General features: G+C 36.9%; 3 protein-coding genes and 2 long non-coding RNA genes across 8 annotated transcripts; 3 read left to right on the forward strand and 2 right to left on the reverse strand.

The window, feature by feature from the left end:
- Positions 1–12,614: 12,614 nt before the first annotated feature.
- LOC126583071 (uncharacterized) lies at positions 12,615–16,975 on the forward strand. 2 transcript variants are annotated; one of them, XM_050247370.1, is made up of 7 exons: positions 12,615–12,779; positions 13,205–13,434; positions 13,751–13,990; positions 14,871–14,982; positions 15,076–15,250; positions 15,892–16,132; positions 16,479–16,975. In XM_050247370.1, the coding sequence occupies exons 2-7, from the start codon at positions 13,251–13,253 to the stop codon at positions 16,766–16,768; spliced, it is 1,242 nt and encodes a 413-aa protein (XP_050103327.1). In that variant the 5' UTR covers positions 12,615–12,779; positions 13,205–13,250; the 3' UTR covers positions 16,769–16,975. The 2 variants fall into 2 exon arrangements, with proteins under 2 accessions (XP_050103327.1, XP_050103328.1); XM_050247371.1 differs by having other exon boundaries at positions 12,646–12,779; positions 13,217–13,434.
- Positions 16,976–18,766: 1,791 nt separating this feature from the next.
- On the reverse strand, positions 18,767–24,938 carry LOC126583073 (ubiquitin receptor RAD23b-like). The gene is made up of 12 exons (XM_050247374.1): positions 24,739–24,938; positions 24,181–24,342; positions 22,107–22,145; positions 21,936–22,012; positions 21,809–21,847; positions 20,764–20,941; positions 20,559–20,693; positions 20,423–20,488; positions 19,764–19,811; positions 19,566–19,675; positions 19,188–19,275; positions 18,767–19,108 (listed from the first exon to the last, which is right to left on the reverse strand). The coding sequence occupies exons 1-12, from the start codon at positions 24,802–24,804 to the stop codon at positions 18,992–18,994; spliced, it is 1,125 nt and encodes a 374-aa protein (XP_050103331.1). The 5' UTR covers positions 24,805–24,938; the 3' UTR covers positions 18,767–18,991.
- Positions 24,939–26,529: 1,591 nt separating this feature from the next.
- On the forward strand, positions 26,530–27,614 carry LOC126583084 (uncharacterized). Its single transcript, XR_007609666.1, has 3 exons — positions 26,530–26,774; positions 27,190–27,267; positions 27,546–27,614. It is a non-coding gene; the product is annotated as an uncharacterized LOC126583084 (long non-coding RNA).
- Positions 27,615–29,249: 1,635 nt separating this feature from the next.
- On the forward strand, positions 29,250–31,414 carry LOC126583078 (uncharacterized). 3 transcript variants are annotated; one of them, XR_007609660.1, is made up of 4 exons: positions 29,250–29,331; positions 29,424–30,009; positions 31,003–31,047; positions 31,162–31,414. It is a non-coding gene; the product is annotated as an uncharacterized LOC126583078 (long non-coding RNA). The 3 variants fall into 3 exon arrangements; XR_007609659.1 differs by having other exon boundaries at positions 29,304–29,582; positions 29,793–30,009; XR_007609658.1 differs by having other exon boundaries at positions 29,308–30,009.
- Positions 31,415–40,652: 9,238 nt separating this feature from the next.
- LOC126583069 (shikimate O-hydroxycinnamoyltransferase-like) lies at positions 40,653–50,048 on the reverse strand. Its single transcript, XM_050247367.1, has 2 exons — positions 49,614–50,048; positions 40,653–41,690 (listed from the first exon to the last, which is right to left on the reverse strand). Exons 1-2 carry the CDS (start codon positions 50,040–50,042, stop codon positions 40,794–40,796), a joined length of 1,326 nt encoding a protein of 441 aa, XP_050103324.1. The 5' UTR covers positions 50,043–50,048; the 3' UTR covers positions 40,653–40,793.
- Positions 50,049–72,089: the final 22,041 nt, after the last annotated feature.

Raw genomic sequence — 72,089 nt, forward strand, 5'->3', positions numbered from 1 at the left:
AAGTATACAGGTTTTTCAGCGAGGGGTTAGAAATGTTTTAAATGAAAAGTTTTCGAAAAACTTTGTTTTACTGACCCACTCAATTTTGTTTTGCGCCCCTCCAGGTTCTAGATAGCAGAGCTTTGGTGGCCACGAGGAATCCAACGATGTTCTGACAGAATTCACAAAAGTATGACTCACCCTCGGGTGTTTCATCTTAGTAATTGTATTTTTTTAAAGCTTCTGAACTGTGTAAATGGTTATGTCACTCTCATATGACGGCCAGCATGCCCTCATTCGGGAAGGGGTGTGTCACTTATTTTATACTTAATAGAAGTATAATATTAACTCTAAGTGTTTGTTTAATATACCGTTTTGACGCAATATGCATTCTACGAAACATTTTTTAACGATCCAACCGTCAAACTTATTTGTACACATTCCGAGATTGCATACTTAAAAAATCGTAAAAAATAAACATTCAGAGATTATGTAACGAAACAAAAGTTTTCGACGGTTATAAACGAAAAATGACAATTTAACGGTTATTTTAGCTTCAATTTTGATGATTTTGTACATATACACTCCTCGACCCTATAAGAATGTAATGAATAAATTTGATCTTTAATTTAAAGCATTTACATTTTTTTATATATGAGTGATTGTATATATATATTTTTACATTTTTTACACTTCTACAATAATTGTTATTAATTTTACCCTCAAATAAAAAACATTATTCATGAGGGTTTGAAGGATTTTAAAAATCTAAACGATAATATAAGTGTAACAATTATCTATTCGTAGAGGAATAATGATAAATCACGAGTGTTTATATATTCTTTCACATTTTTCATACTTGTATGTATGTCTTCTTATTTCTTGCATATACAAATACTATACTAGTATATTTTAATTTTGGACAAGAATATGTTATGTAAAATTTATCCTAGTAATGATAATAAGGAACTCTCATAATAAAAATAAATAATGACTAAAACTTTTTTTTTTTTTATAATTTATATAGAACAATAATACAAAACTATATATTTAATATAGAATATATTGTATATATTAATATGACTATTGTATTTTATAATAAATCTTTTAGTAATTAAACTTTAAAATTATTAAAATAATTTTTTTCTTAACGGGTCGAAACGGGTTACCCACGTGTATACCTGTTAAGAACCCGTTATTAATGGGTCACCCGATAGTGACCCGATAAGTTATCGTGTTGACCCGAAACCTGTTATTTTCGTGTCGTGTCAAAAACTGCCAGGTTTAGATAAAGCTTCGTATATGCGCGCTAGCTTGTTTAACCTTTCACAAGAATGTGCGGTTATATAAGTCTAGCGCGACTTTATTGCTCGAAGGGCAAGCCGTAGGTAGTCTTGCAGAAACCGTAAGCTACCTTAGTGCACTTGGTAGCAGCTTTAGGGTTCCATGGCAGCTGTCTATAGGGCGTACTACGTAATGTGCCCCCTCCGTCTCTAGGGCCCGATTCCCCACGGATTTGGCCAAGAGACCCAAAATCCTTCAGTTAGCTAAGCCTTGAAAAAAGACCATTGTGGCTACTTCTAGGAATCCCGGCACAAGCTATCGTGCATCTAGTTATACTAGGGTAGCCAGGCTCATCCACGTCTGGATATTCGGAGTGTAAAGTTTATCCTCCCGTCTTGGAGCGCTGACCCATGTGGGTGTTGGGGAATTAATTTACCCTCTCACACTGAAGAGCAATTAGTTTACCCTCTCGCATTGGAAAGCATGGTTGGTCCATCAGGGGGCGCAATTCATGTGATGTGTCCCTAAGAAGAGCGCGGTCTTCTTTTGAAGTGCATGAGTGATCAATTGTCGTAAGCATGCAGCCGAGCCAAGTTGTGATTACTTCTGAATACCTCATTGAAAAAACGAGTGAAATGAATGAGAACTTAGCTATAAAGTAGGAACTGCATAACAACTAGATAGTCCTCGGCTTGTGAGGTGGTGCCCGTCGAGCTTTTTGAGTCTTCAGACTTTGATGTAGCGTTAGGTAACACATGGTACTTCCTCAGATTGTAAGTGCTTCACTACTTTTCGATCTTTTTATCGTTTCATGGTGGCAAGGGTGTAATTACTCTTGCCGCTTACTCTGCTGATCTTGTACGGACCTTCCTAGATGGGATCCATCTTTTTAGAGCCTTCTCTGCGGGCAGTGATGAAGGCTTTTCTTAGGACTAGATCTTCGGGCTGGAACTATCGGATCTTAGCCCTTTTGTTGTAGTTGGAAAAGAGTTGTTGCTGGTAGGCTGTGATGCAAGTGATGGTCTGCTCACACTTGTCCTCTACCAGATCTAAGCTTGTGGCCATTTCCTTACTGTTTTGCTCAATGTTTAGTAGTAGAGCGGTGATACTTGGCTTAACGACATTGGGATGAATGATTACTTCTGAGCCAAATGCCGAAGAGAAAGGAGTCTCACCGGTTGCTCGTCTTTTGGTGGTGTGATATTCTTATAGACATCCGGGGAGTTCATCTGGCCATTTTCCCTTCTTATTGGTGAGGGATTTCTTGAGGCAGCCGAGGATCATCTTGTTGGATGCTTCGGCCTGCCACTACCTTGAGGATATCTTATCATATGCATGTGCTGCTTGATGTTATACTTTTTGGGAGAACTTTGCCACATCTTGATTCATGAATTCAGGGCCGTTGTCGGTGACGATGGACTGAGGGATGCCAAAACGGCAAATGATATTCCTCCATAGCGATGACAAAATGCCAAAATGGCAATTAATCCATTGATTAGCCAATTAACACATTTTTAGAAAGAAAGTTTTGGAGGTTATGGAATGAATAAAATAAATAGCTAATTGATTAGCTAAAAAAGGGAAAATGAGGTAAAAGATATATGGAATGAAATAGGTTTTGGGAGTTACCTTGTAGAAGGGATTTGATGAGATAGGTTTTGAATTGTTATCTATTTTGGGCACTTTTGATTTAGTTGAAGGATGATTGCCCGCTGCTTGCGCTTAGGAATCCCGTTGTATTTCAGGGGTATTTTTATCCTCTTTTGTCCAAAAATCCACGCGTCGTCTTATGATTATTTTTGGCTCCACACTTATGGTGATATTCTTTTTCATTTGTAAGTAATAGGTCTTAGGTTCGAATCTCGTGGATGACGAATTTGATATCAAATTAGGTTATCCATTGTGTGGTTTAGCCAAACTCTCTCATGTTTTAGTAAAAATATATCGTTGTACTAATAAAATAAAATAAAATAAAATAAAAATTGGCTATCCTTTTTACAACTTATTAGATGGTTATTATGGCCGGCAATGACATGCCCTTCTTCTCATACCTTTATCAGCGACGAGGATGCTGTCAATTTGTCATTAACCAATTGGATTATAAAAGTTCTTTTCTTAACTTGTAGACAGCCAAAGCTACTCAAGTTTAGGATAAATTTTAAAGTGGATTCCCAACTTTGATACTTCAACAACTGGCCTTTAGCTTGTACTATTGCGTGGCAAAGTTGGGTATCCAAATAAATGAAGAGGTATCTAGAGATTGTTTTAGGTATAATTAGACCCGGCAACGAGTTATTTTCTATCATATTTGTATCGTGTAGACTATAAACCCGTATTTTTAACGGCCAACCGTGAAGCTAACTAGTGGAAAATCCCAACTTGAAGTCTTGGACTCCTATCACTTGTTTGTAAGTGACTTATTAGCCAAAAAACAAAAAAACAAAAAAAGTGGACTTTGAAACACTTTTAAATTCATGTGTGGAGTTACATAACAAAATGCATTTATATCTTGTATGTCGTAAAGGCGGTGTGAATGCCTACATATTTTGACTAAAGATGAAATGTAAGAAAGACCAAAAACAGTAGTATAGATGTATTGTCAAATTTTATTACTGTTGTAAGGCATGACTTTCAACATGCATTGACTTCTCTTGTAGACTTTTGTAAGTAAATGGCTCTATAGAAACAATATGCAATGTATAGAAAGTGATAATACCAATCTCCCTCCCATCTCTTCACCTGCATTCATTGTTGATAGCAATTTTACCACACATGCAAATGGGTTAAAAACTCCTATATTACTTACAAGAATGACAAGGTTATTGTAGTATAAACGGATCTCGCAAGGTCGTTCTCCACAGAGATTATTAAATAATTCGAAGCAAACCAAATTCCAATTGATTATTGTAAAATAGAAATTTGAGATGATTGATTTTTATGACCTAATTTAATAAAAATGAATTTAACTAATAAAAAAAAAACTAATCTGCAATATTAAAGATGAAGAAAAAAGAAAAGTTTTGGAGAAATCAAATTAAGAAAGAACTAGGGTTCCACCATCACATAGCAATCCTATGAACTTTTACCAATTACTTATAATCTACACATGCCACATTGAAGCTTAGGTTTTTCTAATTTATATTCTACTTGGAACCTCCAATATAGAACGTATATCTAACATGTAACCTGTCCGGACGTTCGGATCCAATCTGAACATGAGAGACTCATTATGCTTTATGAAAACCCTTTGAAAAACCATGCAACACTTAAGACGTGGTGTTCATCTTAAATGAAAATATCCTAATGGTGATCAAATATTAAGACAATTAAATAGTTTTAATCACGGTGATTAATAATTCAAGGGTAAATTGCATAGTAGCCCCTCAGGTTTGAGCTTTATTGCAATCTCATACAACATCTTTAAAACATTTCACTTTCATACCTCAAGTACTATTTTATTTCAATTTCATGCAACCGTTAGATTTTCCATCCATGGATCTGTTAAATGCTGACGTGGCTGCCACATATATGACACGTGGCTGCCAAATGTCTGCCACGTGGCAAATAAAATAATTTTTTAATTTTTTTTTAAAAAACCTGAAATTGGAAGAAAAAAAAAAGGTCCAAACCCAGAAGAAGAAGAAAGAGAAAGAGAAGAAGAAGAAGAAAGAGGAGGGAGGAGAAAGAAGAAGAAGAAGAAGAAAAAAAAAAGAAAAAAGAAAGGGGTCCGAACCCAGAAGAAGGAGGAAGAAGAAGAAAGAGGAGGAGGAGGAGAAGGAGGAAGAAGAAGAAGAAGAAGAAGAAGAAGAAAAAAAAAAAAAAAAAAAAAGGGACCGAACCCAGAAAAAGGAGGAAGAAGAAGAAGAGAAGAAGAAAGAGGAGGAGGAGGGAGAAGAAGAAGAAGAAGAAGAAGAAGAAGAAAAAAAAAAAGGTCCGAACCCAGAAGAAGAAGAAAAAGAAAGAGAAGAAGAAGAAGAAAGAGAAGAAGAAGAAGAAAGAGAAAGAGAAGAAGAAGAAAGAGAAAAAAAAAAAAAAAGGACCGAACCCAGAAGAAGAAGGAGGAAGAAGAAAAAGAGAAGAAGAAAGAGGAGGAGGAGGGAGAAGAAGAAGAAGAAGAAGAAGAAGAAGAAAAAAAAAAAAGGTCCGAACCCAGAAGAAGAAGAAAGAGAAAGAGAAGAAGAAGAAGAAGAAGAAGAAGAAGAAGAAGAAAGAGAAAAAAAAAAAAAAGAAGAAAGGGACCGAACCCAGAAGAAGGAGGAAGAAGAAGAAGAGAAGAAAAAAGAGGAGGAGGAGGGAGAAGAAGAAGAAGAAGAAGAAGAAAAAAACAAAAAAAAAAAAGGTCTGAACCCAGAAGAAGAAGAAAGAGAGAGAAGAAGAAGAAGAAAGAAAAAAAAAAAAAAAGTGGCAGATATGTTTTTTTTTTTTTTTAATTAAAAAATTATTTTATTTGCCACGTGGCAGACATTTGGCAGCCACGTGTCATATATGTGGCAGCCACGTCAGCATTTAACAGATCCATGGATGGAAAATCTAACGGTTGTATGAAATTGAAATAAAATAGTACTTGAGGTATGAAAGTGAAATGTTTTAAAGATGTTGTATGAGATTGCAATAGAGCTCAAACCTGAGGGGCTACTATGTAATTTACCCATAATTCAAATGTGCATGCAATCAATCGTAAGCAATTAAATAAAAATCACGTATTCATGCTAAGGCTCAAGACTTAGCACTAGCAAAATGAATTAGTTATGCATATTCATAATTAAAATCATAGAAAATATTATTAAGAAAATGATTGAAAACACCTTAAAGTAGAAAAACTTCAAGAACCCTAACAATTCTCTCTGTCTTCAAAGTTTCATAAAAGCAAGCGTAGCCAAAAACTAAGAACGGCAAAGCAATATAACCTACTATGCCATTGCAAAATCCCTAAAAACCAGGTTCTTTATTCCAACTAGGAAACTAAGAATAATAATAAAATATCTTAGAAAATAAAGTCCTAATTAAGCTAGGATAATCTGCTAAGTACTTGTCCAGCTATGTTTTAGCCTCAGATATCCTCTAAATCCAGCCCATAATAGTTTATTTTGAAGATCGGGACGTTCTGAACACATCTCCAGAAGGCCATGAAACCATCCGAGATCATTTTGGGCTCCAAAAATGCAATTCAAGCCAAAACGTCCCGATTTCAACATCGTGCACTGCTCCTTTATTTTATTGCCAAAAAATCATCGTTTGGTAGAAAAATATGATATTTTGATACGATCAAGCTAACTGACATAAAAATGTCCTCCAACTAGAATTACTCCAAAATTTATCTATTTGATTATGTTTTGCTCCAGAGGAAGTCGAAAATCCTATATTGAAAATACAATTCAAAATATCAAAATTTTTCCAAAATAATAACCAAAATATACTAAAATAGGGTTAAATATATAATATGAAATTGACTCGTCAATTGTCTAATACAGTTAAGATTATGAACAGTTTGACACATTGCTCCTGACACACCCCGACCAAAATCGAGGCATGCTGGCCGTCACGTGAGAGTGATGTAACCATGTGCACAGTGCGGAAGCAATAATGATATGGAGAAATACAAGTGAGTAAAAACCAAACTACTAAAAGTACTAGCTAAGATAAGGTGTTAGTGAGAGATTAAGTGTGAAATACAAAATCAGAGCATAAATAGCCTAAGTGCAGTCCGACTGGACAAGTACTAATTATACAACACCCAAAGGTGATCCTACATTTGTGATGTTCTATCAGAACCATCGTCGAAATCCCTGTGAGCCACTAAAGCACTTCTACCTAAAACCTAAAGGGGCGCAAAATAGAAAGTGTGAGTGGGCAAAAACAAATGTCACATCCCGACCCGGGGTCCATCACATCTCGGGCCCGCTCCACCACCGTAGCACGATATTGTCCGCTTTAGGCCCCGACTATGCCCTCACGGTTTTGTTTTTGGGAACTCACAAGCAACTTCCCAGTGGGTCACCCATCATAGGATTGCTCTCGCATGCTACTTGCTTAACTTCAGAGTTCCGATGGAACCCGAAGCTAGTGAGCTCCCCAAAGGCCTCGTGCTAGGTAAGGATGGGAATATACATTTAAGGATCACTTCCCTGGGCGATGTGGGATGTCACAACAAAGCTTTTCAAAATCATTTCATTTATCAAAAGTGCTAACCCCTCGCCGTAAAACCTGTATAATTTCCCAAAAAATAATATATGCTATGACAGAAATCATGCTCAGGATGAAAATCCATAGAAATATACCATGCCAAAGTATCTCAATGAAATGCTATAAGTAATCCAGTTAAAATATATCAATGCCAGATATCATATCAGCTGGATCCACCTAACGTTACCTGCACGGCTAAGTATATAGCTCATAACCAATCTCAATCATATCAAATCTTGTACACGAGTCAGAACCACCTAAAGTGGTTTGTACGACAAGACTAGGTGTAAAATAAATATGCTCTAGTGTTATGATCACGTGAAGGCTGTGCGAATGATTACGGGTCACCTACGAGTCGGAACCACCTAAAGTGGTCTGTACAACAAGCCTGTGCACCTAACTTGGATCCAAGGTAAGCATATGGTGCGGGGGTTGAACATCACGTGAAGGACTATGCCCTAACTCTAGGCGGGAGCACTAACACTGGGGTGCAGGTTTATGAGCTTTCAATGCAACACATCATATCTAGCATAACTAAAGCAATCTCATATCTTTAATTTATGAACTTACCTGACACTTACCTATGCGTCCGCAACACCAATCATAAATATATGTAACTACTAGTGCATAAATAAAATAGGTAGATACTTTGCATGGCATTTCAAAACGTATAATCATGCAAATTCATTTTCTGGAAAAAAATCTCAAGTATATAGGTATATACAGAAAACCAAAAGCCCACTTACTGATATGTCGAAGGGTCGTAGCTCCCGAGCCTCGATTGATGGCGCTCGTCTTCAGGATAGGTCTCACCTATATGCGAAATAACTAAATAAACGTTATTTAAAGCACATACACAAAACTAGGAAATAACTTCTCATACATTACTCAAATGGGGTATTTGAATATACTACCATGACCTACTCAATCTCAGGAACATCCCCATATTTTTGAAATTTTTTCATAGCACCCATGCGCCCTCACACGTTGGCTCACGCGTAGGCACGTGCCTTGCACACCAAACGGATTCCCTAACGGAGTTAGAGAATATTCTGTTAAAAACAGCATATACCGTTAGAATTACCTGATGGCGTTAGAATATTCCGTCAACTTGGATGGAATATTCTCCTTCTTCTTCCTTGGTTCGTCGGAGTCCGGCGCCGGTACCACTGCGATCGCCGGAAACTGGAAAAATCTTAGAACTTCAATATCTTATTCATTTCTCAACCAAAATTCATGAAATTTGTACCAAAATGAAGCTTACAACGAGTAGAACAAAACCTTACCAATTTTAAGCCCTAAAATCCACGAAATCTTGCCGGAGAAACCTCGATAATCCGGCCAAAATTTGAAACTCGCCAAACTAAGCTTCCCGACATTCAAAACACTCCAACTTTCTTCCCCGAGCTTCGTGAAGATGTCCTAAAGCTTCCAAGAACCTTAAAACTCGCTGAAAAGCCCACAATTACGATTGCATGAACAATACTCACAATCTGAGATTCTGGGTTCCCAGGTTTTCGAGGTTTTCACGTCCAACCACCACCACCATTCGACTCCTAAGCTTGCAAGGAGTCCAAAAACACCAATCACGACCTCGATCTGTGACGTTTGAAAGGGTTTTGAGGGTTGTCCATACAGGTTGTACGGAAATGGCAAGAAAATCCGAGAGAGGGTACACGTGAGTGGTGTGTGTGTGTGTGTGTGTGTGTGTGTGTGTGTGTGTGTGTGTGTGTGGGTGTGGTCCAGCTTGTCACCAATCAAAAACAAAGAAAACTTAGTTCTAATTGGGTCCAAACAATTAGAACCTAACCTATTTGGTCCACATCCAAAACTCAAACCACACGACATCACACAACGCTCAAAGGTATAAAAGGAATTTCCACGCTATCAAGGATAAAATAATATACATTCGGGACGGACTGTCACAACTCCTGTTCCACATCAATCTCTAGCAAATGTCCTCTCTCTCATTTTTACCTATTTATAACATTGTGACCATTCATTACATTGTTTTGTAACTTTTTAATGTGATTTTTGTATTGTTCAACACACGCCTTTACAATTTCAGACAGACTGCCACAATTAGGTCATTAAGTGTAGCCAATTCTACGTCAATCAAGCAAATTCGGGAGCAACGCAAGATAATTGTAACATAAACGTCCTTTCATTTTTTTTAATGATTGAAACCCTGTGTAAATTAAGTATCACACTTGCAGTTTATTTAGAGACCAAAAGAAGACTAAGTCTTCACACTTACAATTTTATTTAGAAAACAAAAGAAGATAGGGGAACATAATTTCAATTTCCGTCTTAAAAAAAAGTTAAACAGAAGATAGCCAAGTTAACTGACACACCCCGACCCAGAGGATCAAGGCGTGCTGGCCGTCACGTGAGTGTGACGTAACCATAAGCGCGACACGGAAGCAAAACACTAACATACATAAGAAGGAATTCAAACCAAACTCTAGCAGAACAACCTACTAGAATAACAAGACGGGTTATAAAGCAAACAAGTGAATTCAGAGCATAGGTTTAAGTGCAGTCAAGTAGGACTAAAATAAAAATACACCACCCTCAGGTGAGTCCTACATGTCAAGAGTCTGTCAGTATGCCGGACAAAGACCTCGAGAGCCACCAACTGCTAACTAGAACCTGGAGGGGCGCAAAAACAAAATGAGTGGGTCAGTAAAACTAAAGATTTTCCAAAACATTTCGTTAAAAACACTTCTAACCCCTCACCGTAAAAACCTGTATACTTTCCCAGAAAATAGTATATATACATATATATACGCAACATCAAACTCAACTCAATTTCATCAACATAATATCTCAATAATGACATGCCATGCCCAAAATATGATCAGAATACATCAATATCAATCAGGTGAATGATAAATCAACCGGAGACCCTACAATGGTCCTGTACGGCTGATTCTAAAGCTCAACATCCAATCCAACCGGAGTCACCTCAGTGACCTGTACGGTTCAACTCTGCACGTCACTCGGAACTACATATAGTAGTCTGTACGATGACAGGTGTATAAATACGCTCTAGTGCTTCTCTCATCAATCATCAGCGCGCATAACTAAGGTCACCCACTAGTCGGAATCACATCTAGTGATCTGTACGAGTAGCATGTCGGAACCCTCACATGGTCTGTACGACATCCACCTACTTGGATCCAAGATGAGCGTGCGGTGTGGTGAATAACAATATAAGCACTATCACCTAGGTGTAGGTCATGAGCTTTCAATGCAATCCATGATAAATAACTCAGCTGAAAATAAATAAACTCACCTGAGCGTCCACCACGTCATTTCACATATATATATGTTAATTATCAAACTAAATATCTCAACAGTTTCATGCATGGCAAATAGATTCATAATTTTCACATAAACGGATTTTCTGGGAAAAACAGTTGTATATAGGTAAATACGAAATCAAAACTGCCCATTCACTGATAAGTCGAGGGGTCGTAACCCCGGTGGCGTCCCTGGATGCGCTCGTCCTCGGGATACGTGTCACCTATAAGCGAAACAACTATAAAAACGTTAATTTTAAACACATCACCAATAATTCGAAATAACTTTTCATACGATGTTCAATTTGGGTATATGAATATACCACATCGACCTACTCGACGTCACGGACGTCGCATAATTTTTAGAAAAATTTTTGGGCTTGCCACGCGCCCCCACACGCCAGGACAGGCACGGGTCCATGCGCAGGCCACGCGCAGGTCACGCGCCGCGTGTGTCGTCTTCCTCCCTGGCTCGCCGGACTGGTTTTTCCGGCGGCCGGTTTCCGGCGAGTTTTGAAACTCTTCGTTCTCCTTCGTTTTTCACCCATTTTCTTCGTATTTTATATCAAATTGAAGCCCCAATCATGAAAAATCACGATAGACTAGTTTAAGGCTCTAAAAATCAAGAAATCTCACCGGGAAAATTCCAAGAAATTCGGCCAAACTTGAACCACGTGATCCCGACGTCCAAATCCTTCAAACGAAGTACTCCGAGCCTCCTAGGAACCTCACTAAGCTCACTACAAGCTTAGAATTCCCTGAAAATCAACATTTTACGTTGGCATGAACAGTGACCAAAAATGGAGGTTCGGGTTTCACGTGATTCCGAGGGTTTCACTTCCTAAAACTAGTACCATTCAACTTAAAATGACTCAAGGATGAAGATGCATACCTTGGATGCCTCGATCCGTCGAGTTTGGAAGGTGTTTGGGTGTGTCCGTACGTTTGGGTGTGAAGAGAGAGAGGGAGTCGGGACGAGGAGAGAGAGAGAGACACGGGGAAGAGAGGAATAACAGGGAGGTGTGTGTGTGGTATGTTTGAGATATTCATATTTTTCCTAACCTATTGGATATGTTAATTAAGTTGGATAGAATTTTCAAAGGTTGGATTGTTTGTTTGGTTAGGGATGTAAATGGATGGTGTGGATTTGATCTTAGACCCGGCCCGGGGCGGACCACTTCCCGGGCCGGGATGTGACATTAACACAGAGAACGAAAGTAAACATAAGTCTCCAAAACCATTCCTTCATACTAAACAAATTTTTTGAATAAACGATAGTATCTACACTAAGAGAGAGGGGAGTAGACTTAGCCTCACAATTGGCTAGCAATAATGTGGTTCAAATTCGTCTTTGGTGAGAATCGAACCTAAGACCTCTCACTTACAAGTAAAGAGGATACCACTAGACTGTAATACAAAATTACAATAAACTTTATGTATATAAAAAACAGTTTGAAATGTTTGAGCCAAAAACATAAAAGTTACTCATACCTTTACGAGCTAAAGATATCAATATTAAAGATTGATAAGTTAGATTAAAGATTGATAAGTTAGAGGAGGTATTTTCACATCACCACCTGTAGGTGAGGTTTGAATAAAAAACAGTAATATTTATACTTGTGAAATTACATTATTGCCCATCATTTTTTTGTGTGATAAAAGACTAATTTGTCTTTTCATCCTCTTTTGATTAACAAAAAAGATTTTATTAATTAATATTTATACTAAGATGTTGGAGAAATAAAGTAATTTTGAACTCGTCACTTCCGAGATTCAGACTTAAAATCTTTCTTCCTTTATAAGTAGGAGAAATGTAACTGCAGTCTGATGGTTGAAGTAAATAGTTGAAGTGAGAGTTGGATCACCTGTGGTGATAAAACGGGTACCGTTTAATAAAAACCGTGGATAATTCGAATCCGAAACCAAAAGCAGAGCCTTTACTTATTTTTTTTGTCCGTGTTATTCAGCAGGCTTGCTCTAATCATTCATCCCCTTCTTCACCCTTTGCTCTCGTTCAATTTCCCAAAGGTAGGCCCTCACTCCTCGATTGCAATTCTTTACAGCCAGAGCTTTTTGGTTAGGGTTTTTGATCCATTTAATCATCGCTTTTCTTATCTGGATTTGATCAATTAAATCATGTGTTTTGTTTGATGGTTAGGGTTTTTTGCATCAGTTTCTTTTTCTTAATTTGATCGAAATTTAATTGGCAGACACCCATTTTGTTTCTTTTCTTGTTAGGGTTCCAGTTTCAAACCATACATGCTTTCATTTTCTTTGTTCAATTTTTGAATTGAGCTGCAATCTAATATGTTAATGATAATGGTAATGACGATTAGCCCGAGGCCTGATATTTATTTAAAATTTTCGAATTTAGTTCAAAACTTCATCAGGGGTGTTGTTTCTTTATCAAATTTTATACCTTCGTGTGACAAGTTTTTGATTTTGTTGATTAGTTTGCTTATTAGAGATTGAATAGACGGTGAAGTGTGAAAGAAGAAGATGTGGGCAGCTTCGTGCCTGGCATCATGCTGCGCTGCTTGCGCTTGCGATGCTTGCAGGACGGTGGTGTCAAGTATTAGCCGTCGGTCTGCTAGGATTGCATACTGTGGGCTCTTTGCGCTTTCTTTGATCGTCTCATGGATTCTCCGCGAGGTTGCTGCTCCTCTCCTGGAAAAGATTCCCTGTAAGCCACCTCTTCCATCATTCCAATATTAGTCTGTGGTGTTATGTTATCTACTTGTATTCTGTACACTTGTTTTGAATGTATTGTAATGCTTTATAAGAAAATCATAATAGAGTGTCATCAAATGAGTGAAGAATCTTACCTTCCCGTGGAAGTTTGACTACAACTAGGTGATGAGAACGATTATATTTCATCGGCTAATTTTAATTCAACTTTGAATTTGAGGAAATTAGGAATTACTTGGTTCTTGGGTTTAGTGGTATATCATATATGGTGGTTGGATGTGACGCTAGTCTCATATTGGTTGTTGATGCAGGGATTTCTCAGTTTAATGAGACACATAACAGGGAGTGGTTCGAAACAGATGCAGTGCTTCGTGTTAGCTTGGGGAATTTTCTCTTCTTCACTATTTTATCAGTTATGATGGTTGGTGTGAAGAATCAGAAGGATCCCCGTGATAGTTTGCATCATGGTGGATGGATGATGAAAGTTATATGCTGGTGTCTTTTGGTGATCTTCATGTTTTTCGTACCAAATGAGATTGTTAGCTTCTATGGTAAACACTACTAACCATCAGGGTTTTGTTTTCATAGTGAATGAAATTTCCACTTTTTATTCTTTGAATAGTCCCAAGCGCTGGAATTAATATGCAATTGGCATTTCTTGCCCTGATTAACAACAACAACAAAGTCTTACCCGCCTAAACGGGGTTGGTTGTATGAATCCTAGAACACCACTGCACTCGGTTTTGCGCCAAGTCTTGCCCCAATTAACAATCACAAATTTTGAACCTACAAGAAGTGTCTGTGGAACCCATTGCTTAATGATTAAATTGAATGCAGTTAGTCCTATATTAAAGTTTTAATTCTGATGTTAGAATGTAGGCATTGTTTTAAGTTTTCAGTATTAATTTGACTCTTGAAAAATAGTTAGATTGCTAAATCTAAATGGCTTTAAACATTGAAGAACTTAATTATGGGCTTACGTAGGTTGAACTTAGAGAGTAATATTTAAGTTATAACTCCGCAATTGTTCCATATTTTTCTGTGGAATGATTAGTTTTTTGGTTCTCTGTCAGATCACTCTTAATTTTTTGGTTAAATAAATGTACCTTGGTTAGAGCACATTCAAGCTTTTAAGGCGACTGTACAATTGTCATGATTTTGTTAGAGTAATCTGGTGAAAGAAAAGCTTTTTGACCATGATCTGTTATGCAAGGAAAATGAGAGAAGATTGGACCACTATTTGAGATTAAAATAATATCTGAAGGCTAACTGTACTCCTTCAAGTAAATTTATCTCATATGTTTTCGTAAGGGAGGAGTGCAGAGTATTCTTTATGAAGTATCAATAGCATTTGGATTAATCTGTTATCCTGCTGTGGAAAATCTTTTCAATTGTTTGACTAAATTTGACAGTGAAGTATCATGTTTGCAGAGACAATTTCCAAGTTTGGCTCAGGATTTTTTCTTCTTGTACAAGTTGTACTTCTGTTGGATTTTGTTCATGGATGGAATGACAAATGGGTTGGATATGATGAGAAGTTCTGGTTCGTGTATTATTTTCTTTAGTATCTATTATTCAAATTCACATTTCTACATCTTTAACTGATTTTAACTTGCATCTTCCTCGCTATATATAGGTACGTTGCACTTTTTGTTGTTTCTCTTGTTTGTTATCTGGCAACATTCGTCTTCTCTGGACTTCTTTTCCATTGGTTCACACCATCTGGACAAGACTGCGGGCTCAACACCTTCTTTATTGTCATGACTCTCATGTGTGTCTTCGGGTTTCTTATAGTGGCACTGCATCCTTCGGTAAGTTCGTAAATATGCATGTTTTTACTTTTATTGTCATACTATTGTAGCCAATGATAATTGGTTATCAAGAAAGGAACAGGAAAAGAAGAAAGCAGGCCCCACAGTTGTATGATACATTCATGCAAAGATACAACTGAAAAAAATTAAAAAGGACTAACAAAACTTGTATAAAGTTGTGAGATCGTTGCATTATTGTTACTGTCTTTATGTGCAGAGAGACTAGTTATAGATTCAGTGATAGACCAGAATTACAGAGCACAGAGCCAAAAAAATCCACCGTTGTCTTATTTTATTTTTTTTCAGGAGGAAACATCCTATTCTATTTCCTTAAGATTGCGCAAAAAAAAAAAAAAAATTAAAACTCGAAATTATATGATAAATTGACACTTATTTAAGCATGTTCTGTAGATAACATAATAATTGGGTCAAAACCAGAAGAATATCACTCTCCAGGTTATGGTGATGAGAGCTTGATTCAATTTATTATTTTTCCCCCCTGCATTCTGACTAGAGCAACACATTTCTCCATCTTAGATCCAGTTAACTTAAAGAGTATATACTGCTTGGCATATTTATACTGTGGAGTAAATTTTGTTATGAATAGTACTGTGATTAATTATGATTTTAATGTTATACAGGTAAGTGGCAGCATTTTGCCCGCGTCAGTTATATCTATGTACTGCACGTACCTCTGCTACAGTGCACTTGCCAGTGAACCTAGGGACTATGAGTGCAATGGTCTTCACAAGCACTCCAAAGCTGTTTCCACCGGGACCCTTACCTTTGGGTTGCTAACCACTGTTCTTTCTGTGGTTTATTCTGCTGTTCGTGCTGGATCTTCCACAACTCTTCTCTCCCCACCAAGTTCTCCTCGCTCAGGTAATTCTCTGAGGAACATTTAGAACTCTTGGTTTGTTTCAATAGGGTGCTATTATTGGCACTCCAAAAATCTCATTGTACACTCCTCATAAGTGTATTTTTCTTTCTCTAAATATAGAAAGTTTGGACTTTGGAGTGCACTATGAGATTTTGAAGTGCTAATAACAGTTTCCTTTTTCTATACTATTACTATATGAGAAAATGTGGTTAAACTGTCCTTTCCAATGGTTGGTTATGTTGAGGTTGTTTCTTGAACTATTTTATTTGATGTTTGGTTGCACTGAGGCTATCCAGTTTTCCTATGCAAAAAACTGATGCACCTTTTATTATTTATTTTTGGGCAAAGGTGCTGGAAAGCCTCTGCTTCCATTAGACAAGGTTGATGAACACGAAGAAAAAGAGAAGTCCAAGCCAGTGTCATATTCATATTCGTTTTTCCACATCATCTTCTCTCTTGCTAGTATGTACTCGGCCATGCTTCTGACAGGGTGGTCAGCCTCAGTTGGGGAGAGCGGGAAGTTGGTGGATGTTGGGTGGCCATCTGTGTGGGTGAGGATGGTGACTAGTTGGGCAACTGCAGGTCTGTACATCTGGTCTCTTTTGGCTCCTATTCTGTTCCCCGAGAGGGAATTCTGAACCCCGACGCCACCAAACGAGAGAAAAAAGGGTTTGCCCATTGACGTATTAAGTATATGTATTGTGTGTATCCTACTTGTATTGTACTTTAAAGTAACCATCAACTCTGAATAGAATGGTTTGTGTTTGACTTTTAGAATAACCAAATCATGTCGGAAAAAATACATGTTATTGAGCTTGAAATCGTTTTCTTTCGATATCCCGAAACCATCCTGTGTGTTTTATATTCTGCACCTGTATCTATGTGGTTCGAATACAACCCGAATGCCCTCCTTTTCGCAGGATGTTAGAAGACGCTAAACTTGATTGCTTCTTGCTGCCTGAGTTACAAGATGGTGTCACAATTATTGCATTGACTCATCAAGTTATTTGAAGGGATCATCGTTACATGGCCATTCAGTCATCAAACAAATAACATACGAAATGGACAAACAGCACAACTTTTTCCAAAGAATGAACGGTCACGATGATTTCAGATATTGAGTCACGGCTGGCTTTTATTTTTCTTTTTTCAATTTTTGTACAAGCAATATCTTATTTCTAAACAAATCAAAACTGTGGGCTGCGGGAAAGGGTTTTGTTTGAAATAGACAAGCACCACAAATGTTTCTAACAGAATGAACGGTCACAATGATAATTAAATGGTCTGGCGATTTCAAATTTGAGTTCTGGGTGCCTTTTTTTTCAATTTTATAGAAGCAATATCTTATTTTAAATTCATCAAAACTGCGGAGAAAGGGTTTTGTACTTGAGTGATGTTCAAGTTGTTTAAGATGTGCTCGAGGATGCTTCGTATATGTGAGTGATTCTTTGGTTTCGAAGTGAAAATTGAGAAAGAAGAGAAGAACAAGTTACAAGAAGTTGAAAGGCAAAATAAAAGCAAGGAATCAAGTTTTTATTTTTGTACATCCGATATAGGGGGTATTTGACTGAGGACCTCGAATTCAGGGTAAATGCTCTTAACCAACCGAGCCACAAACTCTTTGCATTGCAAGGAAGGAAGAAGGTTAACAAACAAGAAGAGAATAAGTGAAGGAGGCCAATGTGAGACGTTGGCCGGATGATCTGAAGGAAGTATCGTATGAGATGGACGACGTGTTGGATGAGTGGAGCACTGTGATACTAAAGCGAAAATTCGAGAAAGAAGAAAAAGAAGGTGAAATCCCTTTTGATCTTACTAAGAAGAAGAAGGTATGCTTCCCCCTTTGGCCAAGTCAAATATCAGATTATTTCTCGCCATGACATTGCTGTAAAGATAAGAGACTTGAACGAGAGGTTAACATCGATTAGTAATGAAAGACAAAGTTATAACTTTCAATACGCAAAGAGAGATGTCGAACTTGAACGACTGATAAGTTGTTCCGTTGTCCACAAATTTGGGACGTTTGGCCGAGACAACGAAAAGAACATTTTAGTGAGCAAGTTGCGACTGGTTGATTGCAAAAATCTCAGAAAGTTGCCTAAGGACATGGGAAAGCTAATGAAGCTAAAGCATCTTCATGTGGAGGAATCTTATCTTCTAAGGCCAATAGGGATCGGGAGATTAGAAGAGTTTCATGCCATTTGTAATGCCGACAAGACAATGAAGGATTCAAGTTAGAAAATCTGAAAAACTTGGACCAGCCTGAAGGGCGTCTTTCCATTATACACTTGTCTCAGCAGGCAGCGATGATGCCAAGAAAGCACTGTTCAATTGTCAATGTCATCTTATGACTTTGGCAGGTGGAAGCGATGAAGGAGCACTGAATGCCTTACAACCAAATCCAAATGTAACTACTTTAATCATCCAGGATTATAATGGCTTAAGGAGGCTTGGTCTCTACGATTGCCGGGAATGCGAGTTTTTGCCTCCTTTAGTAGATCTAACCCACCATTGCCGGGAATGCGAGTTTTTTTGTCTAGTGCGAGAGAGAGAAAGGAAGAAGGTAAGATGCCCATAGTTTGAGGTTTGAACGAGAGAGATGATATGGTTGCAGAGACAATGAAGCAAATGGAGAGTTGGTATCAACACGAAATCATATTAGGAGACCTTTGACAAAATTGAAACATTACAAATAAATTTCAGTTGCCATCGATTACGCTCCCGAAAATGGGATGCCATGAGGTATCATTTGCGAAAAAAACATCCAAAGAAAACTGGAGTGAGCAAAGAATGTTACACTTAAAAAAAATCCAATTTGAATCCAATGGGTTAAAGTTTAACCGGGTGTTTAGGACAATCATTCAATCCTCGTAATCTCCAGCATTCTCCAATAGGTAATTGGCTGCCAATTCCTCATTGCGATCGCACGCCAGAAAAGCCTCAATGACCAACGCTCTGTCAAATCCCATCGCCTCAAGCTGAAATAGAGAATGCCAAACTAATCAGCACATACGAAAATATTATGTAGCAGTTGTCAGGAACAGAGAGAATACATACACGTTCAATGGCCTCCTGCTCGGCAGGGGTTACGTTGATGGCATGAGGCATATCTTGGTCAGGACCGTCAGGCTGATCAAATATGCCACTGGAAGATGGAGCAATTTTATAAAAAAGACAAATCATGATTTTGACAAGTTCTATAAATTCAATGCAGGGTTTTGAAAAGGCAATCATATCTTATTAGAAACATAAACCAGTGAAGATCCGGTTAGCTTGAACAAGCCCTGAAGAGAACCCAAGGGATGGCTCAGAGCCTTAGAAGATACGTGGGTGGAGAAAAAGTACTTGATGAGCAAGCAATTATGTAACTGGGAAGACTTTATCGGGCCCTGTTTATGACTACAATGTACCAAATTCATATCTATCAGCACTCACCCTTCAGAACCCTCAAGCGGTTCATTTATTAACTGAAGGAACTCAGTATGGTGCTCCTGAATTAATCTTAAAAGCTGGGGATTTTGCTTTCCGAGCTCCTGCAGCATGGGCTGTAACAAAAGCAGCATGAAACTATTTAACACATTTATAAGAAACCATCACAATATGTAATGTCAAAGACGCAAAGCAAATGCAAACCTGCAAAATTTGTGGATTTGCTTGCACCATTGAGCGCAGTGCTTGGAACTATGATGGAAACAAGAAAAATGTAAATAAAAAAAAACCTTTCAGCACTGACAAGTGAATAAGGCAAGCAAACTGAGTACAACTTGATGCATTGGGAATATATACAAACCATTAAGATGACATAGCTTAGCCAAACATTGCTTGCAACAGAGGATTAATGTCCTCTTCTTCTTTGAAAATACAAGAATAAATAAGAATATAAAGAAAGAGATGGGATCAATTTACAATTATCTACCATCCCCTCACTACATGCCCCATCTACCCTATCTGCACATTTCTGCGATACATAAGAACCAAAATACACATTATCGTAGCAAAATTTCCAAATCTTAAGAATGGTATTTGTGGTTTTCCATACACGTCAAATTTAATCCTGAGGTTTGAAAAATGTCCTCCTCAACCTTGTGTTTTTGTTTATGTTTATGATACCAAACATAAACCGAAAGGAGAGACTGACAAAATTGATACCGCAAGACTAAATTAGACATATAGGCCAATTGTTAACATGGTCGAATAATAAAATTGTCAACAAGTTCAATCAAGTTTATGTGATTGTTTATAATATACAAAATGTACACCATAGCTTGGATATATTATGACAACAAGTTTACCTGCCGATTATTCCTAAGGAAGTCGAGGGATCCAAGTGCCCCAGTGCCAGCACCAGAGAGTGTTTCCTGGAGGATTCCAGTTCAGATACAATGCCTCAATAAATGCACAAAAACATCCAACAAGCCTGAGTTTTACCTGAGGAAACATATTCAAAGGAGCAGAGTTAGGTGCTCCAGAGACAGGAGCAGCATTGGTTGCCCCTGTCTCAGTTGCCTGACTTGCAGGGAAATTTCCTACAGGAACTGCAACTTCTGTTGTTTCTGGAATACTCTGAAGAACAGTATGTCAGCAGCTACACAATGGATCAACTTCACAGCAACAAGTTTAAGAATAGACATACAGAGTACAAGTAGTCCACTGCTCGCTCTGGATTGTTATAAGCTGCTCGTAGGGCACGTGCAACTGTTTCTCTGTCCCAGTTGCCACCTCCCAAATCCATTATTTGTTGAATAGTCTGCTCAAGATTAGTGCCAGCAACTAAAGTTGAAGCAGCTTGACCATAGGTATCACTATGCGCACTGCAGTTGTAACAGAGGACTTAAGATCGTTATGTTATACTAGTAAAAGTAATAAACTATGGCAAGAGGAACCCAACTCTGTTATTCTGAGTCAAATTGAAAAATGAAAAGCGGATAATGAAAGCAGTTTCTTGAAGCAGCCAATGCGCCAACAAGGATAGTTCATTCACTAAGCCCTAATTCACAATTTAACTTATAGCAGCCTATACTAATTCTTAACGAAATCTATTTGAGTGAGCATGTTCAAGGGATAGGTAAACATAAACAGACAGCATGGTTAACACACTAAGCTCAGCTCAAGAACTTGAGTAAGCATGTTCAAGGGATAGGTAAACATTAACAGACAGCATGGTTAACAAACTAAGCTCAGCTCAAGAACTTGACTCTAAGGTTCGTATGTTGTATTAACAGTTGGCCGCCAAATTCAACCTTAATTTCTAATTATATGTGAATAGGACACACCACCATTCCACACTGCCTTGTTCAAAAGTAACACAATGACTACACATATTCTCTTTTCATAGATACTTAAATAAAAGGTTCCAGCAGCTATACAAGTAACACAAGGTGAAAATCATAAGAAAAAAACAATGAAGGCTACAAGAGGAAAGATAACGAGATGACTCTAGTTATCCACATGAGTAGGAGTGTCAAAAGATGAGCCTTTTAACTCAAACAAAGGATTTCCATCAAAAGATGCTTGATAAAGTTCACTTTAATCGATGTACTTCAATCCTTAGTAACAGCTGCAACTTAATGCAAGCATCATATGCAACAATCTAAGGTAATTCAAATTTTAACCATTTACACATACAAGCTGTTTGTACAACATGTTGTAAAATATAATGTCAGGAGAAAGAACAATACCTAGCAGTGTCTGGAGCAGATGTGGTACTCTGTAAGGGTCTGCCACAGCACATAAAGTGAAAGTATGAATCTAATTTAATATGAACACAGGTTTAAAAGGTTGCTCATGATGTAGTTGTTAACTCACGGTGCTTGTATTGGAGCTTCAGTTCTGGTTGTAGTATCTGTGGTTGGTGGAGTTGTAGAAGGATTTGTAGAGGCAGGCTGTAACACAGAGATACAGCATTTAGCCTATACATGAATAATATACCCAAAAATAAATTAACAAATGCCTAGCAACTAATATCAAGAATAATACCTGACCATAAGAAGACCCTGTTAAGCCAGAAGTTTTACTCTGCAAATTGCCAGAAAGAAAAATTTAGAATGAATGGTAGGAACAAGAGTATATGCAAATTGCAGAGAAATCACACAACAAAACATGTTTCTAAAGTCGCCGCCAATCTTGGTTAATGTTCATAATAGAAAGATTATCTGAAAAGCAAACATGTGCTGGCATTTAAACTTCCACAACTACGCATGAACAATTCACAGAAGACTCGTCATAGATAATAGTTCTACTAATTATGGTGTTAACTCCGGCTGTGTAGCCACTCAGTACTACGGTCTGGTGATATTCCTCTTCACTTGTAAATGAGAGGTCTTTGGTCCGAATCATGTGGATGGCGAATTTGAGACCAAATTAGGTTGCTCATTGTGTGGCTTAGCCGAACTCCCCCTCCCCTTAGTGTAAAATACATCGTTGTGCTAAAAAATTAAAAAATTAAAAAAAAAATAAAATAAAAAGAAAAAACAACTCCGCGTGTTTAAGTTTATCTTACACTGCTGGTCTTAAGCCCAGATAAAGAAGGAGGGGGAGGGCATCAGGTAGTCGACAGCCGGCACTTCGTTTTCACATCAAATCCCTATGAATGCAGGAAGTTGTCCAAGGGTCTAGTAAGAAGATGCTAGCTAAACAATTCAACAAAGACAGCAAACTCAACTAACAAACAAAGATACATGGCAGCAGACCAACAAAATACCGCAGCATGCAATATAGCCTGAAAAGAACCATTCCTAAGTTTTGAAAATGCAAATACCAAAAAGGAAGCCAAAAACAAATTCATCCCACAGAAGAACCATCTCTTCATCCCTTGCTCCCCTCAGAAATTCTTCCATTCCTCTACATCCGAACAACCCAAAAGATTTCCATCACTGATATCAACTATGACTTAGTTTAAAAGGATCCTCTCTTCCTTACCTAATTTCATTTTTAATATTTTCCTGCTACTTTTCTTCTCTAGGACCCCTTCTCTCCTCACACTCATAGACATACCCTCAGAAGTTAAAAGATTATATATTTTTTTGTCGATTACATCATTTTATTCAGCTAAGAAAAGGCCTTAACCCTCTAAAGTTGGATTGATTCATGCACCTTTAGTCAGAAGAAAAGCAAAAAAAAAAAAAAATCTTTGTTAAGCACATTCATGGAAGCTCCACTAGTTATAAACGTTGTAATCATGCAGTCCATATCATGACAATTACCTTGAAATATTACTCACAAATCCCATCATGGTACTTTAGATGCCAGAATAATCACAAACATATCTTAAGCATTGTTAGACTAATTAATTTGATTAAATCACAAACAATCCACACTAATGAAGCATTTCATCTTCCAGAATTAGAGGTGTGGAAGTATGTGTGTATTGCCTGATATACTAATTATTCATCCGATACTAATGTTTAACCATTATTAATCACTCTCATATCCTAAGAATACAAAATATCAACAATGCCCTTGGTTAATTCCATATCTAAAAGACGACAACTTAATTAAAGAAGGATAAACAGCAAAAAGGTAATAGTTTAAACTGAAAAATTAAATGAAGATGCGAAATCTGAGTAATTTTTCCCCAAGTGGCCAGTTGAGCTAGCCCAACCTTTCTTTTGATTTGCTTTAACTGGTCATTATTTATTCCCTTCTATATAGATATTCACTATAAAAAAGAGCCAGTTGACATGCGCATGAGTGCATGCCAAGAGGCACAGTACTAAAGTCGCACACTAAATTATAGTATATACAAGCTTTTAGTAGAATAGTATGGCATTAGCACTTCTGTGTTTCTGAACAACTTACGGTTTCAAAGGATGGAAAGTAATGGTAATCAAGATCAGACAAAACACATCTGTCAGACTCAAGCCTAGTGAAATATATATTATTACCGATTCTATGACTGGAATTTGCCAAATACCCCTAATGATAAACTTCTTTACTAAATGAAATCCTACAATTGATGAAGACATCAATCAACAAAAATCGGTTGCCGTATCAGAATAAGAGTTACTTTGAATATAATTAGCACATTGCCTATGATTTAAGAGAGAAATACCTTGCTAAGCATGACAACAAGAAAACCGTGTTCCGTGACCTTATTGTCAGCCAACGTAGTTTCGTCTTTCAAGACCTTCCCATTATGAATCAGTAACTGCTGTCCACATGGGTAATTATCTTTTCCTTGTACATCCTCAATGTTCTTCTTCACAGCCATAACCTTATATTCACATTAACATAAGTACATTATGCATATATTTAATTTCAATTATCCAATTATATCAAGCTTCTCTACAACCACCACCTTCCATTACATGTTATAGCCATTCTTGTCTGCAATTATGCTCACGTGATATGCGAATAAACGGGCATATAAACAAAATTCAAATTTGGATATATATAAGCAAACTTAACAACATTTCTTCCATTGGTGTGGAGTGTGGTTGGAAAGGAATAAAACATATTACACTGGATTGACATTGTGCAAGTACTTGACAAGCAATAAGATATGAAAAAAGTTACAATATCTCAAATTTTCTTTCCTTATTTTCTTACCAGCCTAGAAGCAGAAAATTCAAAATTCAAAGTAAAAAAGGACAAGAAGAAAGATGCTCACGGCGTCAGTGGGCTGAACCCTAATTTCGAAATGGCTGCCTTTGAGGGTCTTTACAGTGAGCTTCATCTCAGCAGATTGGCAAGTCCAGAAACGACAGCGTCTCGATTGGCTCGGGAGAGAGAGTGAGGAAAAAAAACCCTAAAAAAGCGAGAAGGCCGAGGCCTTTAAAGACAAGGCAACCGAGTGCAGGGAGCGAGTAGTGTACTGTGTCCGCTTTTCATCTCCTCCATACTAAATACTGGAATGCACGAGTGGCGCACGTGACTTTTTACAGATTTATTTATTTATTTATTTATTTTTGTCAAGCAACTAATTTAATTAAAATAAGAGAAAATTATAGTAATTGTTCCTTAACTTTAACTCAATTGGAGCAATGGTCATTTTCAATTAAAAATTAATGATCATTGGTCCTTTAACTCATCAAGACGTGTATCTATGGTCCTTTTTTTCAACTCCGTTAGAATTCCGTCAAAATGACTCGTGTTGGAATGACCATTGTTACAATTAGGTAAAAGTTGAGGAACCATTTCTCTAATTGGGTTAAAGTTGAGGGACCATTGCTACAATTTTTTCATTTGGTTTTCTATATTTGCCCTTTGATTCGACCTCACGTGCGTGGCACGTGACTCATTTTGACGGAAGTTTTAACAAAGTTAACGAAAATGACCTTAGTTGCACATTTGATGAGTTAAGGGACCAATAGTCATAGATTTTAGTTGAGGGACTATAACTCTAATTGAGTAAAAGTTAAAGGACTATTGCTATAATTTTCTTTTAAAATAAAACCCACTAATACAAAGTGAGACAAGTCCAAAGACAATCCACAATCCTAAAAGAGACGATTGAATCAAATGGTTTACATGATAGTGTATTTAAAGAGTATGGATTTGGATGTGACTCATTTCTACTCGATACAAAAGGAGATACAATGATGAAATAGATGACGATACCAGTCCTACACGTAGATATAATACTGATAGCGTGTAATTCCTACACAATATTGGATTTTTTATGACTAATTATTATTATGAAAGTTGTGTGGTGAGATTCGTATATCCGGAATAGAATAAATTATTCATATACGTATTTACTAAGGCGTATGGTGGTTAAGTAATATAAAATAAGTGGCAATTGGATCTTTGTGATCGTTCAAAAACAATGAACGCGATTGGTAGATCTCAATCCAGAGAAGGATTATGTAATGATAATGATGGTGATCAGATTGACAAATTGAGCAAGTATTCAGAAGAAAGACTTGAGTTGGCGCAACCAATGCTTTTAGGTTATACTTTATATGTTTTGAGAAGGTTTTGGAAAAACTATGATTATGATTTTTATTTTTTATTTTTTATTTTTAGTACCATATTATATTTTACACAACGGTGGGGGAAAGCTCGGATAAGCTAAATAATTGGCAACCTAATTTGGTATCGAATTCACCTTTCACAAAATTCAAACTTAAGACCTTTCACTTACAAGTGAAGAGCAATAGCACCAGACCATAATATTGAGTAGTGCTTTAGAACTATGATTTACTTAAGAAATTTTACTCCAGCACCCTTCCTATGATCTTACTGAATGGCAATTGGGATTATTAATCTCACTCTAATACTCTCATATCCGCAGCCAAGGAAGGATTTGCGAAGCGGCAAAAGGTTGGATGCTTTCTAAGTCCTATTCAGTGTTCTAAATAGCAGCTGCCTAGGCGCTCAGTGGTGAGGTGTCATCCTGATTGGGTGCTAAACAGTGGACAAAATTGGGGAGTTATTAGGCGCCCGCCTAGGCGCGCCCGCCTAGGCGCTCTTAGGCGATCCTAGGCGGTGGTGCTAGATTGTTCTCCCTGTCACTTTCGAGATCTAGTCGCCCCTTCACCGCAGATTCGTCAAAAAAATCTAAGGAGAGTGGAGGGAGAGAGTTCGTGCAGAAGGAGATAATGGGAGAAAGCAATGGTCTGCTGCAAAGAGGCCGAGTGGGAGATAGACGAGAGAGTGTGCATATGAGATTTGAGGGGTGCGGCTATTGTTTAGCTAGGGTTGGTAAGGTTTTGTTTTATATAGTAAACGTTAATAGTAAAAGTTATTGACATTTTCTTTTAACAACTATATCAACCCAACTTCATCTTTCTTAAAGAAACTAAGTGCCAATAATAACTTCAAATTTACATCTTAAAAATAACCCCAAGTTTATACAATGTTCATAGTTATGCATGTTTTGCATTTTTATTTTTCAAATTATATATATGGATGATTTTTTTAAGAGTAAATATGCACTTATTTCTATATTATATAATAAATTTATTTAAAAAATAAAAATCCGTTTAGACGCCAGCTCGCTGCTCGATTTTCGCCTAGCGTGTTTTAGAACCATGGTCCTATTACATTGCTTTTCTAACTTTGCGTTTCTTCTTTCTATTATTTGTTGGTCTGTTCATTTCTTCCATCTTATTCTCAGTTCCAGCAAGAGCTTTTTCATCTTCTTCCACACTCATATGGAAAAGATTTGAATGTTTAATTGGTGGAGAAATGTACGGTAAGTTTTTTCTTTTTCGCCTCTAGTGTTGGTTGTCCCTCATGAAATTTGAGGGGTAATTATATTTTCGTTTGATATTCTATCAATTTAGCTTGGCGTTACTTTATTAGTATTTTATGTGGAGCAGCGCAAATTCTCTTTAGTTTTATTTGCTTGGGTGCTGCTCTAATATGGTGTAGGGTTATTTCATTTATTTTGTTTCATTTGGTTCACAAAATCACCTTGAATATTGTTTAATGATATTCATTGTCTTTGTCTTTCATGCACTAAATGGAAAGGATCAAAGTTAACATAGAATTGGCGTACAAGCGAATTGATTGTGGGATTGTATATTATTGGTTATGATGGAAGGTTAATATTTTAAATGAAGGTAAGGTATGTCGTTCATCTTCTTTTTGTTTAGTTTCAATCTACTAACAGAAGCAATTATAATTGTGAGTAATCTAATCAATATTGTTGGTTTTTGTTGTCAGTCTTCGCAGGGATCGTTCACTCCCAGTAGAGTTCATGAAAATATGAATTTAGAGAGTGTCTCCTACTATTCCTTACATAGACAAAAAGTTGTATGTTATAAGTTTGGTTTGACAATTTTTCATGGTGAAGATTATCTACGATTAGATTGATTTAGATTACGTTTGACTCTAAATGCTCTTGGTTAGGGAATGATATAAAATTGGAGTACCAGTAGCCAACCAAAAATTTTCCTACCTTTGTCTATACGCGGTACGTAAAGAGTTCTTTTTTCATACGCGGGAAGTAGCTCACGCATGTGGCAATTGCCTTTTTGTTTATCACGGCGCATTACGTGCAAGTTAGTTGTATGTTCTTCTAATTGAATTGACATACATAATAGTTAATCACATGTGAAAAATTATATAAAAAAATGCACAAAAAAACCTGTAGTTGCTTGATTAAAAATTCTTAAATTGTAATTATTATTTTATGTGCTTTTGATTGTTCTACTGTGGTTAACTTGTGTCTACAGTAAAAAAAGATGAAAGCAGGTTTCATAAAATGTGCTAAATGCCAAAGCAATGTAGAAAGACACCGTAAATTAATCCCCTAGTTGTGTTTTTATCTTTTAGCAAGAGTTATGCCTTATAATGTAAATGGGCAATTACTGTGTGAAATCTTTCTGCAATATAATTTACATTTATCTTTTTTCTAACAATTTGTCCGCCTCATGAAAATATGAAAAATAATTTTATCACTACCTGAATAAGGAAAATTATGGATATATAAAACCGATGTATGTAGAAAATGTATGAGTGTATTTGTAGTAAAGAAGTTTTTATGTATGCACAAATTTGGAAGGAAAAAGAATTCGGTATGCCTTGCGTAACGCGTCGTGATGTAAAAATATGTCTTTTGCATGCGTAAGGCTAAAAGTTAGTTATATGTTATTCCGCTACTATCATACCATCACGTGTTGATTTCAAACGAATATTGAGATCATGATGTGATCATTTGTGTCTATTCAAATGAAATTTTTAGTATGTTTGAATGTTTTTATAAAACCGTAATTTTTGAAATTAGGTGACAAATTTTGGCCAATAACAATAAGAACTCTTGAGCGAGAATTAACGGGGACAACTGGACTTTAGCCTTTTGGGTTTTCACATTCCAGTTTTGGTTTTTATTTTAAATTATTTTTAATTCCTTTTCAGAGAAGCAGCAAAGAGGCCATGCACCGTTTGAGTGCAAAAGATTTGGACTTCAAGGTCGGCTTTATATGAAACTGGAAAAAAATAAGTCAAAAAGAAACAAATAAAATTTAAACACGTGGGATTATGTGCCACCAAAGCAAAAAGTTACAAAAAAAAAAAAAAAAAAAAAAAAGGTCTTTTTAATTTTTTTTGTTGGACGGCGATCCAGTACCTTTTTGACTTTTTCCATATTCCATTTTCTCTCTCTTTCCCCAAAAAATCATCAAATTTTTTAGTTTATCTGTTTTTTCCTCACGAGAAAGCGTTTGATTACAACAAGAAGAATAAGTCTTTCTGCATATTTCATGTGATTGCCATTAAAAACGACATCTCTCTCTATCTCGATAATGCCTCATCTGTATTTAGCCTTTCTTCTTCTTCTCCTTCTCTGTACGCCACATAATAAGCTGCTAGAGCTGCTGCATTTAAGATTTCGTTTTTTTTTTCCAGTGATTGAGGATAGAGAAGGAGAAGAAAAAGTATCATATAGGATCAGAGCACTACACCCTGTATGAGAAGGTAGAGCAAGGCGTCATCGTTTCTTTACACCGTGCTTTCTGTAAGCCGTTGAAGGAGATTGTTACCATCAAAATCCTTGATTGCGATCTGGTATTTCAATCGTTTGGTACTAAACCTATCTAATTATCAATTGGTAGGTAGAGAAGTTCATGGGGTATTATATGTAGTTTTGGTTTTATTGAGATTGAAAATTAGCCAAATTACCATGTGTATTTGCTTAGATTGCCCAATCCCATGTTGTTTTTTTCCATGATAATATCGGTGTTCGAACATTGTTCTGTGTATTTTTTCTTTCAACAGAATAACATTTTTCAGGAAGCATAAACAATGATTCTCGTCAACCATCCTACTGTCCTCAAATCACATCGTTCCTTTGTTAGTGATCATAATTTGTGGGTTGTCATGCCGTTCGTGGTTGGGGGTTCTTGTCTTCGCATTTTGAAGGCAACATATCCGGATGGTTTTGAAGGGTTTAGAGTATCTTCATCATCATGGCCATATTCATCGAGATGTCAAAGTAAGTATGTTAACATGCCACATCGTTCAAATATTTTTATGCTGCAACGCATTCCTAGCTGGACAAATGAACCAATTGTTTTTAGTTGTATTGTCTTCAACTTGTTATGTTTTTTGTGGTATGGTTTCTAGTTTTAATGACAATGTCATTTGGTTGTCTATGTACTACATTCACAGTTTAAATCTTATATCTCAAGGCAGTTGCTAAGCTTTTTCCAACTTATATTTCTTGCCACTCTTTAAGACTTTTCATCCAAAACTTGTGATGATCATTTTAAACTGGAACACAATTGTCCAATATTAACTTAGTTACTCGAATCATGTCAAACATGTCAAACAGAGCATTTCCAATAGTTGAAAGTACATTCTTGCTCTCTCTAGCCCCATATTCAGTAGGATAGTGTATGAACTCTTGTGCATAATTATTTAACTACCTTATCATTTTGTGGTGCATATTTTCTATATACCATAATAAACTTAGACTTCTAGTCGCAACAATTATTGGTTTTTTAATGCATCTATAATAAACTTGGGAACCTTTAGCTCATTTTCTCTTCTTTGACTTGTAAATACTTCTTATACACAGGAGATATTCTCATTGGCTCACACGGTGCCATCAAGCTTGGAGACTTCGGTATTTCTACTTGCCTTTTTGATTCAGGTGATAGGCAGCGTATGAAAAATACGTTTGTGGGAACGCCTTGCTGTTATTCTTGTTTTTGCTACTTTATGAGTTTGTATAATTCTTAATTGTTCAAACTCCTGACATGCCATATAATTTTGGCGGGCTATCGAAAAGCCTTGGTTCACCAATGGTAAATCATTAAGGGAAGAACATACATCAATTAACTACAATTATAGTTTGGATTGTTTCAAAACATTTAACTAAGAAACTTAGTTTTGACCATCTAAACATCATAAGCCTGATTCCTTTGTCTTACTTTTCTTATTACTTTATGTTGTAATCAATAGTTTTTGTATCTTTGTCTTGTAGGATGACACCAGAGGTTATGGAGCAATTACATGGTTATGATTTCAAGTCAGTTTGTTATCTATTTAAACTAATTGCTAGTCTTACTCTCCTATTCCTTTTTAAGAAAAACAAAATTCTTTGGCATCATAGAGTTAAGGTTTGGTTGTCATTTTCATGCAGGGCAAATATTTGGTCTTTTGGTATAACTAGATATTGGAGCTTGCCCATGGTCACGCTTTTTTCTCAAAGTATCCTCCAATGAAGGTGCATATTAATTGACACTGTATCCTTTTGTGAACATGACACACCCCGATCCGAATTAGGGCATGCTGACCGTCACATGAGGGTGACGTAGCCATGTGCACAGTGCGGAAACAATAATGATAATAGAGAATACGAATAAATAGAAACCAACTCATAAGAGTACTAGCTATGGTAAGTGCTAGAAAATGTGTGAATACACAATCAGAGCATAAAAAGCCTAAGTTCAATCCAGAAAACAGGTACTAGTAAAACGAAACCCAAAGATGTCCTACATTTGTGATAGTCTGTTAGAACTTCCAATCAATCCTCGTGAGCCACCAACGAACAAGCTTATCTAAAACCTGGAGGAGCGCAAAATAGAAAGTGTGAGTGGGCAAAAACAAAGCTTTTCAAAACCATTTCATTATCAAATGCTCTAACCCCTCGCCGTAAAACATGTATAATTTTCCCATAAATAGAATATATATATATATATATATATATATATATATATATATATATTCAAATCATGCTTCACATATCCATAATCATAAGTATGCCATGCCAAAAATATAAAACAGAATAAGTAACTCAGGTGAAAATAAATTCATGGATAAATAACATATTGGCTGGAACCCCTGTAGAGGTATGTACGGCTGAATTCATAGCTCATTAGTCAATCTAGCCGGAGTCATCGGAAGGGACCTATACGGCACTACATTGCACATGAGTCGGAACCACTGCAAAGGTCTGTACGACAAGACTGGGTGTAATATAGTTATACTCAATGCTACACTCTCATGATAGCTGTGCGATAAATCGCTAGTCACCTAAAAGTCGGAACCACTTATGATGGTCTATATGACAAGACTATGCACCTAAATTGGATCCAATGTGAGCATATGGTGCGGGAGGTGACATTATATACAAGCATGTGCCATATCTCTGGCTAAATCATAATCACCCGGGGCGCAGGTTTATGAGCTCTCAATCACGTCTCACATTATCAATATCTCACATAACAAAACATAACTCACCTGGTACTTACCTGAACGTCCATAACACTAATTCATATTATGCATCATATACTAATTCATATGCTGAATATAAATTTATGTGCATAGCATTTCAATGTATACTTCCATTTAAAAGCATTTTCTAGGAAAATATCAAGTATATAAATATATACTGAAAACCAAAAGTCCACTCACTGATATGTCGAAGGGTCGTAGCCCCCGAGTCGTCCTTGATTGTGCTTGTCCTTTGGATAAGTCTCCCCTATATGCGAAACAACTATAAAAACGTTAATTTAAAGCACATAACCAATACTAGCTAATAACTTCTCATACAATGCTCAAATGGGATGTTTGAATATACCAATGTGATCTACACAACCTCACGAACAACCCCATATTTTTAGAAAAAATTTCCGACGTCCCACGTGTTGCCACGCGCCAGCAAGTGTACGACAACATGCGCGGCCATGCGCAGGGAAGCCTAACGGAATCCCTAACCACCGTTAGGAATATTCCGTTAAAATAAAGGAATATTTCGTCCAAATTACCTGACGTCGTTACCCTCCATTAAGAATATTCAGTCAACATGATGGAATATTCTCCTTTCTTCTCCGACGAATCACTGGTCACCGTCGCCGTCGTCGGAAACTGGACAAAACTTCAAATCGTCATATCTTCTTCAATTCTCATCCAAAATTCATGAAATTTTCACTAAAATGAAGCTCTAAACATGAAGAACACAACTTTACCAATTTTAAGCTCCAAAAATCACTGAATCTCGTTGAAGAAATCTTGAAATTCCAGTCACCTCTGCAACTCGTTGAAACTGGGCTTCCTGATGTCTAATTCACCTTGTTTTTCTTCTCCAAGCTTCGTGGAGAAGTCCTAAAGCTTCCTAGAAGCTCAAAAACCACTGAAACCTTCACATTCACATGTGCATGAACAATGTACCAAAACTGAGTATCTCGGGTTCTCGGGTTTTGAAGGTTTCAAGACCAGAAAAGGGTATAGATGGGTTCGTATGGACACAAGGAAGATGATGATGATGTCCACAAGCTCAATCCGTGATTGGTTGGAGTTTAGAGAGAGTGATCGTACAAATTGTATGGACGAAGGAAGAAAAACTGAAGGAAGATAGAGAGTGTACATGGGAGAGAGAGAATGTGTGGTGTAGATTTGGTCCCCAATCAAAACCAAAAAAAAAATCTAAGTTCTAATTGGGTCCCAAAACTTAGGAAAATACATAATTTGTCCACAACCAAAGCTTAAACCACACATTCCACATACGTTCAAGGGTATATAAGTAATTTCACATCGTTGAAAATAATTACTTCGGGACGGGTTATCACAACCCACCCCCTTAAGAAGATTTCGTCCTCAAAATTTCTACACAACAATTAGAACCCATTAATAATCATAAAACAACCTTGGATACATCTCTCTCATCCGATCTTCTGTCTCCCAGGTAGCCTTTTCCACTGAATGGTTCCTCCACAATACTTTCATCAAGCGCATTGTCTTATTCCTTAGAACCTTATCTTTCCAATCCAAAACCGTCACAGGCTCCTCATCATAAGTCAAATCCGGATTAATTTCCAAAGGTTGAGGAGGAATCACATGTGAAGGATTTACAACATAATGACGAAGCATAGAGACATGAAAAACATCGTGCACTTTGGACAACTCTGGAGGCAACTCAAGTCTATAAGCAACTTCACCGACTCGCTCGGTGATCATATATGGTCCAACGTACCTAGGATTCAGCTTGCCTCTCTTTCCAAACCGCACAACACCTTTCCATGGTGATAGCTTCAGAAATACCCAATCACCTACATTATACATCCGGTCAATGTCATGTCTATCTGCTATACTCCTCTGTCGATCCTGAGCCGCTTTCAGGTTAGACTTAATCACCTAAATATTCTGAGTAGTCTCTTCCACTATCTCAGGACCCACTAAAACTCTTTCACCAACCTCTAACCAACATAAGGGTGTGCGACAAGATTTACCATAAAGAGCCTTAAAAGGTGACATACCAATACTGGAATGAAAGATCTTAAAAGGTGACACACCCCAACCAATCAGGGCATGCTGGCCGTCACGTGAGGGTGACGTAGCCATGTGCACAGTGCGGAAACAATAATGATAATAGAGAATACGAATAAATAAAAACCAACTCATAAGAGTACTAGCTATGGTAAGTGCTAGAAAATGTGTGAATACACAATCAGAGCATAAGTAGCCTAAATTTAGTCCAGAAAACAGGTACTAGTAAAACGACACCCAAAGATGTCCTACATTTGTGATAGTCTGTCAAAACTTCCAATCAATCCTCGTGAGCCACCAACGAACAAGTTTATCTAAAACCTGGAGGAGCGCAAAACAGAAAGTGTGAGTGGGCAAAAACAAAGTTTTCAACACCATTTCATTATCAAATGCTCTAACCCCTCGCCGTAAAACATGTATAATTTTCCCAGAAATAGAATATAAATACACACACACACACACACACACACACACACACACACACACACACATATATATATATATATATATATATATTCAAATCATGCTTCACATATCCATAATCATAAGTATGCCATGCCAAAAATATAAAACAGAATAAGTAACTCAGGTGAAAATAAATTCATGGATAAATAACATATTAGCCGGAACCCCTGCAAAGGTCTGTACGGCTGAATTTATAGCTCATTAGTCAATTTAGCTGGAGTCACCGCAAGTGACCTATACGACACTACACTGCACATGAGTCGGAACCACTGCAAAGGTCTGTACGACAAGAATGGGTGTAATATAGTTATGCTCAATGCTACGCTCTCATGATAGTTGTGTGATAAATCGCTAGTCACCTACGAGTCGGAACCATTTATGATGGTTTGTATGACAAGACTGTGCACCTAAATTGGATCCAATATGAGCATATGGTGTGGAAGGTGACATTATATACAGGCCTGTGCCATATCTCTGACTAAATCATAATCACCCGGGGCGCAGGTTTATGAGCTCTCAATCACGTCTCACATTATCAATATCTCACATAACAAAACATAACTCACCTGGTACTTATATGAGCGTTCACATCACCAATTCATATTATGCATCATATACTAATTCATATGCTGAATATAAATTTATATGCATTGAATTTCAAAATATACTTCCATTTAAATGCATTTTATGGGAAAATATCTAGTATATAAATATATACTGAAAACCAAAAGTCCCCTCACTGATATGTCGAAGGGTCGTAACCCCCGAGTCGTCCTTGACTGCGCTCATCCTCGGGATAAGTCTCCCCTATATGCGAAATAACTATAAAAACGTTAATTTAAAGCACATAACCAATACTAGCTAATAACTTCTCATACAATGCTCAAATGGGATGTTTGAATATACCAACACATCACTTTGGTCCCTGATATTGAAAATCAATAAAAATGGTCCCTCAGATTGTCCACCATCCATCATTTGGTCCTTCTGTTAAAAACCCTTTGGGCAATTTTTAAAGCTTCGTAACTCAATCATTGCTTAACCAAATTCGACCCATAATATATCAAAATGAAGATAGGAAAGTGTAGAACATTATTATACCTATTTGGAAGCCCAATGGTTTCCAGAGATGGCCGGAAAATAGCCTCAAAGTTAACTGGTTCGTCGAAAAACTGAAAAACTCACTGGAAACTGGGTAAACTTTCAACGTTCATAACTTGCAATACTTAATAAAATCGAGTGATTCAAAAACGAAAATCATACTTCTCGATGAGACGAAGAGAATGATACCTTTTTTTACGGCTATTTCACCATAGTTTGTTGTCCACAAGGTACGATGCATTCTCTAAACTGTTGGCTTATGTTATCAAGCTCAAGGCTCATTATCCTAATTATCCGATCAAATCTATTCGATCAAATCTATTAGTTTGGCCGAAAACTGCTCGAAAGTGGCTAACCATTTTCAAGCCGTTTTTCGGCCAAACCACGGTGATTTAGCCATCTAGAAAGGTAACATTCTTTTAGTCTTATCGAGAAAATCACTCGATTTCGTTGAGTATTGAGGAAGTTATGAATGCTTATAGTTTACCCAGTTTCCAGTGAGTTTTCCAGTTTGTCCGTGGACCAATCAACTTTGTGGCTATTTTCTGGCCATCTCCGGCAACCATTGGGCTTCCAAATAGGTATAATCTTGTTCTACACTTTCCTATCTTCATTTTGATATATTATGGGTCGAATTTGGTTAAGAAACAATTGAGTTACGAAGCTTTGAAAATTCCCCAAAGAGTTTTTAACGGAAGGACCAAAATGATGGATGGTGGACAATCTCAGGGACCATTTCTATTGATTTTCAATCTCAGGGACCAAAGTGATGTGTTATGCATATCTCAGGGACCATTTTGGTTATTTAGCCAATTAATTTTCAATCTAGGTATGACTGGGGGGAAGTTAGTTGTCTAGCAGATAGTGCAACCACGCACACCGTTTTGTGTGAACGCATTTATATCACTAACTTCATACCTAACAACCCTCTCAGGCCCATCCAACCTGATCGAAGGATACGGTAAAGCACGTATAATGTTGTCCAATGGTACAATTTTGACCATTGATGAGCCACTTTATTCTCCACGTTCCGAAAAAACATTGTTGAGTTTTAAGGACATTAGAGATAATAATTACCATGTTGAAACCTATGTAGAAAATGAAGTTGAATTTCTGTGCATAACTTCCTACGAATATGGCTACAAGTGTATTATAGAGAAGATGAAGCGTATTTTGAGTGGTCTGTATACTACAACCATATGCCCTATAGAAAGCCACTAAGTGGTCGGCCCTACCTCTGGGACCCCGTATAAAATTACACTTTGGCATAATCATTTGGGACATCTTGGACGAAAAACGATGCACCGTATCCTCAAATCATCACACGGGCATCCACTAACCTGAAGTTTAGGTTCAATTCAAGGAATCGCATGTCAAACCTACTCCATGGGAAAGCTTATTATTAAGCCTTCTTATGACAAAATTCGTTTGAATCCTCATAGTTTTCTACAAAAGATTCAGGGGGACATTTGTGGACTGATTCACCCTCCATGCGGACCATTTAGATATTTTATGGTTTTGGTTGACGCCTCCACATGTTGGTCACACATGTGCTTGTTGTCCAGAAGGTACGATGCATTCTCTAAACTGTTAGCTTATGTTATCAAGCTCAAGGCTCATTATCCTGATTATCGGATCAAATCTATTCGATTGGATAATGCTAGAGAATTCACATCTAAAACTTTTGATGACTGTTGCATGTCGATTGGGGTTAAAGTTGAACATCCAGTACCTTATGTTCACACCAAGAACGGCCTGGTGGAGGCATTCATTAAGTGCTTACAAATGATTGCTCGATCGTTGGTCATACTTACTAAGCTTTCGATCATTGCTTGGGGCCATGCAATATTGCATGCAACCATGTTAGTTTGCCTGAGGCCTGTTGCGACCCAACCATATAGCGCCCTTCAGTTGGTTACCGGATATGAACACGACATCTGTGCGGTCTATGTGCCCCAGCAAATGATGGGAATCTGTATTGGATATGATTCTCCTTCAATTATTCATTACTTAGAACCTTTGACAGACAATCTATTTACCGCTCGTTTCGCGAATTGTCACTTCTATGAGATAGTTTTCCAATCGTTAAGGGGAGATAAGAACGTAAACGTTCCTGATGAACAATGCGAATTATCGTGGACGACTCCCACTTTGTCTCATTTAGATCCCTCCACCACTCAGTCTGAAACTGAAATGCAACGCATATTAGATCTTCAGAGCATGCCATATGCTTTCACCGATCTAGTGCGAGTGACAATATCACATATTCCAACTGCGAATGTGCCTGCAATGATGGATATACCAAATGTGCATGGATTTCCCCCATGGAGGCCTAGGAAGCCACTTTGGCCAATCCACGTACATTAGCGGCTAGCAAATCATATGCCCCTACACATAAATGTGGCAAACCTTTTGGTTCAAAGGATTCACACTTCCGGAAGAGGAAACCCATGGTACAGGTAACTGAATAGCCTACCGTGAATCCGACTGAGGAAATTCTAGATTACGGAAACGTCCTTGAAGAAATGAATCCACCTCCCGAGAATCGTGAGATTTTAGTCGAACTGATTGGTCAAACTGGAAACAAGCAATCCAAGTCGAACTCGATTCGCTTGCGAAACGTAAGGTGTTTAGACTTCTAGCTCCTACTCCTCTACATGTGAAGCCCATTGGCTACAAGTGGGTTTTCATTCGGAAACATAATGACTATGATGAAACTTATTCACCTGTTATGAATGTGATTACTTTTCGCTACCTTATAAATTTGGTAGTTTCCGAAAAACTGAGTATGCAGCTGATGGATGTAGTAACTGCGTATCTCTATGGGGATCTTGATACGAAAATTTATATGAAAGTTCTCAAATGACTTACATTAACTGGATCAAATAATTCCAAACCCCTAAACACGCTTTCAATTCAGCTGAGGCGTTCACTTTAAGGTTTGAAGCAATTGGGAAGAATGTGGTATAACCGTCTGAGTGAGTATTTGACTAGTCAGGGATATGTGAACAACGAACTATGCCCTTGTGTGTTCATTAAGAAGTCACATCCCAGTTTTGTGATAGTCGCAATATATGTCGATGACATGAACCTCATTGGAACTCCTAAAGAGCTAACAAGAACTGCTGCACACTTGAAGTTAGAGTTTGAGATGAAAGATTTAGGAAAGACTTGATACTTCTCGGTCTCGAGATAGAGCACCATTCAGATGGAATCTTAGTACTCCTATGGTCGTTCAATCGCTATATGTAAAATGAGATCCCTTTCGTCCGAAGGAGGATGATGAAGAGATTTTGGAGCCTGAAGTTCCTTATCTAAGTGCGATAGGCGCTTTATTGTACTTATCTCAATGCACTAGATCCGACATCTCTTTCACTGTTAATCTTTTGGCAAGATATAGTAATGCACCAACACGCAGACATTGGACTGGTGTTAAAGACATTTTCTGCTACCTTAAGGGTACTACAGATTTGGGCTTGTTCTATCCCTATGGATCCTCGAGTGATGCCGCACTCTCCTTGTTGGTTAATCTTGAGTTGATTCTTGCCTTGTTGGTTATGTCGACGCATGATACTTATCTAATTCGCATAAGGCGCGTTCCCAAACGGGTTATATCTTTACCATTAGAGGCATCGCAATCTCTTGGAGGTCAACTAAACAGACTTTAGTTGTCACTTCATCTAACCATGCTGAAATTCCAGCCTTACACGAAGCAACTCCAGAATGCTTTTGGTTAAGAGCAGTTGTGGGCCATATTCAAAGCTTCTGTGATCTTTACCCCATCGTTGATGTCTCAACGACGATCTATAAAGACAATATAGCATGCATCGAATAGCTCAAGAAGGGTTACATCAACAGAGACAACACTAAGCACATTGCGCCGAAGTTCTTCTTCTCACATCAACAATAAGAGCATCAGAAGATTGAAGTCACGTAAGCCTGTTCACGAGACAATTTGGCCGACCTCTTCACCAAATCATTACCGAATGCGACGTTTCAGAAGCTTGTTCAAGGAATTGGTAAGTGTAAACTTTCTGAGTTGTAACATTGCTAGTTCTCTTTGGAATTGTGTCAAAATCAGGGGGAGTATCCTGAAGTATACTTGCTAGATCTTAATGTACTCTTTTTCCCTACAATTATGAGCATTTTCCCATGGATTTTTGCTACCTAACTGGATTTTGACGAGGCACCCAGCTTGGGTTGATCATATCCTTGATGACGTCCCGTAGACGTTTCATTTTTCTTTGCATTTCTCACGCATTTTTCCTTAGACTATGGGTTTTGTCCATACTCGGGTTTTTACCATAGCCATAGGGTTTTTTTGTGAGACTTACTTCCTTATGCAAGTTCCTATCTTATTGAGGGTAGCATGTTCCCATAATCAGTGTCGACGAGTCGACTTCCTCAACCTTTACATGATGTCGAATCTACTTGAGTATTTACACACTCAAGAAGGAGTGTTATAAACTTCTAGTTTAAGTAAGATTGTGTAAATCCTAGATTAGATTTGATTTGATTCTAGTTATTCTTTCCTATATGGACTTGTATTCTTTGGAGGAGAAGGATTTCTTCTCTCTCTTATTACTATAAATAAAGGCACTGTGTAGGGGGAATAACGCACACATTCCTCTACACAACCATACAAACACATCTCTCTCTCTATTCTCTCTCTATGCCGCCGGCCCCCTTCCCCTGTCAGATAAAATAGGTCACAACAAGGTGAACATTAGTTAAAGCATCTTAATCAAATCTTTAAAGACACAAATGTTTAATAAAATTACGTAAAACAAAGTAAGGGGTTCTAATTTTCTCATCTTTCATTTCATGAGAAAAAGAAGACAACTCAAACAAGAAGTTTGCCACAAGAGTACATTAGTTACCAACAAAGACACACATTTTATTTTTAGGCTGATGAACAAACTCTTTGCGCATTTGATTTCATCATATGTCATACAACAACTTGGCAAATGATTCCATATGGTCAGACTGCAGGGAAATGGCCACTGATAAACTCCCATCACTTGTTGGACTTGGTAACACAAACGCCAAACCCTCGTATCCAATTCCACCAGGTCCCATGAACATAGGTCCACCCCAGCCAAAATCTGCTTCGTATATCGGCAGCCTCACCCAACTAGTTATCCCAAGTTTCGGGCATTGAAAAGTATGAGCACCGCGAACAAGGGCCGACAGATCAGGCTGAACGTCAAGATAGTCAAGAGCTGACTTAAGGTAATCGTTGTTCATGCGCACAACAACCTCATGTATACGGCTGGCAGCATACCATGTTGGTTTTGATTTGAGATCCCTTACTGTAGCTAATGGTGCGCCTGCGAAAACCACATTGCCAAAGAAACCAAGTGGGAGTGGGGGTTGCAGTCTGGACCGTCCATCAACCGCAATATGCAGTTTGGTCACTTGATCATCGGGAAGATTACGTGCCTTGGATGCACATATCCAAACATGGCCTGCCAACATCTCATATGTGCTATAGTTGATTGTGTTCCCTTCTTCCTTAGATTTCGCTTTCAAGATGCTAAGCTGCTCCCTCGTCAATCTAAAAATGGAGACTGTCGTACTCTCGGCATCACCATCTTTTGTGCAGGGCGGAGGAAATTTTAAGGGCGGATCAGGCTGGTATTCAACGGGGTCAAATGTTGGCTGAGGTGGGTCTCGGGCACGAAGTAATGTCCTGTCGATGAATGGTGGGATTTTAAGGTCAAGTCCGCGGGCGATATCAGACCATGCATTTACAAAGTGGAGACCTGAACACCCATCTGCCACTCGATGTTCCAGGCCGACCCCAAGCGACACTCCACCACATTTGAAGTATGTGACCTGCATATACAGAGTAAACGGAGAGCAATATATTGTAAGATTAACTCATGCTCAAAAGAACGTCCCAAAATTGCAATCTAACTTGGTGGCAAAAGTTAGTTTTATAGTGATGAATTTGCTTCAAACCAATCTCCCACAATTATACACATTAATGCTATGAAGTTATCAATCGAAAAACTACTTTTTAAGGTTAGAGAAGTTAGTCCCAGACCTTCTGCATGAATTACATTAAAGCTTTAAGGTATGAGAGCTATTTAATCTCTAACATTCACGCTCTAGCTCGTCATAGTATAAAATGTCAGGGTCTTATCCTTTTGGATGAATTTTCTTCTATGGCTTATTCAATTAATGTATCCATGATGAATTTGTAGTCGTTGAATAGTGTTTTTTTGGTGTCAAGACAAAGTTGCAAACTGAAAAGGAAAGCGATACTGCCCTTGAATAAAAAAAGCAAGTTCCCTTTGTATACCACGAAACAAACAAGAACGTGTCCTTAGAAAGCATATTGGTATAATTAGGGTGGGCATAAAGTCTCGAGGACAGAAACCGAACCGGAAGAAAACCTGTCGGTTCAGTTTTTTTTGCTCATTTCGGTACGGGTACAAAAAACCGAACTGTTTTCCCATAAAGAGGTTCGAAATTGGTTTGGTTACATTCCGAACCGAATTGAACCTAGAGCCAATTTAGTTTTAAATTTGTTGGGCCACGTGGCTGGGTTTGATTGGTTCTTATCTGAGTTCAGGTAGACTTGGCCACACCTAATGGATTCGAATCCCCCCAGCCTCAACTCTTAGATAGGGTGGGTTTGGTTTCATTTGGTTTGGTTTTTTGTCAAAATTGAAACCAAACCGAGAAATTTCGGTTTTTGTTCGGTTCGGTTCATTTTTTTTTTTTTGATTTTGTTCGGTTTCGATGTTTTTTATTTTATTGAATTTGATTTTTTTTTTAATATAGAATTTAGATAAAAGGCTTGCATTGACACACTAATAATAAGAAAATGAGAAATCACAAACAGAACCACAAAAGACGTGCTTGGTTTATCCTTAGGTACTCTTTGCACACATACAGCCCTAAATGAAGACACCTTACCACTTCAGATATGTTGTACAAATCGCAAAATGTCTTATCGATCAGTTCTAGTGGTTTATCTTAAATTCATAGTGTCCATGCCTTAACACAAATTGAAACATGTATGATATGTTAGTAGGATAATATGTAAAAAGGGCTTTGCTGCGGACCTTCTATAATGTTAAATGGCATGTCATTAGATGGGGTGCTTCGAAGATTGCACCGTCTAATTCATTAATTTTATTTAAGTAAAATATCAGCACCTTGTTTGTTATACTTACATATCCAAGAAGGTTAAGGTGGTGTTAAGGATGACTAAATCTCCTGCTCTTCTTCCTATTGTAGGGCTTCGATGTCTTAAGCATAAAGAAATTTGGTTCGGTTTTCAAACCTTTAAAACCGAAGCAGAAATAATAAAGTTCGATTTGGTTCAGTATTCAGTTCGATTTTTTTTTTCGGTTTTCAGTTTTTAAAACCCACCCATACTCAAACTATCACTCCAATTATCACTTTCTCAAACCATCTCTCTCTCAACCATCGCCACTCCAATCTCTCTTACCCAGTAACCCCAGTCACCAATGTCTCTCAAACCCTTTCCAATCTCTCTCAGACAGTTCTCAACTCATCTTCTACCATATGATCGTGTCGTTCGCTCAAATCCTCTCCACTCCAATCTCTCTCAGACTCGGTCTTTCTCTCAGTTGCATTCTTCGCCAACTCCATCGACTCCACTCTAGTCGAACTCCCAGCCATTCCAGTAGTAATGGTAAGTGTCAATTGACTCAATTCTTTCAAATATCGTTGCGTTAAAAAAAGGCAATAACTTATAGGAATTGCCCATGCTGAAGCTTTCGATAAGAGGATATTAATCGAAAAAAGAAAATTTTATTTGAACTCATATAACTTATTTTTACACTCAACTTACTCTCTACACCCATATCAATTTTAATTAAACCATAAATATCTTTTTAAACCCAAATTTATTACCTAAACTACCCTCACAAACCCAATTCACTATATAAGTTGTCTTTACAGCCATTGATAAAATAAAAACACAAAATCAATTTTCTACATATTTGTCTCTTGTTTAATCCTTGTTTTGCTGCATATTTGTCTTTGCACTTTTTCTTCACCGAACCAACCCAAGCATTGAGGTATTCAAAATATTTTTTGTTTGCAGAAGTTTAGCATTTTCCAATCATACATAGTGTTTGAAGTGATTTACAGGTTGAATTAGTGGAGAATTGTGGGAAAATTGGATTGGGTTATCATGTGAGTTTCTTTCGCATCTGGTGCTCAGGCAAGTTATTGTTTCGATGAGATTTTCTAAGGTTACCCATTTCAATTATTTGATTTCAATAATCCTTGATTCAATTTTCTTCTCGAGTGATGGCTATTTCCTTCCTCTTAACAAGAAAGATTCACTTCTGACATATTTATCGGGACACTACCACTAAAACTTGTCTCCAAGGTGATCCTTGGTAAAGATGATTACCCATTATATGGATCTTTGAAAAAACTAGAACATGTGGTGGCAGAGAAACAAAATACCAGAAAATGCATCATCCACCTTTATTATCCTTGATTTCAAGCCTATTTGCAGGCCGTATAAAACTGCTGCTTAAGACTAAACAAAAAGAATTGAAATGAAATAAAAAAATTAACATAAATCGATTCATACTTTATTTGAAAGATCTAAAACTTCAAAATTATCATCCATCCTTCAAAAAGTGTTTATTTTTCTCTTTGACAACATCTTAGGATTTTAACCAAAACAGAACGTAAAAGAATTATTGCATGATGGTAAGGGTTTGATTATTGGATGTGGGTTTATTAATAAATTTTGATTTTTGTTTTTATTTCATCTTGTACTTGATGGTAATTACACAATAGGGCTAAGAAGACAATTTACAATTAAGATTTAAGTTGGGTGTAAAAAGATGTTGTATAGGTTCAAATAAAATTTCCCATTGAAAAATAATAACCACACACTATTTTTCTATTGTATACACTTGTCTCTTAAAAAAAAAAGGGTATGTGAGAACGAAAAAAGTGTAAATATCATTTCCTGAATTAATTCATGCAACGAAATGAGAGACAAATTAATATTCCAACAAACTTTATCTAAGGGTTTTTATGAGCATCCCAGTAATTGTTGAGTACACCCACTTAATATTTATTGTTAAATCACTTGTTTAAATGACTTTTAAACCCTAAAAAGTAAGGCAAAACAATTAGGGCTCGTTTGGTATTTTACCCAAAAACTTTTATTGTTCCTAAAAATAATTTTCAAATAACATTACCAGAAACATATTTCTTTTAAATCTCAAAATTTCAAAAATCTGTTTGGTTGAGTTTTTAAAAATAAATTTTTTAGTTTGAATTCAAACTACCTTGAGCAGAAATTGGAGGAGAGAAAGACAGGGGGAGGGCAAGGAGGTGAGGGAGAGAGCAAAAAATTACGGTGAGAAAGTGAGGAGTGAGAAGAAAGAGAGGGTGATGAGACAAAGGCTGAGGAGAGAGAGAGGAGACAGGGTGTGACATAAGGAGAGATGAAAGAGAGGGTTAGGAGAGAAGAAAGAGAGGGAGGAAAAAGAAAGGGTTAGGAGAGAGAGCGAAAAAAAGATGTTGAGGAAAAAGCAGAAAAAACTCTAAAAACTCACTTTTAGTGTTTTTAAGAAATAGCCTATGTTTTTAAGTTAGTTTTGAATTCAATTTTTTTTTAAAAAGTCCTACCAAACAAGAATTCAACGCCTAAAACTCAAAAAGTGTTTTTTCAGTTAAAAAAGTTGAACTCAAGTAGGATACCAAACAATCTCTTATTTTCTTCATACAACCCAAATCATTTAAACAAGATCTACCACCCGTAAATTATATATAATTTTATATCCATCAGTACTCACAATGTCATGTGATTATGTTTTGTTTTTTTTTATCAAAATTTTCAAGTATGTTTGCTATTTCTTTCTTAGGATGGTTTATGGTGCAATTTCATTCAAGCATGATTGCAGAACCGAGAATCTGCATGGACACAACAATAGCACAATCAACTAGCCCTTTCATGATTTCTTATTTACGATTAGCCATTTCTAAGTTTAAAATCAAATTCACATTTAGAGCTTAATTCCCCTAAATTGACAAAAACCTTGAAGCAATAGAACCACGCACACTGTTTGTGTGCTGAAGACAAAGAGTTTAAATTTACTTTTTGGACAAGATGAAGACATGAGGTAGATTTTGGTGTTGGGTGTATGGGGTGTATGAACTGTGTGGGGTGTGAGGGTAGTTTTGGTTAGTAACTCGGGTGTGTTAAGAAAATTTTTAGTTTTAAAGGTAAGTGTGAGGTGTTTTAAGTATGTGAGGTGTGTTCAACAATATGTGGGGGCTAATAAAACAACCTAGGGAGATTTCATGAAAAATGTTTGGGCTAAGTATATTTGAACCAAAAACCATGATAGAACTTTATTTAACGAAAAAAAACTTAAGTTTTAATAATAAAAAAACCTTAAATTTTTAATAAAGATGACAAAAGAACTTAAATTTTAATGAAAATGACATAATTTTAATATTAAATTAAAAAAAAAAACTTGACACATAGGATCTGCGCATCCATCATAGACATTGTTTATGAAACTGCATAATACTACACTGTTACACTATTTATGAAACTGAACAATACTATAATATTTATGAAACTGACCGGTACTACACTATTTATGAAACTAAACGGTACTATACTATTTATTGGTCCAAATTCATAAATAGTGCCTAGTTATTGGGTTCTGTTTCATACATAGTGTATACTAGTTGATATAGTTTCATAAATGGTGTCTCATCCGGTCAAGTTTCTTAAATAGTGCCTAGTTCTTGGTCCACTTTCATATATAGTGCCTAGTTCTTGGTCATGTTTCATAAAGGGTAGTTTTATTCACACCCCACGTTTTGTTGACTACATCTCATATACTTAATACACCCCACATTTACTTTTTAGACTAAAATTTATCTTAATACACCCTACATACTTTCCAATACTATCCTCACACCCCACACTTTCTACCAAGGTATAAATTTCTATGAGGAGTAAAGAGAAAGTGCTTCATCTTCAAATCAATGGTTTAGGGTTTAGGGTTTATGAAGAAAAAGTTTGACCAAACTCGGAATTGAGCTGTGCTAGCCGACACCTGGAAGATGACAAAGCCATAAAGTGTAGTGATGTGGAAAATGTGAATAAATTTAAAACAAAAAGTGCCTAAATACAAGAGTGCGTTGTGAGTGAGAATGAACCCATTTCACACGTGATGTCAGAGCATAATTAAAGTACAGTAAGATAGAATAAGGATTATACCCTCAAAGGTAGCCACCTATACTGAGATTTGCCAAGAATCCTCGTCTACTGAGACGTGACCAGAGTCAAGGCGTGCTGGCCATCACGCCTTGACTCTGGTCAAGGTGTGTCATATATATATATATATGTATGTATGTATGTATCCATCTATACTCATCTTGTTTGTTAATTAGTTGTTAGAGTTTTTTTTTTTTTACAATGGATGATAGGAGTGACTTTGAGAGCTTGAAAAAAAAAATATGAAAACAATTTGGGACACATTCATAAAATAATTTTATTTTTTAAATTCAAATGTGACCTAAATAGTCATTTCATAATAGGATATATAAGTCATTTAATAATAAATTTTTATGTGGGGTGTATTAAAATATATGCGAGGTGTTAATAAACAAACTCTTTCATAAATAGTGTCTAGTTTTTTATTCAGTTTTATAAATAGTGTACAATAATTGATACATTTTCATAAATAGTGTATCTTTCTTGGTCCAATTTCATAAATACTGTATATTTCTTACTTTAGTTTTTTTATTTAGTTTTAAAAATAGTGCCTTTTCTAGTTTCGCTGCATCCCCGGAGTAACAACCACCTTCATGATGGTGGTGATGGTGGTGATGCCCATGCCCATGGTGTTCTTCATGAAATACTTAGTCGTTCCTCCCTTCTTTTCCACATTTTCTTCAAATCAAACCCAACCCTTGCTACAAAGCTCCAGAGCGTAATTCACATAAAAATCAATCTCAACCCAAAATTGAAATTGAAAACTATTTGGATATCTGAGATGTCGCTCCTTGCATCTTTATCCACAACCACCCGCACAGACGCTTGAACTACAAATGCTGAATGCATCACCCTCAAACTCCAATTCACCATCATCCATATCTCTCAATTAGGTCACATATAAGGCTTTCAATCATTTTAGTTTGGATTTTTTTTTTCTTTTTTTTTTGGTTTGTCAAATCCAATTTACATATTAACAAGGGATATTTTGGACGCGGTCCTTAATCCTTAACATTCTTTGATTAAAACCATAATAATATTCAAAGTTTGATCAAGGTCCCTTGACTTTATACACCTCATTATATTACTATTAATAATTATATTTTTATAGTTTTGACATTAATTGTTTGATATTTTATGAGATTTATAATCTTATAAATTTAAAATCCCTCATTATAATACTATTAGAAACGGTTACAATAAAAAAATTCAAACATTTTAACATTTTGATTGAATAAATGGATAAAAACTATGTAAAAATAAGAAATAATAAATGGCAAAAGAATGTATCCATAGTGTTAAAAAAATTGGTACATTTTACAAAACAATTGGTACATTTCACATATAACAAAGTGGTACATTAATAAAGAAAAATGGGTACATTAGAAATAAATTAGGGTACAGATAAAAGATTAAAAATTATGAATACAAATGAATTTTTAAAAATATAGGCGCTAAAAGAAATTAATACATGGGTACAAAATAAAACTAAAAGGAAATACTATAAATTTAAAAAAAAATGTTGCAAATTAAAAGTGGGTACAAACTAAAAATATAAATATATGATACAAAGTTTAGGCATAAAACATAAATATACCATATGTAATTTTTTTATCATTGATTAAATATACAATGTCACGTAAGGGTATACACATGGGTACAAATACAAATAAAACTTTAAAAAATATGGGCATAAAAAGAAACTAATATATGGGTACAAATTAAAAATGAAAAGAAAATTGGCACAAATTAAAAAAAAAATATTTGCAAATTAAAAATAGGTACAAACTAAAAAAAAATATATGATAAAAAATTTAGCTATAAATATAAATATACTAATTGTAACATTTTTCACATTAAAGGAATATATTTAAAAGTAAAAATATTTTATCATTCAAATAATTAATGATGTTATTAATACCCAAGGACGTTGATAAAAAAATGAAAATGAATAGGATTTTACTTAATGGAGTAACAAAAATAAGGATGTGAACCTAATAGCAAGGGTTTAGTTAAATCACATTCATATCCTCAAGCATCAAAGTTTTTTTTTTTTTTGTTTGTTTGTTAAATCCCATTCACATCCTACCAAACCTTCGAACCCAGACCAAGAGGTGGCCTCACATCACCACCTAGCTGGGAAGAAGGTCGGTGAAACACCAAAAAGAAAAGATTTTGTTTTTCATACGCTTTGATTTAGATAATTTTTTTTTTACCAAAAAGAAAAGATTTTGTTTTTCATACGCTTTGATTTAGATAATTTTTTTTTTTTGAGTGTTTTTTTTATATTTCTCTTCATTATTCTTATCATTAAATAAAGTTATAAGGTGATTTTTGGTTAAAATTTAAGTTTTGAAGCTCCTTTCATTAGTTTTTTTTTTTTTTTTTATCTAATCTATTAGTTTGATTTATGAGCTTAACAAGTAATAACCATCTAAAATCCTCAGCCAAAGGCACTACTCTAATATTATACAGCTAGAAAAGATAATCAATCTAAATCAACATACACATACCTGTACCACAAAGAGGGGATAAGTGGAAATCCCAGCAGAATAATCGACGACGGGGATGAGCTTCCGGAACTCGGGAGTCGGCGCAAAATCGCCGAAATTCTCAAGGACGGAGGCGGTCTCCGCCACAACAAACAGCACGCCCTCCCCATTGCAGTTGATTTCGGAACGGCCTGTTTCGTTCTGCTGGAGGCGCCCCGCCAGGGGGTAGAACGGTACGAGGGCCTTGGAGAGGGCTCCCTTCAGCAGTTCCGGGTCGAAGAAGGGGCTGATGGGATGGCCGCCGGTTTGGCTTCGCCGGTAGAAGTAGACACTGGGGGTGTGCTTGCTCAAAATCACCAAGTCCAAGTTGGACATCCAAAGAACCTGCTTCGGCGTCTCCTCCGCCGGCTTCACGATCGTCGTCTCCCTCACGCTAACATTCGCCGCCATGTTTTAGTTACGTAACGAACGTCTGACATTATTATGTTGTTGCGCTCACTTTATAGGTTTTAGCATTCCATCCCATACACTGCATGCGATCTGTTGGTCTGCCCGGTGGACCCACTGCTGTTGGTGGCGCCCACGGTATGGTTTTGGACAGTGACCTCGATGTACCGACACACCAATCGTTGCCCACCACGTAAGTAGTTAAAATTCCTTGACTCGTACTTATTGTTTAGACTAATCACATTCATTATAATCGCATCCATCTTAAAACTTAAACAATTAAAATCCTATTTTCTCATCCATTATTATTCCTAAACTAACTGTCGTACCCAATGCACAAGGCTCTCGCTTTACGCAGGGTTTGGGAGAGGTGAATGTCGGCTAGCCTTACCCCCATTTATGGAGAGGCTGCTCCCAAGTCTCGAACCCGAGACCTACCGTTTATGGGCGAAGACACTTGCCATCGCACCAAGTGCGACCTCTATTCCTAAACTAACTGTAATTCATAAAATTATAAACTTGTCTCTTCGGGAAAAAAAAAATATCCTTGTCAGCACTCTCGCTCTACCATGAACTTTTAACTTGTCTCTAAAATTATTTCTCTACGAAGGCATTGATCCACATACCCCAGCATTGCGAGACGTAGTCAGAGCGCTTAGTGACAGACCCCGCACCATTTTTTTCTACTGATCAAACTCAATACCCTTCAGAGAAGACTACCTTCCTCAGTTCCTCTTCAACACTTATGTATAGAAATATCAGCATCTATACATATACAGTAAGACCCCATTACATTTCTTTCAATTCATGTAGATATCCATTGTTGAAACATCCAACCAAAACAAAAACATTAAATTCGAACCGGAGACTGGCTGGAGAAAGCATAGAAGAAGCAAACTCTGGCTGCATGATTTTTGAGTTTATCTTTGTCTTCTTATGAGAATTAATTTTCAGAAAATATAGAAAATAGTGTGTGGAACCGGAACGATTTTAAGGGTGGATTAATCGTTTTTTTTAACAGATATCTTTTAAGGTTTTTATCAATGAGCAAACTTGTAATTAAATTTTTTATTAAAAAGTGAGTAAAAGGATAACACACTAGGGTGGAAATAACATCACTCGTTCCAAAATTATTGCCATCTCCCAGATCCCAATATTAGCGATTTCATTTAAGCACTACATAACAATTGGTCGAGCATTTATTCTTTTAGAAGATTTTGATTTAGTTCAGGTGACTAGAAAATCTTTAGAAATTATTTTATTAGCAGATTTGAATTTAGTTAAGGCAGCTAGAACAATCTTTCAAAGGAGGTACCAGCCTTCAAGCGCACAACCAAGGAGGATTCAAGCTTGTACGCTTAACCACAAGGGTAGGAAGAACCCCACTGGCTAGAACAATCTTTACAAGAAATGGAAAGGGTATAGATTTCTTATTTACGTTTTGTTTCGCTAAGAATAGTTGTTTTCTTTTCCTGGCTAAGTAAGAGTAATATGTCGTCTACCCCCTTCAATTAGTCCCCTATCGTTGATTTACCCTTCGAATTTATACCCCTTAAAGTAGTAGGAATTAGCCAGGTTACCCCTTTGAAGCAATACTTAATTATTTGAGACTATTGTGAAGGATTTAGGAGTTACTTAGAGAGCAAAAAGAAGAGTTTTAATTTTTTTTTTTTTAGTGCAACGATATATTTTTATACTAAGGGGAGGGGGAGTTCTGCTGAACCACATAATGGGCTACCTAATTTGATATCGAATTCACCATCCACAAGATTTGAACCTAAAACCTCTAACTTCCAAGTGAAGAGAAATGTCACCATACCTTAGTACAAAGTGACAAAAGAAAAGTTATTAGAAGAAAAAAGTTATTATTAACTGTTTTATTTCTGGTTTTAAAGTCGAAACTGAAGAAGAAGTTTACAACACAACCAAAGTTGCGAGTTATTGACCTTATTTTCAATGAGAAACCCCTACAGTTTTAGATTAATGGTTGTATAAGATCACGTATAGGTCTACAGAAAAATGTTGAACAATGAAAAACTTTTTAGTGTTTTCGGAACACGGGGCAGTATATGTTGTCATATAAAAGTTTTCTTTTTCAAGTGTCCTCATTTGTATAATGAAGATATAACTATGATACGCAAAGCAATAAACAAACTTTAAGCACTTGGTTGAAAACCAAGTTTTACTGAAAACTGTAAAATCACAATTAATACAATCGCTAAATCATGTTAGAGAAGCAGGTCCAAACCAACTTTAAGTCTGGATTAATCATGTTTGATGTAAAATGCAATCATCTTAGCGAAGCTGAGTTGAAATGAGATGTCTTAATCCTTAGGTCAAATTAATTGACGTTGTTATCCTGTACATATATAAGTAGCAACTAAGGGAAGGGCTTTTTTGTCAGTGAATAGGATAAGGCTGTTGAATTCAATAAAATGCTATTTGGTGGGTAGAATCTTTTTTAGAGAAGCATGATGATAAGAATAATAAAGTAGAGAAATCCCTTGTTCAGAAAGTTGAAGATATTTATCCAAAATTAACTCTACACGGTCCACGTGATATCAAGCTGCATGGTTCAACAGCTAACAAAATTATCCGGTCCCCACCCACCCAAATTAAGAATGCAATCAGAGCTCTTTACGTCCACCGCGTACCGCCCTGCTCTGCAGTAGGATAAGGATTTGATCCTTTTTATTCTTACACATAAACCCGCGTATTTGTATTATATTTTATTTTAACAAATGATATTTTCTACATTAAAAGTTTAAGGGGTGTAATCAATTTGGATTTCAAAGGATTTTAATGGACTTTTTTAAGTGATAGATTTCAAAGAATTTTAATAGATTCTATAATTCCATATGGATTTTGATAAATTATTATGGATTTCTATTATAGATTTCTATGGATTTGCATGGATTTCTTTCATGGATTTCTTAGGATTTATTTTTTGACTCCCACAACATAAATTCTTTTTTCAGTGCATAATCTGAAAAAGACATAAGCATATGTATAATGATATGGAAATATAAACCAATCAAATATAACCCAACAGGCAATTGGCTGCACAGAAACCAAACCCGAACCTACAACTGCAATTGGACCGTGTGCACCAGAACCTGCAATTGGGCCGTGTCCGCCAGAACCTGCAATTGGGCCGTGTGTGCCAGAACCTGCAATATTTGGGTCGTATGTTGCTCCAGAACTTGTATGTGTTAGCAGCCCACTTAATACAAGTAGTGCTTCTTAAATCAAATGTCTCAAAATTAGCCCTTTTTCCTCAACAATTAATTAGTTCATAATGTGTTATTCAATCTAAGTACAGTTACCAATATAAATAGGCTTTGGAAGATGCCTACACCCTTACGCTACCATGATTACACGAAAAAGAACAGAAGGCTTGAATTGGCAATAAGATTCTTAGTAGTAATTTCCAAGAGTTCAATTAACATGGTAAAAAATTAACACATTTAGATAGAACGCATAATCATTACAAGAACTGCCAGTAGCTATTAACACTTCCCATCAAAACATTACAAGAAATACTATTACTATCACAGCCCGTCCTGAAATATTTAGTTTCGACGGTGTGAAATGACTATTTTGCCCTCGAACGTTTTGTGTGACTGTGTGATTTAAGTTTGGAAGTGAACTAATACCTTAAGTCCCTGATATTTGGAACCAATTAGGACTTAAAGCTGTTATGGTTTTGTGGTTGTTTGGAAGTCAAACAATTTGGACCACACACACACTCCAACCCTCTCTCTCTCTCTCTCCTTCCTGTGCACTCTTTCTCTCTTTCCTCCCTCTTGATTTTCTTCTATTTCCATCAACTTTGTACGAACGAACTCCAAGCCTTCCATTTCAGGCACGGATCGAGGTTTTAAAGGTAACATTCAAACTCTTTGCATGCCTAGGAGTTGATCTATACCTTTATTTGGACTTAAAACCTTCGAAAACCCTAGTTTCTCACGAACTCCGATTTGGGTATTGTTCATGCACTAATTATTATGAGGTTTTTAGGAGTTTTTAAGGGCATAGGAAGCTTTATATTGTCTTCACAAAGATCGGAGAAGAAATATGAAGTGATTTGGACGTCGGAAAGTTGAGTTTCGATGAGTTGCAGGTTTAGCTGGTAATCGAGGGATTTTCCAGCGAGTTCCATGGGTTTTAGGGCTTTTGAAAGGTATGGTTGTGTTCTATTCGTGTTATGCTTTAAATTGGTTTAAGTTTCATGCAAATTGGTTGAGAAATGGACGAGAAATGAAGGTTTTAAAGTTTTCCAGTTTTCGGCGACAGCGACGGTCGTCGGAGTTCAAAGGTAGGGGATGACGGAATATTCCATCAACTTTGACGGAATATTCCTAATGGGGTTAGGGGATTCTGTTAGGGTCCCTGCGCGTGGCCGCGCGTGTTACCGTGCCTTTGGCGGCACGTGGGACGTCAGAAAATTTTTCTAAAAATATGGGGATGTTCGTGAGGTTGTGTAGATCACTTTGGTATATTCAAACATCCCATTTGAGCAATGTATGAGAAGTTATTAGCTAGTATTGGTTATGTGCTTTAAATTAACGTTTTTATAATTGTTTCGCATAAAGGGGAGACTTATCCTTAGGACGAACGCAATCAAGGGTGACTCGGGGGCTACGACCCTTCGTTACTATTGAGTGAGTTTTTGGTTTTAAGTATATACGTATATGCTTGATATTTTTCCTAGAAAATACATTTAAATGAGTTATGCTTTGAAAATGCCATGCCTATTGATTTATGCTTAAACCATGAGTTAGAATTGTATGCATAAATGTGATTTGGTGTTGTGGGCGCTCAGGTAAGTTGTAGGTGAGTTTATGAATTGTGAATGTGTATTGAATGGTTGTGATTAATTGAGAAACATTAAGCTCATAAACCTGCACCACAGTGTTAATGATTTGTCAGAGATATGGCACATGCTTGTATATAATGTCACCTCCCGCACCACATGCTCACATTGGATCCAATTTAGGTGCACAGTCTTGTCGTACAGACCATTATAGTTGGTTTCGACTCGTAGGTGACTAGCGATTTATCGCACAGCTATAATGAGAATGTAGTAATGAGCATAATTATATTACACCCAGTCTTGTCGTACAGACCTTTTAGTGGTTCTGACTTGTGTGCAGTGTAGTGCCGTATAGGTTATTTGTAGTGACTCCGGCTAGATTGACTAATGAGCTATGAATTCAGCCGTACAGACTTCTGCAGGGGTTCCGACTAATATGTTATTTTCCATGAATCTATTTTTACCTAAGTTACTTATTCTATTTTATGTTTTGGCATGCCATACTTATGAATATGGTTATGTGAAGCATGAATTGTTAAATATATATATGTATATATTTATATTCTATTTCTTGGAAAATTATACATGTTTTACGGTGAGGGGTTAGAGCATTTTGATGATGAAATGGTTTTGAAAACCTTTGTTTTTACCCACTCACGTTTTCTGTTTTGTGCCCCTCCAGGTTTTAGGTAGACTTGCTGTTGGTGGCATTAAGGATCTCGGCGGTTCTGACAGAATAAAATATTCGTAGGATATCTTCTGGTATTGTATAACTAGTACTTGTCTTATTGGACTACACCTAGACTTTCTATGCTCTGATTAGGAGTATTTACTCTTGTATCTCACTCCTAGCACTTTCTGCTTATTAGTGCACATTAGTAGCTTTCGGTTTTTATTTATTCGTATATTTCTTATCCTTATCGCTTCCGCATTGTGCACATGACTACGTCACTCTCACGTGACGGCCAGCACGCCTTGATTTTTGGTCGGGGTGTGTCAATTACACAATCCTAAATAAAGGAAATAAAAAATTCAAAAAATATTGTACAATTCAAAGGATTCAAGTTTGCAACTTCGACGGTTACAGATGAATGTGAAAGGAAATCAGGTTCGCAGGTTCTATGTCTAAAAGAAAATGGAGAGTGAGAAAGAAAAATTGAGTTGGAGAATGGAGAGAGAGAGAAAGAGCAAGGGGATTGAAAAGAAATTCTAGGGGTGGAGGTAGGATTTTGTTATGCTTATAATCCCTTTTCAAATCCTACAAAATCTCTTATTGAAAGAAACCCTTCAAAATCTATGAATTTTTTATTACCTATAGATTTGCATGGACTCTATAAAAATCCTTTAAAATCTCAATTGACTACATCAGGATTCTAAAGTATTTTAAAATCCTTTAATTGACTACTCCTGTATTTGAATGGATACTTTTAAAATCTTTAAAAATCCTAGTTGACTACACCATGATTCTAAAGTCTTTAAAAATCCTTTAAAATCCTCATTTGACTACACCCCCCTAAGACCATCTCCAATTGGGTAGGCTATAGGTCAAAGGATAACCCTTTTTGACACAAAATGAGTTAGCAATAATGTGGTTCAAATTCCCCTTTGGCGAAAATCGAACCTAAGACCAGACCTCTCACATACTAATGAAGAGGAATACCACTAGATCATAGTACTAGCATTCAAATATAAACTAAAATTCAAAGAAGATGTCATGCACACGAATAAATAACATTATTTCATATTATTTACAACTTATGCCATCACACATTAAAATTAATTTCAACATTTTAATAATTGTTGTGAAATATAGTGTGAATGTCACACCTATGAACACTGTTTGAAAAAATGCTCTAAGCAGCTACGTAAGGCGGGAAGACAAACGCTAGGCGGGCAAGACGGAAGCTGGATGGTCTGGGAAAATACGAATTCCTACCCAGAAGCAGTCAAACGTTGGGCAATGTGGGCATTATGCGTCTCGCCATCTTGTCTCCCTGAGTCTCACCATCTTGTCTAACTGAGTCTCAGTGTGACGATGGTATACGAAATGACAGAGATAGAGAGTGCATCTGTAATTGCAGATATGCTGACGGCGGCAATGGTTTTAGAATCGAGCAGCTTTAGTTAGGTTTTTTTTTTTTTTTTTCTAAAGGTGAGTCGGTGATTGGGATGGCCACTCGACGCATAAATACAAGTGTCTTAAAATTTATATTCTAAAATGATAAATGGGTTAGACGGCCTTGGGGTTTTTTGATAGGATCTTACTCAAAATTAAAAACAAGGAATACAAGGCCCAATCATGCATTTTATTAATGAAAACTAGAAGATGAGCACACACTTTGTGTGTGAACAATTTGATTTTCTTTTTTGTTATTGATTAAGGAGTGTGATTAGTTTTTAAAATTAAAAAAAAGAGTATGAGACAATGATGATGGGATCTCTTAATAAGGGCATATTTTTCTTAATATTACATAATTACCATTTTGCCCTCTTAATGTAAATATTGTGTATCAAAATTGAGGGAAAAATTTAAAAAAGGTGGCAAAAAGTTCACAAGCCCTCTTCTTTTAATAGAATAGATAAAAGGCCCAACAAAATTAATGGCTTAGAAAATGATACAAAACTAAAAAAAAAAAATCTAAAATTTTAGACATGTATATTTTTCTTTAAAAAAAATGTAACATATTATTCAATGTTATTTACATATTATATAGTAAATTGAATAATTTATATGATATATAAAAAATTTATTTAAATCCGCCTAGTCCGCCTAGGCGCTTAGGCCCTGCCTAGTCGCCTAGGCACTAAGGCCCAGGCCACTGCCTTACTAGTGCCTACCGTCTTTTAGAACCTTTGCCTATGAATGTATGAGGAATCAACCAAAACGGACTTTGGTGTGAACAACTAAAAGTTTTAGGTGAAAAAGTCTTAGGGAGGTGAAAAGCTTTCTTCATGCATGTAAAGTGTTTTCCAATCAAACTCTCTATATGTAGAGGTATGTTTATATACTCAAAACAACATACAAGTTCAAAAAGGCAGAAAGTGAATACCAATCTCCCTTCCCCTGCTTTGCCTGCATTCTTTGTGTAATACAATTACGAAATTAAACAATGTGATACATTGCTCCTGTTCCACTTCGACCTTTAGTAAAGGTTATATCTCTCACACTTTTGCCTATTTATAACAAGTTATCAGCATGACTCTCACCTACTTTGTGATCCCTCGCAACCGCAATGAACAACTGCTACCACCATGCCTTCTCCTAGTCCTCAATTTAATATTACTTATATTTTTTATTTCCTCTTTGGTGTAACTCCTGATTACTAATCCTACACTGAAATTTTAGATGGTATAACTCCGGATTACTAAACCTCTATATATAGAGGTATGTTTATATCCTCAGAACAACAAACAGATCCAAAAGGCAGAAAGTGAATACAAATCTCCCTCCCCTCTCTTTACTTGCATTCTTTGTATGATACAATTATGAAAATAAACAGTGTGATACATTGCACCAATTCCACTTCGATCTCTAGCATAGGTTATTTCTCTCTCACTTTTACCTATTTATAACAATAACGATGCTTTTTTTTTTTTCTTCCGGTCAAGTCATAAATCTCATTTAAATCCCTCTTTTTCTCTAAAACTATTAGAGCATCTCCAAATGAGATGTCAAAAGTTCACATAAGCAATAATAGTAAAAAATGACAACACTAGTGTTTTCCAACCAAAATGTCAATTCATATGTGGCATGACGTGGAATAATAGCAAAGATTGTTGTTGTCAAATTTGACAACAGCTTCAAATCATATTTAATTAAATGCTTTATTAATTTCTTATTGCCTTTTCATTTCCTTTCATTACCAATGTAATATTTAAATATTTTTATACTTTTTAGTTCATTTTCCTTCATTACCAATGCAAGGGAAATAATATATGAATTTTTATTTTATGTTTAGAAATTGACATATCGAGTGGAGAGAAAAATGTTAAAAGATGTCAAAATACCACATAGACTGTCAAATTTAAATTTTAAGTTTGAAATTTAACATCTTATTTGAAGATAGTCTTAGCAAGTAAATTAGTATTCTTTAATTTTTTTGAACGTAATTAAATTATTATTCAGTAAAAAAAAAAAGATACATTTTTTTATTACATCACATGATACATTATGTTTCCTAACTTTTTAGTTTTGTTTAGTTATTTTATAATAAAAATGAAAACGCAGCGGAAACGATTGTCATTGTGGCTTCAATAAATAACCTCAACTAGCCCAACACCACGTTTTCCTCGCCTTGCAAAATGATGTCTAGTTAACTGTCATATTAAATGTTACATTTTCAATTTTGAAAAAAAAAACAAAATTAAGTGAAATGACACGTGTCAACTGATTAGGTGTATGATAAGCAAAACCATAGTTTATGATGGTGAGCAAAAATGCTCCCAAAAAAAGTTGCCATGGTGGCTAGGCAGGTCATTTTGCCAGCATGCTCTTCTAGAGGTGGGTTTAATAGGCTAAGGATAATGCTAGGGAGACTAAATTTGTAGACAAAGTTTGAGAAACTAAGGGACATGGAAGTTGATGATTGGTTTATTACTTAAACGTTGATAAACATGCTTAATCCTTTTTGTGACACATCATTTAGTTTACAAATTTAGTCTCTCTAACATTACCTATAGGCTAAACATAATTACATGTTTCCTCTACGACTCTTCATCTTTTGAAAATGCTGCATAAAAACATCAATATCAATGCTAACATGTCTCTCTCTCTCTCTCTCTCTCTCTCTCTCTCTCTCTCTCTCTCTCTCTCAATATATCCAATCAAGCAATCATTCATTCATTTACCCCCATGTCAATTGTGTAATCGATTCAGAAAATAAAGCTAAGTGGACAAACTTTTTGGACCACATTTGCAAATCGTGTGATGTGTTATCAATAAGAAGTAGGCTTAAATGTCAAAATGGTCTTTGTTTTTACTCTGTCAACCAATTTAGTCCATGTGTCTTCAATTTGACCAAATTGGTCTCTATGTTTACATCTGTTAGCCAATTCAAGACAATTCATTAAAAGACAGTTGAAATTGACATATCCTAAATTGCATAGTACTCAAGTGAATTGAACGAAGCATCAATTTCTAAAGATATGCATCATATCTATTTAGTAAGTGTATATAAAATTACATTTTTGTCCTCTCACATGCCTGCACATATCAATTTTAATGGTTGTTTAACGGTTTGTCTTGAATTGACTAACATATGTAAACATGGAGGCCAATTTGGCCAACTTAAAAACACAGGTACTAAATTAGCCGATAGAGTAAAACACAAGGACCATTTTCACATTTAAGCCTAAGAAATAAACATGTTAATTAATACTAAAGTAATAATCTAACTGATAGAGATTTTTACCACCTACAAAAGTGGGGATAAAAACACTTTAAATACTTGCAAGAGTACAAGGTAAGTGTAGTATAGTTGGTAGCAAGATCGTTCTCCACAGGGATTGAGTGAATAATTTATATCAAACCAAATCTTAATTAATTACTTAAAACAAAGTTTTGGAAAAAAGTGATTTTGTGTTTTAAAATAATAAAAAAAATTAATTAGAAATAATTAAATAAAGTGACAAAATAAAATAAACAAAAAGAAAATGGTTTTTGAAAATAAAATTGTAAAAGCCTAGCAAAGTTCTCCAAAATATTATGCGTTCTTCTCCTCTTTCTCCCCTCTTTTCCTAAGAAACCCTAATAGCTAAAAGCCTTATTTATATTGCTACATAATTAAAATCTTTACTAGAAAATGTCTTCTAAAAACTAGAAAACATAATAGAGATAACTAGAAAATACATTTCTTTTCTAGCTTTGGGAAATCTGCCTAGCCACAAATCAGCCACGTTTTTGGACTTCCAGGGCTCTAAAACAGTCCCAAAAAGACTTGAATTAAAGCTTGAGATGTCTCGAACATAATTTGAGTAGGTCTTGAACCCAAAAGACATCATCTTGGACACAAAAGCCCAAATAAACCCAAAACGTCACTTTGATAGCACTGCGCGCTGCTTCTTTATTTCATCGTCATAAATAAACAGCTTGGTAGAAAATTATGAAACTTTGATACGAATAAGTTGAGAGACACATGAACATCCTCCAATTTGAATTACTCCAAAATTTGTCCGTTTGATCACGTTTTACTCCAGAGGAAGTCGAATGTCCTACATTGAAAATACATAACAAAGTATCAAAGTTCACACAAAATAACCAATAAATTAATACTAAGAATATGGTAAAATATATAGTATAATATTGTCTCATCACAAACCATCAATAACGACATCATATAATATGTAAAATATAGTTCAAATAAGTCTACCTAAAGTTATCATTCTTCGTAATTTTCACAGCATAAAACATGAGCCTGGTTCATAAAGAGCTTCCAAGCTAGGAAGTGAAGGTAGTTTGGTTTCATGTGAACCAACACCTCGTTGCAAGTTCAACCGTAGACCTCTCATCTGAAGTCTACAATCATCTTTTTATGCAATCCAACCCAAGTCATTCAAACACCTAGAACTGTCTGGGGTAACAAGGACCACGCTTGCTCTCGAGCCTTTGTAGTTGGATCTACCGTCAATGTGCAAATGCTAGAAGTCTCCATCGAGTGAAGCAGGCGTGGCTAGGGCATGCTCGGTTGCCTCTGGGGCGTAGTTGGGTCACTTTGTTGCGTCGCCTCGGCTAGGCGTGAATTCTACTATGAAGTCCACCAATGCTTGAGCCTTTATTGCCGTGCGAGGTTGGAAAACTAAGCCGTATTGGCCAAGTTTTAACGCCTATTTCGTTACTTATTAAAAAGCATATGGACCATGTAGGATTGATCGTATAGGATACTGAGTCATGATGATGATTGTAGGAGCTTGAAAATACGGTCTAAGCTTTTGAACCGCAACAACTAGTGCCAAAGTTAATTTCTTGATCTTTGGATATCTAGTTTCTGTATTAAAAAGAGCTTTAGAAGTGTAGAATACTGGCAGTTGGGCCCCCAGCTCTTCTCGTATGAGGGCAAAGCCCACCACTACTTCCGAGACTGCCAAGTAGATGTATAAGTCCTCCACTGCTTCCGACTTGGATAGTAAGGGAAGTGATGTGAGATACTTCTTCAGATCTTGGAAAACTATTTCGCACTCATCATCCCATTTGTCTCGTTATGCCCTCTTGATTACTTTGAAAAAAAGCTTGCATCGATTGGTAGACCGGGAAAGGAAGCGATTGAGCATGGCTACTCATCTGGTCAAGCTTTGGATCTCCTTCAAGGAAGTTGGAGACGACTTCATCTCTAGGATTGCTCAGATCTGCTTGGGATGTGCTTTGATTCCTCATTGAGTTACTATGTACCCTAAGAATTTACTTGAAGATACTTCGAATGTGCATTTAGCGGGATTGAGCTTCATCTTGTACTTTTTAAGGATGTCGAAAGTTTCCACCAAGTTGCCGGTGTGGTTTGATCGCTACTTGCCATTCACCATGATGTCGTTGACATAGACCTCCATGGTTACTCCAATTTGCTTCTTGAACATCATCTTTACTTGTCGTTGGTAAGTGGCTCCCGCGTTCTTAAGGCCAAAAGTCATGACCTTGTAGCAGTAGGTGCCTCACTCGATCACGAACGCGGTTTTCTCCTTATCGGGATTGTGCATGGCTATTTGGTTGTAGCCAAAGTTTGCGTCCAAGAAACTAAACAGCTGGTTCTCAGAAGTTAAATCTACTAGTAGATCGATCCGGGGAACTGGATAAGGATCCTTCAGGCATGCTTTGTTGAGGTCGGTGTAGTCTATGCAAACCTTCCATTTGCCTTTCTCTTTCTTCGTTACCCTTTTAAAACCACGATTAATACCCATAACCACACAGTTAAATTACAAGGATAAACGGTTATATGCCCATAACCAATTATTTTTCTAAACGGTTATCTATAATCGTAACTGTGAATTTTAAATGAGCGGGTAACGCAGTTATCCATAACTGCTGGTATTTTGCTGATATGAGGTGGTCCATGCCAACACCAAGCAACACTCTGCCGCACATGACGTATGTGGCCTGCATGCATATCAAGACACTCAATTACAAAACCATATTGTGGCAGAAGATATTAGGTCAGACACAAATTCATAATGCTAATCAATGGCGGATTTAGAATTTCAACCTCGGGTGATCCTAGTATAAAAGATTTGATTTTGTATACGAAAATAGCGCACAAAATTTTTTTTCCCTATTTTTTAGATGAAACATTTCATTGAACATTTTGTGTGTATGTGGGCGGTCTTGTTTTGTATTTTAGAGATTAAAAACCTTGCTAAAATTTTAGTGTCAATTTTTCTTGACAACTAGTAAATTGAAAAGGTCTTTCTTAAGAACTAGTAAATTATAAGGTGGAGAAATACTAGTAATTTAAAAGGTTAAAAAATATATGTAACATTCAATATTTTGAACGGGATAAAAAAAAAAACTCCAAACGACAAAGAGGGGATAGAACCAACAGGATCCTCTTCAGATTCTTTTTGTCAGGATCCTAAGGATCAGTGAATCATATCCGTTCATAGTATATTGTGCGGTCAGTTTTCGTTAATTACTATTTATATTCAATTTTAAATAAAAGAATTTAAAATGATTTCTGACCGCACAATTTACGATGAACGGACATGATTTACAGATCCTCGAAATCCTCACAAAGAGGATCCAGATTCGGAATAGAAAACAATGTTTTGAGAGAAGGAGGTGGGTCCAAGTAGAAAAAAAAGAGATGAAAAAAGGGCAAAATGGCTAAGTTTTAGCAAATGACAAATGTAGGGTATACAATCCATCAACTACAAATCGAACTTCGGGGAATTAAACCCAGCCAATGTTGACTCTTATACCTACTAGGATACTAACTATTATTTTTCACAATGTTTTATCTCATCTAGTACTTCATAAAGCTCTATCTAGAGTTTAGGGAAGTCTTCCAAGGTACTTCACAAAAGTTTCTCCCGATGTCCGGAGGGTCCCAGGACCACCCTGGTTCTTATATAGATTCGCCTTTGGCCTTAATTACGTGGTATATAAAGTTCAGTCAATAAAGTGGTATATATAGAATATTGCCAAAGTTCGGTCAATAAAGTGATACATATAGGGGTGGATTTTTTTTGCCAAATTGTCGTGCCAACCGAATTGTCAACGGTACCATCTCGATTTTGTGTCAATTGGTAATGGTAATGGTTCGTAACTTCTATTTGGATTGTAGGCTTAATTTTCATCATGAATCTTCATGCATCATTTGAATTATTGTGTGTGTGAATTGTGAATGATGAATAATAGATGAATTTAGACTACAATGTATGAGATAAAGGTACAACAAAAAGTGTTAAAAAAACAAAAACAGATTTTGTCCTAAAATAAAGTGGCAATTACCATTGTCATACCATGCCAACTGAACTATTTGACAATACTAAACTTTGGTATACCAAAAGTTTGGTACAGTATTAGTAATAAATTTTGCCAAATTGAAAAAAGTTTGATATGGTAATTGATATGAGAATTTTGGTACGGTAACCGTACCGAACTTGACACACCCCGACTAGGAATGTCCACTAGGACTCCGAATCAAGCTATGTTGGCTGACACCTGGAAGGTGACGAAGCCATAAAGTGTGATGATGTGGAAAAAAATGTGAATAAATTTAAAGCTGAGAGTGCCTAAATACCTGAGTGCATCGGTGAGCGGGAATGAACCCACTTCACACGTGACGTTAGAGCATAAGCAAGTACATAAAAGTGAATCAAGAATTGTACCCTCGAAATAATCTCCAATACCAAGAATCGCCACGAATCTTTGACGATAAGAAAGCTCAGCTAATAAAACCTGGAAGGTGAAGACAAGACAAATGTGAGTGGCCTTGTAAATAAAATTTTAATAGAAACCATATAAAACATTATAACCCCTTGCTACAACACCTGAATAAATTCCAGAAAATATCATAAATATACCACAAGACAGCATCTCGTCAGCAATATCAAATAATCATGTAATTAATAACTCATACTAGCATGCAAGTCGGAGTCACCTATGGTGACTGGTACGACTTACCCATATCTCATCACATATACTAGTTCATCACATATTTCATCACATATGCTAGCTTATCGCATATTCATCACATATGCTAGCTCGTTATATATTCATCACATATGCTAGCTTATCACATATTCATCACATATGCTAGCTCGTCATATATTCATCACATATGCTAGCTTATCACATATTCATCAAGCTTATCAGTCGGAGTCACCTTTAGTGACCTGTACGACTTATCTGTATCTCCTCATATATCTCATTAATCATTGCTAGCATATAAGTCGGAGTCACTTATAGGGACTTGTATGACTTTATTTATACCTCCTCATATATCTCATCAATATACTAGCTGGAGTCACCTTACGTGACCTGTATGGCTGAATCAATATCTCATCATCCATATCTCATCACATATCTCATTAATATACTAACCGGAGTCACCTTACGTGACTTGTATGGCTGAGTCAATATCTCATCAACATGCTAGCCAATCAATATCTCATAATCCATATCTCATCACATATCTCATCAATATACTCACTACCATCACTATCATCAACAAGTACTCACCTGAAACTTACCTAGGCGTCCGTAGCATCATTTAGTACTTCGAAGCATTCACGATAATTAGGTTCAGGTAATACACATATAAATATGTCATGATGCAATCTAAAACTCAACTATAACATAGTATTTTCATATATATATATATATATATAACATATATAACATGGCATGAAATGCATAATCCGTAACGCCCTACTCCCGAACTACTTATTTTCGGAGATAATTATCAATGATAAGCCAAACTAGATACTAGTTTAATTAACTATCATTACTTACGTTTCCTTACTTCAAATTCCTGATCCTTCATACATTGATTTATGACCAATATTTAACCACCAAATCATAAGGTTAAATTTTATATTTTCCACCAATGTCCCTCACATTACTCAATTCCCTAAACAAGGCTATTGTCACAGTTATTTAGTCTCATTTATTGTTTGGCTGCATCTAACGTCTCGTTAGACTGCCTACGTACCCTAAATAGGGATCAAGCCATTCGTAGTTCACAATAATTAATTGTAGGTAACATACATAATTCCCTTTAGAAGCGTTTGTGGAACTATCAATTATATACCTATGATAAAAGGAAAAGATCCACTCACCTGGAGTCCACACTATGATTCTCTAGCACGCACATCGAGGCATCCCGAATGATTGGCGCCTAGAACAATTATTGAATCACATCTCAGCATTCTTTATCAATAGAATACGTAATTCACATAAAACACATCATCAAGGACATTCTAAAATAGTTTGAGACCCATTGACCATAAGTCAACCGTCGATCAAAGATCGACGGTTGGGTGTACAACCCTGTAAACTCGATCCGGAAGATATGCATATCAGATTTCCAATCTGCAACTTCCAAAGATCCACATTATGCTTCTAGAATACTAAAATTTCATTACGATCCAACGGTCGGATCTCCGCTAATTGCCCAAAACCAAGTGGCGGTTAACATTTATTTTATAAACTTACAAATCCAATTTGGAAAGATCTATACGTTGGATTCCCGATCCGTAAGTTTCTATGGTCCTCAAATATTACGTATTATAATGTATTAAAGTTTGGTGATGATCCAACGGACAAATTGTTGATTAATATTCTAATCAAGTGGCGGACCATAATGGAACTTTGCTGGATTCTGCAGATTTTGCAGATTTCCTGAGCAATCTTTGGAACTCCATATCTCACTTGTTTCTCAACCAAATTCAACTCATACTATACCAAATCAAAGCTAGAGAAATTTAGAACAATATTATACCAGCTTGGAGTCCAAATGGTGGCCAGAGGTGGCCAGAAAATGGTCTGAAACACTGCTGTTAGCGGGAAAACTAGTAACTCACCGGAATTTCTGGGCAACCTTTCAACGTCCATAACTTTGTCAATACTGAACGAAAATAAGTGATTCAAAAATGAAAATCATATTTCTCAACGAGATGAAGAGATTGGTACCTTACACAATGGCTATCTCGTATGATTTGGTCAGAAAAAGCCTCAAAAGTGGCGGAGGTCGCTGGAAACTGGGTAAATTTTAAATCGTTATAACTTTCTCATTTCTCCATCAAATCACACAATCCAAACCTGAAAATTCATCTAAAAAACATGAGGAATTGATTTATACCTGTGGCCAAGTCCAATCTAGCCAAGAAACACCTTAATTTCATGAAAATCTGCCGAAAACCCTATAAAGGGTGTGCTTCGATTCTTCCTCCTCGACATTCCGCCACCCCTAAAACCTATTGGGCTTTGTTCAGGAGTTCAAGGGAAGTCTATTGGTAGTGATGATTGAATGAAATTGTTTCAGGTTTGGTGGATCTCGAGCAACCTTTCTCGCAGCAACCATGGTGGTTTTTCCACCAAACCTCAACCAAATTCCTTCTAATTTTGGGTGGAAATGGAAGAGGGAAGGTTATGAAAGATGTTACAGGTAATGGATGGGTGAATTTTGCTTGAAAATATGGTGGAAGTGCCAGAATTTCACACCGGTTCAAAACCGGGTCTTGTCGCGGGTGTCCTCCACAGGAAGAGAATGCTGGGAGCTTCTCTTTTATTGATCAAATGCCTAATTGGCCCACCAACACCAAAAAATTGGATTGGTTTCCATTCCCACGTGGTGGGAGCTCTAATTAATTTAAAATTCTGTAGTTTAGTAAAACGGCTTCAAATGCCCGTAATTATATCGTTACAATCCGGACCCGCAACCGGCTTTCGCCTATGCATTCGTACCAACAAGCACTACACCAATACGCTAAAAGAATAAGTCATACGTTCCTCTAGACGATGGTTAATGGAAGTCAAAGTCCTCGCCTCCAGGGTATTTTCGTCAATCCACACTTTTAAAATTTATAAAATTGTAAAATTTGGGATGGGTTGTCACTGAACTCACCTATAGGTATATATGTTCTGGCCTTAAATCAGCAGTGACATGTTATGGATACGTCCCTGATTCTACTGTCGTCCACCACGACCTCTGTTAGCATGAACACCACATCCCTGTCTTGGCTGACTAGACTGCATTGAAGATCCTGCACTGTTAGCAGAAATATCGACCTGCTGAGGCTGTCCCCATTGATACCACTATGATCCACTGGTTTAATATGGCTGATATGACATAGAACCTCCCTAATACTGAGGGTCCTGAGAGTACTAATACTGCCCTAAAGTATAAGGAGCGGCGTCACCCTGATAATGATAGGCACCTCCTCGTCCAGTCTAGGTATAACCATTAGATCCTAAAGCTTGCTAGGTCGACACAGGTGGTTGAAAGGAAGGCTGCTGGGGTCTTTGCTGATCTTGAAGGCATTGAGCAGCCCTATGACCCATCTGTCACAAGTATAACATCCACCGCTGCCTCTCTTACTCTCCTCAAAATGCCTATTATTACACCTACGGCATAAAGGAGCACTTGAACCCCCAAAGTTTCTGTCTTCGAAATCTAGGGCCTCCAATAAATCTACCACCTCTCATCTGCAAATTAGAACTCAAACCTCCATTAGAAGAGCTGGAACTGCCACCACTTCTCTTAAAATTTTGGGTCTTACGAGGTCCTTTAGAGGCTTGCCTTTTTCCTTCATCATCTCGCCTCTGGTTCCCATTCTTTTCTTCCTCATCCTCACTTTCACTGGGCATGTTCTTTGAGTCCTCAATCCGCAGTAAAACCTCATAAAACTCCTGGAAGTGACACAGGGAGTCGATGTCGTTATAGAACTCCATTTCTTCTTAGTACCCAACCTGCAGCGATAGAGCATCTCAACCGGATTAGCAGCAACCTCTGGATCATATCGCGATAAATCAATGAACTTCGTATAATACTCATTTGCTGACATCTTTCCTTGCTTCAAATGGGTAAACTCTTGTTTCATATGATCAATGTACTGAGGAGGAATGAACCTTTTCTGAAACAACTCTTTAAATACTCCCCAGTCCGCAATCTCCGCTGAGGTTAACTGGTAAGACTCCTGTCTCCACCAAGATGCAGGCTGCTCTCCCAAAAACCAGGTAGTCGTCTCGACCCACCTATTAGGAGGCAGATTCCCCTGACTCTGCATCACAAGGAAAATCTTCTCGATATGATTAAGCCATTTTTCAGCCCCCATATGTCCTTCATTTCCTATGAAGTGATTCAGCTTCAGATTATACACAGTTTCAAGAGGTGTCCTCTAAGGAGGATGAAACGCAAACTGAATGGCAGTAATTATAGCTTCCCCTAATTGAGCAATATCGGGGAAACTAGGCTCATCTGAGTGACGGGGCTCTCTACGAGGCAGCATAGTTCTGATAGAAGACATCACAAGGATTAGAATATTCATGAATTATACAGGACTGCTAAACCTAGGCTCTGATACCAAACTGACAAACCCCGACCAAGATCAAGGCATGTTGGCCGTCACGTGAGGGTGACATAGCCATGTGCACAATGCGGTAGCAATACGGATAAGAAATATATGAATAATTAAAAATCGAAACTACTAGAGTGCACTAGAAAACAGGAAGTGTTAGGAGTAAGATACAAAAAGTAAATACTCCTAATCAGAGCATAACAAGTCTAGGTGCAGTCCAGTAGGACAAGTACTAGTTATACAGTATCATAAGATGTCCTACAATTATTTTATTATGTCAGAACCGCCGAAGACCTTAAGGCCATAAACAACAAGCTTACTTAAAACCTGGAAGGGCGCAAAACAGAAAACGTGAGTGGGCAAAAACAAATGTTTTACAAAACCAATTCATTTATCAACATTTCTAACCCCTCGCTGTAAAATATGTATAATTTTTCCCAGAATCAAAATATAAGCGTATACATAAATATATATGTAAATATATCAATTCAAATCATGCTTCACATAATCATAATCATATTCATATGTATGCCATGCCAAGATATAACAGAGTAAGTAAGTCAGGTGAGAATAACTTGATAGAAATAACATATTAGCCGGAACCCCTGTGGTAGTCTGTACGGCTAAATTCATAGCTCAAAAGTCAATCTAGCCGAAGTTACTACGATGACCTATATGACACTATACTACACAAGAGTCGGAACCAAATGAAAAGGTATGTACGACAATACTGGGTGTAAAATAATTATGCTCAATACTACTCTCACATAATAGTTGGGCGATAAATCGCTAGTCACCTACAAGTAAGAACCATAGTAAAGGTCTGTACGACAATACTGTGAACCTAAATTGGATCCAATATGAGCATATGGTGCGGGAGGAGACATTATAAACAGGCTTGTGCCAAATCTCTGGTTAAATCACAATCACCCTAGGTGCAGTTTTATGAGCTCAACGTTATTCAATTACATATCACATCATCGATAATTCACATAACCAAACATAACTCACCTGAGTTTACCTAAGCGTCCACAGCACCACAATTATATATATAATGCATCATATACCAATTCATATACGAATTATAAATTTATATGCATGCCATTCAAGGCATAATCTCATTTAAACATATTTTCTGGGAAAATATCAAGTATATAAATATATACTAAAAACCAAAAGGCCATTCACTGGTATGTCGAAGGGTCGTAGCTGTGGAGCCAAAAATATTCACTAGGTGACACGTGGATTTTTGGACAAAATAGGACAAAAATACCCTCGAGGCATCCCGGGTCTCCTACACGCGAGCAGTGGAGAATCATCCATCAACCAAGTCAGGAGTACCCAAAATGGGTAACAATTCAAAACCTATTTCATATATGTTTTTACCTCATTTTTTCCTTATTCAATTAGCCATTTATTTCAAACATTCCATAACATCCTCAACCAATTAATATAATCAATATATTAAAGGCTATTTACATCACCAAATCACCCCAAAATCACACCAAGGTCCGGCCATTCCCATCCAAAAAGAGCCTATCATATTCTCTACCTTTTCCACCATTTTCCCTTTTTAATTACCCTAATTAACTAGCCAATTAATTCCAAAAACCACCAAAACATTCATTTTATGTTTAAATAGACAAATAAATTGGCTAATTAAACCTAAATTAAACCTAAAAACCCTAGCCACCTCCTAACTCTATAAATAGACACCTATTCTCATCAAAAAATCAATTCCAACACTTTGGCAAAAATCCCAAAATTCTCTAAACACTCTTTCTCTCTAAATTCTAACTTTGGCATCGGAGGTTCTTCGGCCAAAGCCCCCCCCATTCATCGTGGGCATGTTAGGCTCTTGGCCTTAACCTAAGGTGTTAATTGTTTTGTAGGTGCAAAATCGTTCAAGATCGAGGAGGAAGAAATTTGCATCCACAAATTGGTGCTTTCATTGAGAGTTGAAATCCATACTCGTAGAAGACTCTCGCACAAAAAAGGTTTTTTCTTTATTTTCTAGTCCATTTGAATATTTTTCATACGTTCTTATTATTAGAATTTTTTACTTGCAAAGGTTCTTTGATAAAACGTATAAGCAAAATATAATGGCTAGAAATTTAGAAAATTCCATAAGTGAAAATTCTAGTGTTCAAGAAATGGGAGTGCGGAGATCCGTGAGGCAAAATGCGACAATAAGGGGAGCGGCATCACCACCACGAGTTTCCACCATGGGAACCACTGCGTTGGCTACCTCGGTAGCCACCCACGGCGAGGTCCATGGTGCCTTCATCACGGCCACCATGGGAACCACCGCGGTGGCTACCTCGGTAGCCACCCACGGCGAGGTCCATGGTGCCTTCATCACGGCCACCATGGGAACCACCGCGGTGGCTACTTCGGTAGCCATTTGTGGCGAGGTCCATGGAGCTTTCACCACGGCCCGAGCCGTGACATCCAAGGCTCACGGTACCAAGACCACGACCCAAGCCGTGCCATCCAAGTTTACGTGGACCCAAGCCCAAGCCTCGCATTCACATGCACCGCGCGTTGAGCAGCCTGCTTCCGTCGAGCAGCCCACTCCCGTGGCCCAGCCTGCTCCTGCCAAGCAGCCTGCTCTCGACGAGCAGCCCACTCCTGTGGTCCAGCCTGCTTTCGTCGAGCAGCCCACTCCCGTGGTCCAGCCTGCTTCCGTTGAGCAGCCCACTCCCGTGGCCTAGCCTGCTCCTGCCAAG

The sequence above is a fragment of the Malus sylvestris genome, chromosome 9 (genome assembly GCF_916048215.2).
Source record: "Malus sylvestris chromosome 9, drMalSylv7.2, whole genome shotgun sequence".
Lineage (NCBI taxonomy): Eukaryota > Viridiplantae > Streptophyta > Magnoliopsida > Rosales > Rosaceae > Malus > Malus sylvestris.

What these genes read in the sequence shown, in the direction of transcription:
- LOC126583069 (XM_050247367.1), bottom strand. Translation starts at nt 50,042, where the DNA reads ATGGCGGCGAATGTTAGCGTGAGGGAGACGACGATCGTGAAGCCGGCG. An exon ending in ATCCCCTCTTTGTGGTACAG is followed by an intron (nt 41,691 to 49,613) that starts GTATGTGTATGT and finishes CTGTATATGCAG; the next exon opens with GTCACATACTTCAAATGTGG.
- LOC126583073 (XM_050247374.1), bottom strand. Translation starts at nt 24,804, where the DNA reads ATGAAGCTCACTGTAAAGACCCTCAAAGGCAGCCATTTCGAAATTAGG. An exon ending in CAAATCCACAAATTTTGCAG is followed by an intron (nt 19,676 to 19,763) that starts GTTTGCATTTGC and finishes CTTTTGTTACAG; the next exon opens with CCCATGCTGCAGGAGCTCGG. An exon ending in CCGCTTGAGGGTTCTGAAGG is followed by an intron (nt 19,276 to 19,565) that starts GTGAGTGCTGAT and finishes TCCATCTTCCAG; the next exon opens with TGGCATATTTGATCAGCCTG.
- LOC126583071 (XM_050247370.1), top strand. Translation starts at nt 13,251, where the DNA reads ATGTGGGCAGCTTCGTGCCTGGCATCATGCTGCGCTGCTTGCGCTTGC. An exon ending in TGAGATTGTTAGCTTCTATG is followed by an intron (nt 13,991 to 14,870) that starts GTAAACACTACT and finishes TCATGTTTGCAG; the next exon opens with AGACAATTTCCAAGTTTGGC. An exon ending in GGATATGATGAGAAGTTCTG is followed by an intron (nt 14,983 to 15,075) that starts GTTCGTGTATTA and finishes CGCTATATATAG; the next exon opens with GTACGTTGCACTTTTTGTTG.